This window comes from Musca domestica, unplaced genomic scaffold (assembly GCF_030504385.1).
Source record: "Musca domestica strain aabys unplaced genomic scaffold, Musca_domestica.polishedcontigs.V.1.1 2, whole genome shotgun sequence".
NCBI lineage: Eukaryota > Metazoa > Arthropoda > Insecta > Diptera > Muscidae > Musca > Musca domestica.
Genome location: NW_026712249.1, coordinates 4,764,977 through 4,837,065, shown reverse-complemented (window position 1 = coordinate 4,837,065; position 72,089 = coordinate 4,764,977).

Below are 72,089 nucleotides of genomic sequence, written 5' to 3'. Positions count from 1 at the left end.
TCACACGCTGCCCGAATGTAGCTCTGCAGTATTTTGAACCATTCCCGGCGAAGCGCTTGCTCAAAGTGATCGACCCTTTGATATCTTTTGGTGCCAACCTTACTTTCCAAAATACTCCAGACACAATAGTGCGATGGAAATGAAGCGAGGATCCTCATTTTGTAACCATTTTTGGGTGGCGAGTGCTAAGTACGATGGTGCTGAGTCCTGTTGGAATGTCCAAGGTCTGCGGCCAAAATGTTTGCTTGCCCAAGGCCTTAATACACCCTCCAAAATATTTTCGAGATAATATTCGGCATTTATTATGATGCCACGGTCAATTAATACGAGAGGAAAGCGACCATCGGCTGTTATGGCGGCCCACACCATCACCATGGCCGGCGCTTGAGTTCTGGTGGCCAACCGAAGGTGCACATTTTCAGCTGACCTCTTTGGCAAGTAAACACGAACTGCTGAATAACGAATATTTTTCCATCGGAGAAAACTAAATTCGGCAGTTCTCCACTTTCGGACAAGCGAAGCAACTCTTTAGCTCTTTTCGGTCTATTTTATTTCTGTTTCGGTGTAAGTCCTTGCACTTTTTTGAATTTCAATGGCTTTACTCCGAGCTCATTTTTCAATATTTGCCAAATGGAATATTGTGATATGTTCAGCTACGATCCATTTTTTCGCCACTGCGATGTGGGTTTCAATTAAGTCGCTTCTTTACTTTTCCAACCATTTCTGATGATGTTGCTGTTTTCTTCCGTCTACTTCCTTCACGTCGGGCATCGCTACCAGTATCACGGTAACGAGCGATGGTACGAGACACAAAAGATTTATTATTATTATAAATGCTGGAGTGATCAAACCATAGCCAATTGTAGCTTTCCAGCCAAATATAAAGAAATCACACTATCACGCTTGAATTCCATCACGAATAACTTTTTTTCTGGAAAATTCTCACCAAAATGCTTTTGTACGCTTGTAAACAATACAATGAGCTGTCACTGGAATAATTTTAAAAGCTGTCGGACGAGTGGCTTTGCAGTATTTTCACCTCACCCTGTATTTTAAAATTATTCATATTTTGTAACCGATTTACAAATATTAGTCTTGAGCAACAAACACCCAATTGTTTTTATGTCATCAGTGATATGAAGAACTCAATATACTTCCCAATATTGAGTAGACATCAAATGCCTCAAACAAGAAACGCATAGCACATTGAACCACCAATATAAGTTATTACCGGATTGCCTATTTGGCTGGCAACAGATGCAACAGTTCGCCGAAGTTTATTTCGACCATTTGCCGCCTTTTGTCACCGAACTTGAGTAGCAAGTGCATCGAGTGCGTACGGACCTTGATTTAAGTTGGCAACATACATATCTCATATCTCTGGCTTTCAGTTGCTCCTTATCCAACTATCCATACATTCATTCATTTAGTTGGTTGGTTTGTCTGTCAATCCGGCCAGGCGGTCAAAATAACAAAAACTGGATATTCATAAGTGTCTGCCAGCAGCAAGTCACCGCGCCATTCGTACATGTGAGTGTGTGCGTATGTGTACTTAGTAAGTTGGCAGAAAATCTTCTTATTTATAGATTCCATTAAATGTTCCCCTATTTTATAAAAAAATTTTGCCGTTTGCGTAACTAGTCGAACGTATGTCGTCCTGCTTGTCATTTTCTGAGTTGAACGTTTTATATTTTATTTTTATTGGATCATCAGCAGTTTATGGCAGTACGGCAAGAGGAAGGGTTGATGCCATCAGACATGTCCTGGCACATGCATTTATGCATTTGAATATTCATACACTCGAAATAAAATGTCTGTCAATCATTTAAAATATACGAAAACATATATCTGGAAATTGAAACAGAAAATATTATTTGCCTTCGCAAATGTCTCATGTTAAAGGCTAGTTTAACGAAATTCAATAAATGTCGATTTATAGGAGAACTTTAAATCCGGATTTCGTAGTCTTATCAAAAATGGCACATGGTTAAACAATGTAAGTCCTATAGATAGGTATTCTAACCACGGATTTTCTACATTTCTTTTCATTGTCTATTTCAAAACCCATATTCGAAATTCTTTCTTCGCAAACAATTAATTAATTTTACATTTGTAATTTTTCTCTTTTCGACTCACCCTAATATACATGCTGTGCCATGTAAGCTTTTAATACGTATGTACACATGTACACATTTATACATATTCATTTATTTTTATTATTTTTTATACGTTGTCCATTTCATTCGCATAGATCGCTATGCATTGATTAAAATATATTCATTTTTATATACACACACAGAACAAATATGTAAACATTAATGTAAAATGGATTTTTCACATATAAGTAACAATTGTCTCGAGGCTCCAGCAACGTATCGGCAAGGCTACTTCTCTTTGAAGGCCGTAAAGAATTTTTGTAAAATAGGTTTTTGTAAGTTTTCGGTAGCCTTAAGGCATCGAAACTTTGTTGCTGGCTTGTAAATCCGTATATTTAACCTATAGGATCAAAAGTTAGTATGAACCTTCAAAAAAAAAAAAAAAATTAAAAAACCATAAAGTGGGTGAGGCCCTAAAATATATGGGCCATACCAAAACAGGACCCTTTATAGACAATATAATACTACAAGGATTAATATCTAAATGCGAAATTTGAAACAATTTCGTGGGTAAATGTGACTAGGATTATCAAAATAAAGGTACCGTTATATATGCGCTATAGGAAAACGAGGCCATAGATATTTAATATTCTACTACCGAAGCTAGAAACCATTATGAAATACAAATACTAATTTTTAGGCAAATCCGTGAAAAAATGTGCCGAAAATCATTACAATACCGAACAACGGGACGTATCGTTATATGTCGGCTATACCAATACTTGGACCAACCATTCTAGGCACAATACAAATTGATGAGCCAAATTTTGAAGCTCTACATCAAATAATGTGGGCTGTATCGTGATTTCAACAGATTTCGAATATGTCGAATATATGAATACAGGGTAAGATCAAAACACACGGCAACAAAATCAAACGCCACCATTTGTACTTTTTTTTCTACTGAATGAAAACAAAAAATATCGCAAACAGCATCAAATTTTAGAATAAGTTTAGATATGTTCAAATTGGTCAACTTTGGCTCGAATCATGGCCTTCAAACGGCCAATGAAACCGCCATACGCTGTCCGAATGTTGCTCTGCGGTATTTTGGCCCATTCCCGGCGAAGCGCTTGCTTGAGGTGATCGACACTTTGGTATTATTTACTGCCAACCTTGCACCCTCCAGAATATTTTGGCGATTATATTCGGCATTTATTCTGATGCCACGATCGATTAATACGAGCGGAGAGCCATCGGCTATTATGGCGGGCCACACCATCACCATGGCCGGCGCTTGAGTTCTGGTGACCAACCGAAGGTGCACATTTTCGGCTGACCTCTTTGGCAAGTAAACACCATCATTTTGTTTGTTTACAAACTTCTGAACAATTAATGTTTTCTCAAAGGAGAAAACCAAATTCGGCAGTTCACATGCGAAGCAACTCTTTAGCTCTTTTGAGTCTATTTTCTTTTAGTTGCGGTGTAAGTTCTTTCACTTTTTGGAATTTCCATGGCCGAATGGAATATTGCGATATGTTCAGCTCATGATCCATTTTTCGGCCACTGCGACGCGGGTTTCGATCATGTCGATCATTTGTTGCACAAAAAAAAACCTGAAATCGGATAAGGATATATATGGGAGCTGTATCGAAATATAAACCGATCTTGACAACATTTTAAACACTTATTTGTCAACTGTATCCGATATGTAGTAACAAAGATTATTGTTGTGGAGTGCATACAACGCATGTGAGGGACTTAGAACCCCAAGTGGGATGAAACATATGTATGGAAGCTATAACTATATCTGAGCCGATTTTCTCCAAATTTAATATATTTGCTTCTTGAATTCAGTCGTATGTACCAGGGTACGAACAATTGTGTAATTGTACTAAACTTATACCATGGTTCTAAATTTGGAACAGTTTGTTTTTGGGTGAACTGATGAAAGTGAAATTTTGAAATTTTGTACTCGATTCATTGTTGGTAGGTTTGTGATAAAGAGGTGGTTTTGGATATGTGTACTACAAGTGAACGTAAAGAACTAAGTAGTACTACATTTGCTATTGGATGAACAGATAGTTCTTGAAATCTGAAATTTGGTATAATAATGGTATATATATACACTGTTTACGTGTAGCCTGGACATATGAAGGTAGTTTCGGAAATGAGTACTGCAGTTGTACGAAAACTCTTTGATGGTCCTATATTTAGTACTTTGTGCAGGGACAGAGATAAGATTCAGAAAATGATATTTAGATTACTGATGGTATCGGTGTTTGATATTTGGTGATTTGGAAATGCGCCCTAATTTGTACGAAAAGTAATAAGTGGTACTAAATTTTAGGTAAATGAATAGGACAGGAATCCTCAAATTTGATATTAAGGTATCACTTGGTATATGGAATTGGGATATGAGGGTGTTTTCGGTATTAAGTTTGGTCTTGGATGTTAGGATAGAGACGGATTTTTGAAATTTGATATCAAGGTCGCTCTTGGTGTTTGTGGTGAAAGGTACTATTTTGGATAGCTGCTGGTGTCTAGTGCGGAGAGAAGGAGGTGGTTTTTGGAAATGCATACTATAGTTGCTCGAAATATACTAAATTGAACTATATCTAGTATTGGGTGAAGGAGCTGAAACAACGAAATTTTATATTGCGATAAATGTTGGTCTAGGCTTGGAACTGCTTTGGAAATGAGTACCAAAACTAGACGAAAAGTACAGAATGTTACTTAATTAGCATTAAGCTGGAATACCTACATTTGATATTAATGTCTCTGTTGGCATCTGGTGCTGAGATATGGGAGTGGTTTTGCGAATGCGTACTATTATTGTTCGAAAATTACCAAATGGCACTAATTTTGGATCACTGAATATTCGTACTAATGTTACCAAACTTGGTACTGGGTTAAGGCATAGAGCCATAACTCTGAAATTTAATATTGAGGTCAATATTGGTTTCTAGGATTTATATATGATAACGTTGAAATAGTTTTTGACAGAAAAATTGGATGTGGGTCCACTTTGCAATAGTTTTACTAATATCCTCCTCTAAGTGAATTTTTTAGGACCTTTTGGTGTAAAAGCTAGAAATGTTTCTATAATTCTTTCGGAAAAAAGAAAAAACTTAAAAAATATATAAAACCTTGAAAGTCTAAAAATTTATTCCGATGTATGAAGTTTTTAACAAACATTTTGGTCAAACTTAACAAATTGTGCATTTTGAACACTAACTTGTAAAAAAGCAACTAAGTTCTGCAACTTGCAACATGTAAAGAAAATTACGTCGCAAAATACGTCTATATGAAAACCGTTATATGGGCTACACGAAGACGAGGACCAATAGGTTAAAGTATATATTACGAACTTCAAATATGAAATTTGAAACAATTCCGGTGAAAAATGTCGCTAAATTCTTCAAAATAACGAATATCGAGAGCTATCGTTATATGGTGGCTATATAAAGGCCAGGGCATGCATATGCAAATTTTTGTCATAGTCTGTAGTACACCTTACGAACTTTAAAAATAAAATTTTAATCAATTCTAGTCTATAATGTCTCTCATATTACCATTAAGACCTTCCAATACGAAATTTAAAACGATTTCGCTCTATAATGTCGATAAAATCATAAAAATACCGAATATTTAGAGGTAGCGTTATATGGGGACTGTACGAAAACGTGGACCGACATACGCATGTGTGCAAAAACTTAAGCCTTCTATTTCGATTAATTCGAAAGATAACGTTATTACAACTTACAGACATACTTACAGGCATACAGACTCACGGACATCGCTAAATCGACTAAGAATTTTACGCTGATCAAGAATACATACACTTTGTTGGTTTGACATACGTATTTCAAGGAGTTACAAACGGAATGACGAATAACAAGTAAAAAACTGTAAGTTCGGCCGGGCCGAACTTTTAATACCCTCCACCATTTGGTACAAATTTGGCAATTTCAAAAAAAAAAAAAAAAAAAAATATTTATAATAAAATTCGTTAAAAATTCTTTTAAAATATTAAAAATACCGAATACATATACGACGACATGGACCTGCATAGTCATAAGTTATCACAATATTTAAATGCGAAACTTGAAGAAAAATCTGTTTACAAAAATCTGTTTTACAATTTAGCTAAAATCATCAAAATACCGAATATAGGGGGTACCTTTATATGGGGGCTATACGAAGACGTGGACCTGCACAGACAATTTTCTTGCATGGTCTGAAGTATCACTTACGAACTGCACATGCGAAATTTGAAACAATCCCGGTAAATAATGTCGCTAAAATCATCAAAATACCGAATATCGGGGGGTACCGTTATATGGGGGCTATACGAAGACGTGGACCTGCACAGATAATTTTCTGTCTTAGGCGGTAGTATCCATTACGAACTTCAAATATCAAATTTCAAACAATTCCGTTAAATAATGTCGCTAAAATCATCAAAATACCGAATATCGGGAGGTACCGTTATATGGGGGCTATATGATAACTTGGACCTACATGGCCCATTTACGAACTTAACCTGCCTACTGGCGAAATATACACGTCTGTAAAAATTTAAAAATAATATATTTTTAAAATAATTTCGAAAGATAGCGTGATTACAACAGACAGACGGACAGACAGACAGACAGACAGACGGACATGGCTAAATCGTCTTATTTACGCTGATCAAGAATATATATATATACTTTGTTGGGTCTGACATGAGTATTTCGAGGAGTTACAAACGGAATGACAAAATTAATATACCCTCCATAGTATGGTGGAGGGTATAAAAAGGCACAACATGTACTGTTGTAACGGATCTAACATTTTAAGGTGGACTTACCGCTTACGAAGTAGTGGGCACTAGCTAATGATAGTCAAAATTTACCGCTCTTTAATATACCAATGGTCAAATCAAAAGATACATTCTATGGTTTTCAAAACTCTATTTGTCCCAAAACTTAACGCTTATTCGGACCCCTAATTTTACGTGTACTTAGATAAAGCGGTTGTATGAAAGTTTATAGCGATTCCAACCTCTCCCAATGCAAATTCCATAAAACAGCATTATCATCAATTAAAAAAGGCCATAAATACAGGGGACCTTAACTACTGGTTATAAACGACCCTCCATCGATATCATAGCAAAACATTTATGCATGTATAAATGAATGTATATCCTTCGTCTGGCTGACTATCTGGCCGACAGACAATCATATGTGTGAGTGTGTGTGCGACAGGGAGAGAGAGTGCAAGCACGCATAGCTGTCGTTGTTGTGATAGGGTTTAAAATTAATGAAAACTACACAAGATGTCGATCTTCTGAAGGCAATTCATGACAGGAGTCCAAAAGGCCAGAGAGAGACACACCGCATACAACTGTCCATCTTCTATGAAATGAGGGGAGAAAAGCTCGTCTTGGCAATTATTCCAATTACTTGTTCTGGTGGCCAGTTTTCTGCAACGACTCCCCACCTACCTCTTCACAGCTTCTGGTGTCCCGCTCATATATTTTGTTTAGAGAATATCTTCTAGATTACTAACAATTAGCTGGAACATCAGCTCTTCTCATTCACATGGACATGGGAAAAGTATCCCATGAATGTGGGCAATGCTAAAGACATCATTGTTCAGAGTTAATGCAGCCGACACATTCTTGTGTCGGACTGTCGTATTGGTCAGTTGGTGTGGTTTGTTTCTTTTATTGATGAATCAAATAATTTTATGATTCTGAAGAAGAAGAAAAACAAAATCTTTTTATTGTTTGTTCTTTATGTATTACAGATATGAATGGCAAAGGCTATTTAGTTATGGTTTTCAGATCTTATTCTGAAATGGAGATATTCATTGAAAACTAAAAAATTGATTTTATTGTTATAAATGCTTTAATTAAACTATGATTGGATATTGTAGATTACAACGAAAACAACAAAACATTATTGTTTATCATTACAAGTCTCTGGAAATGCAGATTTGGATTTGTAAAAACATTTAATTGCTTTGTTTGCAAATAAAGCCATTTGCCATTGATTGCAAATAATGGAAATGACAATATTTTCAATTGATTTTAATGAAAGGTTGGTAAGAAATGTATTTAAAAGAATAATTTTACAGTTTAGTTATTGATGAGTTAGATGCTGACGATGGAAGCTGTCCGGGTAGAAAAGAGTTTTGAAATAAGAAGTATAGAAAAATTGTCAATATTATTTTCAAAAACATAATATTTTTAATATTTTTTTATTTGCATCTCTCCATCCTAGACACCGTCTAGGAAACTAACTCCATTCGCCTAGGATACTCATGAACAGCGACCCTAATATTAAATTCAAATTTCAAGCACTACCTGTTCACTTAATACAAAACTGTACCAAATACAGTTTGAGATAAAAAACTGCAACAAAGTCAAACGCCAAAATTTTTACATCATTTCTTAGTGCCAACCTTGCTTTACAAAATACTCCAGACACAATAGTTCAACGAATTGGTATCCGGAGATTTTATTGGCCATTGTGTACTGGAAATGAAGCGAGGAACCTCATTTTGTAACCATTCTTGGGTGGCGCGTGCTGAGTCCTATTGGAATGTATAAGGTCTGCAGCCAAATTTTTTTCGTGGCCAAGCCTTTAATACACCCTTCAGAATATTTTCGCGATAATATTCGGCATTTATTCTGATGCCACGGTCGATTAATACGAGCGGAGAGCGACCATCGACTGTTATGGCGGCCCACACCATCACCATGACCGGCGCTTGAGTTCTGCTGGCCAACCGAAGGTGCACATATTTAGCTGACCTCTTAGGCAAGTTAACAAGATAATTTTGTTTGTTTACAAACTGGTGGACAACGAATGTTTTCTCATCGTAGAAAACTAAATTCGGCATTTCAACACTTTCGGCCAAGCGAAGCAACTCTTTAGCTCTTTTGAGTCTATTTTTTCTGTGGAGGCGTAAGTTATTGCACTTTTTAGAATTTCAATGTCTTTACCTCATTTTTCAATATTTGCCGAATGGAATACTTCGATATGTTCAGCTCACGAGCCATTTTTCGGATACTGCAAAGCGGGTTTCGATCAAGTCGCTTCTTTATTTTTCGTTGTTTATTCTTCTGTTGTTGATGTTGCTTCCTTGACGTCGGTCTACGCTACCAGTATCACATTAAGATCACGGTGGATTTATTCACATTTAAATTCTGGAGTGGTCTAACGATAGCCACTTGTTGTTTTCCAGCCAAGTATAAAGAAATCAGACTATCACGCTTGAATTCCATCACGAATAATATTTTTTCGGGAAAATTCCCACCAAATGCTTTTGTACGCTTGTAAACAATATAATGAGCTGTCACTGGAATAATTTTAACGGCTGTCGAACGAGTGGCTTAGAAATGACAGCAGTCTGAAGTTGGTAGCAGTTTTTTCATCTTACCCTATATTTTGAAATTTATCGAGATGGACATTAGTAAAGTCATTGCACTATTTCAAACCTAGGAACCAACATTGACCTCAATATAAAATTTCAGAGTTTCTTCACACAACACCAAATGTAATAATATTAGTAAGCATATCCAAAACAATCTACATCTCTCCATTATAGACACCGATTAGGGAACCACCTCCATTTATACAGGATACACGTGAACAGCGTAATCTTATTTCTAAATTTTAGAATTTTAGCTCTATCGGTACCATTTAGTACGTTTGGTTCACATAAGTACAAATTTTGAAAACTCCACCCATATGCCCATTTCTAATTTCAGGATCCCAGCTCCATTCGTTCCTTTAAATAAAAATTGTACCAAATCTAGTACCGATTAGCACTTTTTGTACATATGAATACACACTTTCAAAAGCAACTTCATAAATCGACTCTACTCCTTAACATGATACGTAATGGTACCAAATGTAGCATATATTAATATTTTTCGTACACTTATAGTGCGAATTTCCGAAAACCTTTTGTGCATCCATAGTACATTCTATTAGTAACCCCCATTCCTAATTTAAAAGTTCTACCTTCCTCAAATGCAATAGGTACCATATTTAGTACATTTTACTTCTTTTCATACCGTTCTAGTACAAATTTCCCAAAACCTAGTATTTCAAGATATCAGATTCAGCCGTCGGGCGATGATGAATCGTTAGGTCAATCAGTCAGGCAATTACTTCACCCTTTTATCAATTTAGATAATTGTTGTTATCATTATTTCCAATTTTTTGTACTTCTCAAAATTGCTTTAAATATCCCTTAAAAATTGCTATAAGTTCCTTTTGCTTTGTTTCTATATTCATTCGTGGGTGTTAACTGTATATGTTACCACTACCATTCCACCGAACACTTATACACACTTACTCCACCAAACATTTACCCCCAACTCTAAAATAATACATAAAATTTCTAAACCGCCCACAATAAAAATGCCGACAGGCTTTTACTCCAATTTCCATGCCAAAAAAAAAAGAAAAAAATCTTCTAAATTGGTTTTAGATTCTATTTTGTTTAACTGAATTCCGCCTGGGGTGGGCCTAAGTGGATGCTAGTTGGTAACAGAAATTGAGCTGGCTGTGACACTATTGACCCGTAAAATAGCGCAACAATTAAAAAACTCAATTTGCAATAAAAAATTGAACATGTCAATCACTGAACGATATTGGCGATGCAAACCGGGCAGATGATGCAGCGCAGACTTAAACCACCGTTTAGTTTATATTATTCGAATTTTGTGGGGGTGTTTTAAAAACGACTTTTTTCAAGAGGGGAAATTGTTTAGTTTTGGAAAATTGTTGTGTGAAACAGTAATATGTTTCATGCCATTTTTAAAAGGAATCCCTTGGAATATTTCTACATGTTTAATTAAAATATTGTAACTGAATCCAGACGTTAAACATCGAGTGGCGTCCTTAATGAAGGTTTATCCGAAAAAATCTTCAGAGAGGCAGTACCTTCCATCTCTGATATGTAAGGCTTTGTTATCACTCAAATTCATATTTAATTAAAACTTGGATTTAAAATAGTCTTTTGGGAAGGATGGTATATAAATATAATTGTATAAATATTCGTCGGATACCCAATGCAGTATATAAATCAGAGCACCGATTTATTCATTTTCAGTCGGGAGCGAAATTTACTCGCAATCAGGATTGCTCGAAGAGTGAGAGTTTTTACGGAGTCCACTCTTCGCTCTTTTGTTTTGGCTCTCCTGCTTGGAAAATTAGAGTGGGAGCAGAATCGCTTAAAACAGATCAAGAGTTTGCTCTAAATGAGTAAAAATAATAATATTTTGTTTTCTGATATGTGTGATGTGAAAGAGGGAATAGTTTGGGAGAATTACAAGAGGGTGGGAGAATGAAGAAGAGTTGGGCAGAGAGGGGACTTGGGGAAAGAGCGGATGTGATCGTGTACAGAAAATATACACACGCATAGAAATACAACAACGGTATGACAAACCCAGACAATACTCTGCAAGACTAGAATCTGCTCAATTTTGAACATTACTTTTCTCCCACTTAAAAACGAGGAAAACAGGCTCACTCCTATTCGAGCGACATCGGAAAATCGAATTTGATCCCAGGAGATCTCCAACTTAAAACGATATATAAATATACTCCTGATCAGCATAAATTTCGTTTTAATGATTGAATTGAAATTTGAAATTGAAATTATTTAACTTGGAACTTTGAAAATTGGTACAGTGGTTTGTAGTATGACTAAAATGGTTGGTATGTCGGTCCACGTTTTAATAAGGCTCCCGTTCGGAGGCTTGATATGCGGTATTATGATGATTATACCCTTAGCCATATGGCTATAAAGGGTATATATCATTTAATACGGCCAAAACGTGCCTCATCGAAATGAGGGCTATGGACCCCAGATCTCTTTCCGTTTCAGGACGTTTGAAGTCGATCTGGGGGTATCCGTCCGTCTGTCTCCCATTTGGTCCAAAATTGGTACATCGTAATATTATAACCCAACTTAGATCTAGTTCGGAGATGGGCAACATCGTCTCACTCCTTCTGATACCTCCCCCACAAAAGGTCAACCTTTTTAGAGAAAATAATTTATCTCATAGAATGAGAAAGGATAATTCGATATTGTTCAAATTGTGCAAATCCCAATATTTTTGTCAGTGCTACGTCGAAAATGGACAAAAGGGTCAAGATTTGGAATAATTATAACTCGGATGAAATGTGAAATAAGAGCCCTATTGTCTTCAAATTTCACAAATATCAATATCTTTATTGACACTACAAAAGTTGTAAAGATGGGATGTACCGAACCACTTCTTGTGGTATCTTCCCCACAACGGATCAAATTTTTGAATAACCAAAACGATCATAAAATCCACAATGAACATCCTATTCCTTTCAAACTCGTCACACCCCAATACTTGAATCAATAAAAAATCTGTTGTGAAGATGTTAGATATCGGTTCAATCCTTATTAAAAATGTTGACTATATGTGGGGAAGATATAGTCAAAATTTTTAATAATTATAGATCAAAACCGACTGATTTTTTTACCCTCCACCATACTATGGAGGGTATATTAACATTGTCATCCCATTTGCAACTCCTCGAAATGCTCATGTAAGACCCAACAAAGTATATATTCTTGATCAGCGTAAAATTCTATGTCGATTCAGATATGTCCGTCTGTCTGTTGTAATCACGCTATCTTTCGAACGAATCGAGGCTAAAATTTCGCAGACATGTTTATTTTGCCAGTAGGCAGGTTAAGTTCGTAAATAGCCCACCTACAATTCACCGGAATTGTTTCAAATTTGGTATTTGAAGTTCCAAAGGGATACTACAGCCTAAGACAGAAAATTGTCTGTGGAGATCTACGTCTTCGTATAGCCCCCATATAACGGTACCTCCCGATATTCGGTATTTTGATGATTTTAGCGACATTTAGTCACAAGAATTGTTTCAAATTTGGTACTTGAAATTCGTAATGGGTACTACAGCCTATGAATTTGTTGAATTTTTGTATGCAGGTCCAAGTCTTCGTATAGCCCCCATGTAACGGTACATCCCGATATTAAGTATTTTGACGATTTCAGCAACTTTATTCACCAGAATCGTTTCAAATTTCGTATTGGAAGATCCTAATGCGTACTACAACCTATGGCAAAAAATTTAGAATGTAGGCCAACGTCTTCGTATAACCCCCATATATTTCCCTATTTTACACTTAGCATGGCAACCCTAAAACCTAATGCGGTTTTCATTTAAGTGGTAGTTTTCGGAATTTTTTGAATTTTTTTAAGTTCCTTCGGATTGGTGGAGGGTATTAAAAGTTCGTACCGGCCGAACTTAGCTGCTTTTTTACTTGTTTTTAACTTTTATTTACATTTTCCATGAAAATTTTTTCAAACTTGGGATTTACAGTTTTATAGGCCCACGTTTGCCTATAACCCCCACATACGGGTACTTCCAGATATTCGGTATTTTCATGATTTAGGACGATTTGAAATCCAGTGTTTGTAATTCAAATGGCAGACGAATTTAAAAATATGTATGTATGAACTCAATTATCAATTTTCCTGACAATTTGAAAATTAAATTGTAATTTTTACAGCTCCCAGAACCCCCAATGGTATCCTCTGCAAAGAACAAAACTTATCCCTATCCTTCTACACAAATTGCATCGGGTCTTTTTATAGACAAATTATTTCATTGGTTTCCATTTCAGTTGGCAAATGTTTTTGCAAATTACTTTTTAAAATGAAAACAAAATGCATAAAAAGGAACTACAGAAATAATCGTTCAAAATAATGAAATAAAAAACTTTTAATTCGATGCAAAGTGAAAACAACAGACTCTAATCGGCGGACAGACAAACAGACATATTGGAAGCTGACAGCAAATTAACACTTAAGGTAAGGGTCACTAGCATAAATATGTTTCTGTATTTTTGTTGTAGTAGTAGTTGTTGTTGTTGTTACCTTGAATGACAACTTGAAGGTAAAATAGTAATTATTCGATTACATGTTTCAATGTAACTCCGTGTGGATGTTGGACGAACGTTGGATGGATGGATGGATGGTTGGATGGATCGATGTTAATGATTATGGAGTATGACAGTCATTTATAACAATTGCTTTGCTCTCGCCATCCACAACCGGCAGCCATGTATACATTTGTATACATACATATGTTTGAGTTTAATTATAAACATTAGACAGTAGTGAGATCTTCGTTGCCAAAACATATGTTCAAAAGTCTGCCGCCTCCCGAAAAAAGAGCTGCTGCTGTTGCTACTGAGCCATTATTTAATGGTAGCTACATTTGTATGTTGGTATGTCCATGCAAATCTCATATGACAATTGTGCCATCAATACCAACGCCGTCGTGTACTAATTCTATTTCATTGTCAGTAATCGTAGACGATTATGGCGTGTTTTCATAATTAACGTGTCGAACCGCCAGGTATCGTGGGTATTAAGCGGCAGCATCATCGTCATCCTCATACATGGCTAACAGTAATGCAGGTATTGGCTATAAGCCATCAAATATTAGCATTGGTGCCGTGTGCAAAGTTGCCGTTTTGTGTTGATAAAGGGTTGGAAGTGCTTAAAAGTTAGGATACGTTTTAAAATATACAACACAATTTTGAGGTCCCCAATAAAAAAGGATATTTTGAGGTCTGCCTTAGCACCTCAAAATATTCTTTTAAAACAGTTATTGACATTCGACCTGATATCTTCAATTAAAATTGTTTTGCGTGTATAAAATAAATAAAAAAGCTATGCAGTTATACTATATAGGCCTTTACCTTAAAAAGGTTTCCTTTTCACATATGAACTTAAAAATCGATATGCCATTGAACAGCTTTTTCTATCGAAGATCCCCTGTCCATCGTAGGCCTCAACAAGTCAGATTGTATCAACCAGTTTGCGACATATATAGCCATGATAATTTTGAAAAGAATTGTATTATACAATTTTGGTCATTGAAGCAAATCCTTGAAAAATTGTCGTAAAAGCCTGTTTTTTGCAGGATGAGGACTACTGAGATCATGAAAAATATTTGAGTATGAGACATTTTGGGAAATTAAAAAAAAGTGATAAGGCGATAAGTTCGTCTGGGCCGAACTTTCAATACCCTCTACAACTTGAATGGAATTTGAAAATGTTAAAAAAATCCGGATATCGGGAGTTACCGTCATATTTGGGCCTATACGATGCCGTGGACCTATACGAAACTTGAAAGTGTTCCGGTAAATATCATCCGAAAAATCATCAAAATACCAAATATAGGTAGATACCGTAATATGACGTGGACCCGTATGAGCAATTTTCTGTCATAGGATACAGTAGGAACTTCCAATCCCAAAACTGAAACATTGCGGTGAAACGTGTGACACAAATAATCAAAATACCGAATATCTGGAGGTATAGTTATTTGAGGACTATGACAAGACTTAGAAAAAGAAGACTTACGAAAAAGAATATTTAAAGCTTAAGGTTATGCAGAAATTGTTAATGAAAATAAATATTTCTAGATGCCTTCCATGGATACTCTATTTGCCTTTGGATTAAATTAAATGACCAACTATTAATATTTTGAGAAGCCTTTCATATGCAGGGTGAGATGAAAAAACAGCAACCAATTTTAGACTACTGTCATTTCTAAGCCACTCATTCGACAGCTGTGTGACAGCTCATTATATTGTTTACAAGCGTACAAAAGCATTTCGGTGAGAATTTTCCAGAAAAAAAGTTATTCGTGACGTAAATGAAGTGGACGGATGAAAACAGCAATATCAGCAAAAATGGCTCGACAAGTTAAGAAATGACTTGATCAAAAGCCGCGTCGCAGTGACCGAAAAATGGCTCATGAGCTGAACATATCCCAATATTCCATTTGGCAAATATTGACAAATGAGCTTGGGTTAAGGCCATTGAAATTCCAAAAAGTACAAGAACTTACACCGCAACAGAAAAAAATAGACTCAAAAGAGATAAAGAGTAGCTTCGCTTGGCCGAAAGTGGTGAACTGCCGAATTTGGTTTTCTCCGATGAGAAAACATTCCCAGCAGTTTCTAAACAAACAAAATGATCGTTTTTACTTGCCAAAGAGGACAACTGAAAATGTGCACATTCGGTTGGCCACCAGAACTCAAGCGCCGGCCATGGTGATGGTGTGGGCCGCCATAACAGCCGATGGTTGCTCTTCGCTCGTATTAATCGATCGTGGGATCAGAATAAATGCCGAATATTATTGCGAAAATATTCCCGAGGGTGTATTAAAACCTTGGGCACGCAAACATTTTGGCCACAGACCTTGTATATTCTAACAGGACTCAGCACGCGCCATCCAAGAATGGTTACAAAATAAGGTTCCACGCTTCATGTCCAGCGCACAATGGCCACCCAAAATTTCCAGATACGTAGCCGATAGACAATTGTGTCTGTAGTATTTTGGAAAGCAAGCACTTCGCCGGAATGGGCCAAAATACCGCAAAGCAACATTCGGGCAGCGTGTGACGGTTTCATTGGAAGTTTGAAGGCCATAATCCATGCCAAAGGTGGCGAATTCGAACAAATCTAAACTTATTCTAAAATTTGATGCTATTTCCGACATTTTTTGCTTTCATTCAATAAAATTTAAAAAAAAAGTAAAAATTATGACATTTTTGCAGTTGTTGCAGTTTTTTTATCTCACCTTGTATACCTAAATTTTGACCGATTCTCTTCAATTTCAAGGTTCGTCCTTGGGTCAAAAAATAATTTATGCAAAGTTTCATATCGATACAAAAGATGACCTAAATCAGAAGTTGTGTCTATCTATCTATACATCTATTTCTCATTATGTTAAAAGCTTTAAAATGTCCTCCCATTTACTAAAGACCTCATAACTGACTTCTATCTATAGAAGATACAAACAACGTTTTTTATGTTCTACCCATAGTAATCAGCCAAAAAGTGTTTTACCAATAGAAGACATTTAAAACTCTTTCATTTATAGATGGTCTCAAATAGATCATCAATCAATAAAAATCTATGAAAGTTCTTCAAACTGTAGAATAACGTCTATTTAAGGTTATCACAAAATGTCGCCAATTGCAGAAAAACAATTTTTTAAGTCTTCTGCAGAATCAAAACTAATTTGAATGGTTCTGCAGATAAGAGACCTATTGGTACATTGTTATAGTTTCAAGATCATCGTAGATTTTCACATATAGGAAACTTTTTAGACTTAGCTATGAGTGAAATACCGTCGTGAGGTCTTCTATACAAGTAGTCATTTTTAGAGTCTTCTATAACAAAGCTATGTTCGATATTTTCACGTTCTATAGAAATATGATATTTTTTAGTGTCGTAGTCTATAATTCCACAATATAACATTTGGTCAATTATTCTGTCAAAACGACAACACTGCCCCCAAAATGACATCATTATCGGCAACTGTAGTCATTGTCCTCATATTCACCACCTGATGGTTGGTGGTGGTCGCCGTCGTCACTAGACATTTGGCCAAATTCATATTTACATGCAAAGTTGGTCCAGTGGTGCTCAGATCCAAACCTTGAATGGGGGTTATGGTTGCACCGCGTTGCCATACAATGGCTTTTGGTACTTTTGACAATTAATACCGTTTTTGTTTACCTTTTTTTGCGAAAAACTGTTTTGGTTTTTGTTGCTGCTGTTTTTCTGTTGCGGCTGCCATCCATCTATCCATCCATCCATCCGGGGCTGTTGGATGCTGATGATGTTACATTGAGATTGATATGTTGTTACTTGTGTGCGATGGTTCTCGGCGTTTCTTGTATTTTTCAATGTTTGGCTGAAGCTGTTGTTGTTGGCTGGCATTGCTGCGCCGCTGCTGCTGCCGCTGGTGTATTTTACCATAAACATTTCCACCTCTAATTACAACACAATGAGGTGGCAGAAAATGCGAATATAAAGATCTTAACATCTACATCTCTTAGTCGGTTGATACGACACGATTTTTTGTTCATCGTTCGTTTGTTTGTTTATTTGTTGTGTCGGTTATTACAAAATTTTAATGTTTCCAAAACATGATTTGCAATAAAATCTTAGAGATATCACACAGCTATGAGGCTACCATATATGTAAATGATAAATACCCATGTAAGTCTGAAGAGATTTTGATGTAATCGTTGTACGAAGGTGTCTACACTGAAACAAACAACATATATGTTTATGTTGAATGCCACCGGCCATGGGGGGAAATATTAATTGAAATTCCATGTGTGTGGTCTGATAACATTCGGAAATAAATAAATGGTGGTTTCTTCGTTTTAAACAGAAAACTATTTTTGTAAGATATGTATTAAAAACCTAGTGCTAAACATTGATATACGGCTTATTCTGTTCTTTATAGCTTATATAACTGTGAGGGAATACTGATATTTTTATTTTCGCATTTGACCAAAATACAGTCATGGACCCCTTTCGAACTATGTGATTTAGTAATAGTTTAAAAATTGTGATCATTTATGAGGGAGGTAACAGATAGAGTGGACCTATATGGACCATCTCCACCTCACATCTAATATAAGTAAAAATATTGGTTGTGCGAAGAAGTATGATGCACTGTGTTAGTAATTCATGTTCTCTGGAACTCGTGAACCGATTTTGTCTCTGCCAAATTCGTATGAAAAGTGTCGTCAATATCAGAGTTTTTATGTATGTGTATTAGTTCATGTAGAACAGTATCCTAGTGAAAACTGCATTCTCTTCGAAACATGTATTTTGAAAATATTTCAGTGAAGAAGTAAATGACTAACTAAGTCCAGGCTGAAGCGAGAATCTTGAAATTTCTCATGTAGGCCAATGTTTGTGTGTAAGGGTGATATAAAGCTGATTTTTGGAAATTCGAACTATAAGTCTACTAAAAGTACTAAAAGGTGCAAAGAATTAATTCCAGTTGGAATATCTTCCTTGATGGGGTGTAGGAAAGATGTACATCCGATTAGGGGTTTTAGGGCACTCACAGTCGTAATATGCACTCTACAAAAATGATATTTGGTTCCAGATATCGGATACAGCTCAGAAGTACCTTTGTAAAATTTTTATCGGGGAGGAGATTTGGATATAACTCCCATATATATTTTTTATCAGATATTAGGTTAATTATGCACCAAATGGCTAATATCAGCCCGAATGGACTAAATTTTGCCACTTCAGACGGAATTCGGTCCGGAAGCACGGACATCAAATTTATTGAAAATCGGTTCAGATATAGTCATAGCTTCCGTGTATATGTTTTATCCGATTTGGTGTTGAAGTCCCTCACATGCGTAATATGTACTCCACAACAATGATATATGATACCAGACAACATGTACAGGTAGAAAATATCTCTGCCAAATTATATTGGGGTCAGTTCAGATTTTTATATACATTCGATATACATCTTTATACGATTTTACGGTTACTGTCCACAATAAATGTATTGTAGAAAAATGGATAGATTCTTTCATATTCAACCGAAATGGAATAAATATGAAAATTAAAAAAAAAAATCCGTCGAAAAATATCGCATGTATAAAAATCGTTAAATGGGGTGTATACACAACCATGGACCTGTATACGTGTCTTAAATGGGTGCTATACGATCACGTGGACCTGCGTACGCAATTTTTTGTCATAGGCTGTAGTATCGATTATGAACTTTAAATAAATATAGTGTCTCTAGAATCATTAAAATACCGAATATTGGGCGTTATTGTTATATGAATGCGTGGACCGACATGACCCATTTACAAAATTAATCTCCCTACTGCAAAATATATATGTGTTCAATTGTAGCCTTCTAACTAAATTCGTTCGAAAGATAGCGTGATTGCAACAGACAGGCAAACAGTCAGGTAGAGAGGCGGACATCGCTAAATCGACTTAGAATTTTACGCTGTAGGGCCTTAACATGAGTATTTGGAGGAGTTATAAACGGAATGACAAAGTTAATATACCCTCCATATAATGGTGGAGGGTATAAAAAGACCACTTTGGTGACTCGCTTGATTTCCGATTAAAATAATTTTCACGTTTTTGTCTACAGTATTGCCGAAGACACTTTATACCTGAAATCTAGGAATAGGAATCTTATTTTGAAAATTTTAAGAAATGTGGTTCTACAAAAACGAAGACTGACTCCAAAAATACAAAACTTTAGATTTCGTCATTGACAAATCTGGTCAATACTCCCAAAATACCTAAAATGTAGACCGATTGACTCTATTTTCAATCAGGTTTGCAGGTATAATATAATCATGGGCTATATTCAGATCGATCCTTTTAAAAGTTCAATAAATACATTTATAGCTTAGAAAGTTTTCACCAATTATTTCGATTAGTTACAACCGGATCGACAAATTTAATATTCACCATTCATTACATGTTGTAGACATAAACTTTTTTCAAACTTTACATCTCCTTCCAGGTCCGAATTTATGATAAACACAAAATTTCTAAAGCAATAAATTATTTTACTTTGACAGCGAATAATTGACATGAATTGCTGCTATAGCAACATCGCATAGAGAGAATCAAGTCCATACATTAAAAACCAATTTTTACAGCTGACAACTGCTGGAGAAGAGGGTAAGGTAGACTATGTACGGCTTAATCTATTCTCAAATCACTTATTACATTGCCAAGAAATTTATGTGGCATCCCCCCTGGTTTGTATTGTAATGTATGATGTTTGAAGATGTTTTGCGATGGCTGCCGCTCTCTCCCTTCTTTTGGAGATTAAGACGATGACTTGTAATTCCCTTTTTGAAATCACCGAAGTAGGTCTTCATTTGCCTTTTAATTTCTGATGTTATTGCCGTGGCTGCCTGCTTAGCAATGAAATACAACAAAAGAAAATCTCATTCAACAACAACTTCATCATCCGCCGAATCATTACGTTTATGGCGAACCAAGCAAGTAAAGTGGTGACTACCATTCCTTTATGGCCGGCTACCCTTTTTAAGGGATCACAACGCACTCTGACAAGGCAGGCATGCAATCATGAAATATGGACGAATTGGAGTTTCTAACCGACATTATCGTTGTTTATGCGACACCAGCAGTCAACACCTGCTAAAGGGGGCCGTTGTCCAACGAACGATGCTCGACGACTTTACTTGCAAAAAACGACATCGTCATCGCTGGATAACGACCAACTACAACTACAAACAACAACTTGAACGTCATCATCCTCAGCCATTGCCGCAGACACGTTGTCATGGCGAAATGTCGAAAACAAAATATGCAAAATTTAGTAAAAGCTGACGCAGATATGCCGCCCATATCTAAAAGAGTACATATGTAGTTACGCTAGTCTGGCGCGCCGATGATGCTGTTGATATCAACGTCTTTTGCAAATGCATTCCGGCGTCAAACACATGGGAAAATGGATAAATGAAGAAGGTCCTCCTCGTACCTACTTACATTGCAAGATAATGTGTACGAGTGTGTGTTTTGCGAACAATTTGGAGTGAAGAGAATACGCGAAGGAAATCGTGAAGTATCGCATGGGCAATACATGAATGTAAATGAAAATTGTAAAGATAATACAAACATACCGAGACGGGTAGACAAGTTGCATTTGAGCTGTAAGTGGGTAGTCGTCAAGTTTTAGATCAAGCTATCTAAAGGGAAGATGGGTGTTTGCAAATGTTTTTCATTGATTGATAAATATATAACTATCCTTGAACATAATTAGACCTTAACGAAACTTGAAACACTAATTGCGATCAATCAATTGGGGATTTTGAATAGACGTAGGTATAGATACCTCTTTATGATGGAGTATATTTAATATTTGTCTGAGATCACATTAAGTATATATAATAGGATAAGGATTTTCAACCTCATGTCTGTCCACCTGCCCGTCTCTCTGTTTGAAATAAAGATGGAGCCACATTATTTTACATTGAGCTTAAAATTTAAAAAAATCCTAGAAAATTGGTATTTAAGATAGGCTATATTGGCCTATTTAGGTATAGACCCCGGATAACCGTTACTTGCAATTTTTGGATTTACAACCAAATCTGTAGTGGGATTCTACAACCCAATTTTTTGAGTTGCCGACAAAAATCGTTAACTTTGAAACCCAAAATTTTGATATAAAAAATTAGTTAAAGTTGATTTCGTCGCTAACTTACCGACAAATTTCGTTAATTACCGGAATTATAAGCAATTTAATTTTACCGACTTTTGTCGGTAACTCAAAAAAAGTGAGAAAATTCCACTACGGATTTAAATTCACATTTCTATATCTCAACTTGTGGACTAAGATGGCAACTTGTGACTAAGATTCACATGGAACGAATTTTTCCTAATCTAACCATATTCTGCACCCTGTCAATATGTGCGTTGGTTGTTGAGATAATGCGGCAGTTCCAAAATCGGATTCGTGCTATTTGTGTGTATTTGGAGTACGTTTTGAAAAGAAATCGATTCTAATTCCGAATATATTTTTCAGCCGGATCAGGATCAGTTGAGAAAAATTGATGTATTTACACTGGACGAAATTTTGGTGTGTTATACCAAAGATATTCTTTTAAATTCTGAATTAGAAAGTCTTGAATCTATTGGTGTTCGACTTTTAGATAATTTAGACTTTCTTCTTATGTCTTAGCATGAGAGACTAATGGACGATGACTTTTGATTACATTGTGTGACAAAATATTTTTTTCAATAATTGCAGGAAAACCCAAATACATTATGAATGCAGAGCTAAAAATAGGAGGCCCAAACATCGGCTTTTGAACGTTTACAAAAGCCTTTGAGAAATATTTCATATTTCTTAGAATCCATGCATTTAAGATATGTAGTGTCTTCGGTAATATTATTGATCCGAATATGAGGATTTTTCGGACGAAGTTTTCAACCCTCAAGCAGGACATCAAGGAAATATATTTGGTCTTTTTATACCCTCCACCATTTTACAAAGGGAATATTAGCTTTGTCATTCCGTTTGTAACTCCTCGAAATATTCAAAATAGACCCTACAAAGTATATATTCTGGATGAGCGTAAATTCTAAGACGATCTAGCGATGCCCATCTGTCTGTCTGTTTTTTATTAATCACGCTATCTTTCGGAAGAATTGAGATAGATTGCTAAAATTTTGTATACATGCATACTCTACCAGTAAGCAGGTAAGGTTTTCGTATAGCCCCCATGTAACGGTACCTCCCGATATTCGGCATTTTCATGATTTTTGCGACATTATTTAACGGAATTATTTCAATTTAATATTTAAAGGTCGTAACGGGTACTACAGAATTTTTGTATGCAAGTCCACGTCTGCGGAATTATTTAAACTTTCGTGTTTCAAGTTCGTATTGGATACTACAGCCTTTGACAAAGATTTTTGTATGCAGGTCCATATCTTCATTTAGCCCCCATGTAACGGCAACAGCAACATTATTGACCAGAATCGTTTCAAAATTCGTATAGAAAGATCTTAATCGGTACTACAACCTAGGCAAAAAATCGTATGCAGGTCCACGTCTTCATATGGTCCCCATATTTAAGTGGCAGTTTTCGGAATTTCTCTGAAATGTGTCAACATCCTTTCAAACAGTAGAGGGTATTAAAAGTTCGGTCTGGCCGAACATAGCTACTTTCTACTTGTTTATGATTAAAATCTCCCTGTAAACCGTATCAAAACATATAAAAAATCATTTGCCATTTTTGTAAATTTTTATATCTCAAAATACATGAGCACTCGAAATTTTGACTAAACGTCAGAAATACAAAAATATCAACCAATAAAAAATATCTAAGTTCTGCCGGGCCGAACTTTTAATACCCTCTTTGAAGACGATTAACCAAAACTGTCATAAAATGCGAATTGAGCATCCAGCTTTCTTCAACTTTCACACATTTCAATATTTCTTCAAAACAATATCAGGTGTGAAGATGGAATATATAGGAACACTCCATCAAGTACCACACAATTGGTCAACATTTTGAATAATTATATCTCTCAGAAAATGCGAAATAAGCATCCGATTATCAGCATCCCATAATATTTAGTGTAAAAATGGTCTTTTACAGTGGCCTATCCCACAAAAGGTCAACATTTTGAATAATTGTATCTCTCAAAACTTGTCCAAAAAATTAGTAATTCTTTTTAAACTTGGTTTATCTAAATATTTCTTTTAATCAGAGATCTGATGTGACTATGGTATTTTATCTCACTTGTTCTGGTACCTACATCGAAAGAGGTCAACATTTTGAATAATTACAGCCCCTATAACTTGCAAAACAAATCAGCGATTTTCATCAAACTTCGTTTATCTATATATAATAGATTTTTCGATACTTCTGGTTAAATTTTGGACATCAATTATTCCTACAGAATAGCAATTGCAAAGTGTTCGATTTCCTTTAAATTTTACATATCCCAATATTTTTATCAGTATTATTCCGGTATTTATTATTGGCCCATAGCATCTGGCAGATCGCATACTTTTTAAAATATTCCACAAATGTATCACTTATATAATTTAATTTGAAGCAAGTAGTGTGATGTAGGCCAAATCTGGCACCTTGCAATATTTATATTAGCCTTAGGTCAGATACGAAATGGACCATATTGACCATCCCTATCGAAGCTTCCCAAATAAAATGTCAAAAGTTTGAATAATCATAACGCAAATCATAGGGTAAATGCGCCTAAGTGCGGCATGTCCCAGTAGTCGGCAGTTTTGAAATTTAATCTTAAATAACTAAGAATAGAATTGACTAAATAATTAAATAATTGCAAAAAAAAAACGTCAACAGTGTTCTCTGCTCTCTTTCTGTAGAAAAACAATGAGCTCCTACCATTTGTTACGAGAGAATAAAGGTTTTCGTCAGTGAGTGTATTCCAACGCGTGAGATAGTGCTTGTTTGTAAAGAAAAAAATTAGTGGTGGCGTCAACTTAATAATCGATTTAAGTAAATTAAATTTAATACTTTTGGAAACAGAAATATTTTATAATAGTATATAACAGTCTAAAAATAATTTTATAACTTAAAAACATACAAATCAAGCATTTTTCTGTTATATTATTTAATGCCGACGTTAGGAGCAGAAAAAAAGAGATTTGCCAGTAGTCGGCAGGGGCGCCGATTGCTAGAAAAATATAATTTTTTGACCAATTTCACCAAAACTTGAGAATAGTATTAAATAATAATCCAAAAACTACTCAAATAAAATATATTTTTGAGTCAGCAGTTGCTTTTATTTCTGCTTTTTGACCAACTTTTCTAAATTAAGTAGGTTTTTTAAATCAGCTATTTGACGTTTTAGATAGCGGTGGCAGTTTTGAAAAAAACAAATTGGATATCTAAAGAAAAAAGATCAATTCACAAATTCCAAATATAAGAAAGGTACTTCTTTCTTTTTTTATTTAATCTCATTTTTATTTTAATGGAAAATCCATACGTTACTGAAGGTAACCATACTATTCTTGATTTTCTACCAATATTTGGTTTTGAATGATAATTAAATAAAATACTATTTAAAAACGAAATTAATTTTAAATTCTGCACTAAACTGTGTATTAGTAATATAGCATTTTTTATCATTTTATATTTTTTTTACTGAAATACCATATGCCGACTACTGGCAAATTGACATGCCGAGCATTGGAAAATGGTGCCGACTACTGGCAAAAAAATACTATTTTAGTAAAATTGCAAATTTTGCCACTTTAATAAAAACAAATTCAATTTATGTTTATTATTTCGAAAACTAAACCAAATTAGGAATCTGAACAACTTTATGTTTCTGCAATTGAAAGATTTCACTCAGAATGTTGAAAAATTGAAAAATCAAAAATCATAAAAGTGCCGACTACTGGTGCACTTACCCTATGTAAATAAATTGATATGGGCTGAAGGTATACATCTGTCGGCAAAACGACTTATACTTTTTAATTTTTTTAACCGATTTATATAATATACATTTCTTTTGTTCGTTGACATGAAATGCAATTCGATCTTGAAAATTTCTTCCTTTGATACTTTCCACAAAAAATTAAATATTATGGGAGATTTTTGCCTAGAATGGGAACTTTATAGATTAGCAGTAAAAACGAATATTTCTTCCTCTTGATGCTTTCTGCCTAAAACGAAAAAGTTTGTTACTTTCAAATTTTGACTCGAAAAAGGGTCAAGATATGTTTGTATACTCCCGCTCTCTGAATTAATTTGCTAATTGAGGAATTCTTATGGAAATCATGAAGTTTGGACCTCCATAAAAATTTTCAACTGATATTAAGTTGTTCTTCAAATTTAAATGCTTCCTAAAATTTTGAAAACTCTTTCCATTTTTCAACATTCCAAAATCGCATTACATTGGATATGACAATGTTTCCTTACATCTAACTTTGCAACTGGCATTGTCCATTACTACTGTCTCAACAACACAATATGCTTCGATGCAAGAATGAAGTCCTTCATCCTTTTTTTCTTGCTATGTTTTGTGGTATTCGTTAGAGCTCTTGTTTAGATTGAATTTCTGCTCGAACTGAATACCCCGAACAGATTGTAACTCAAGGAGTAAAACCCTTCTGTTCGATGTTATTTATGCCATTGGAGAGTTATTCTTTTCCACACGCTGAGTAATTGGCATCACAAGCAGGTTGCCAGCCAGCCAACGAGTCATCCAGCATCACCAACACTGTCATTATCATCATTTTTTGCTGGCAGCAATGGGCCAATATCAGCACTGGCATGCAATCGAAACATTGTACAGGGTACTACTGTACAAGTGGCATTTTTTGATTGACATTAAGGCCTCTGCTTAGGGTTAGCTTGCTATTGGCATTTCTGCTTAGTCTTTTGCTTATTCTTCTTCTTCTCCTTCTTTGTGTTTATGGTCATCTTTATCTCAGTGTGGCTATGCTCGTCACATTGTTTGGTCGGTGAGCAAAGCATCATCATCACCAGGAGCAGCAGCATCCCATCCAACCTTCTGTCTGTTTTTGGCTTTTGCTCCACTTAAGTTAACAACATTTTTTCATTGTTTCTTTCGGCCTCTTGTGGCTCTCTAAACCGGGAGTTGCTGTTGTAGATGAGAGAAGAAAAAAAAAAAAAGACATCATTTTGGATATGCTGAATGCCTGTAAGATGATATTATGAGGAGCTGCTGTCATGTGTATGCGTATGTGTGTGTGTGTGCTATACCAGTCAGCTCACATGTAATGCAAACCATCTTTATGACCACAAACTATCCTTATGCTGGCCTTGTAATTGGAAATGTTTTCTTTTGATTCTATCTCTCCATATCCCCCTCCCTCTCTATCTCTCTGTTGCTGTGTAGACCTGTGTTTCAGCATTTCTGGTTTTTGTTGTTATTTTTTTTTTTTAGGTTTTTTCTGTTGATATGACATATATGACCACATTATCCTTACTTATTTTGTTGGTGTTTGTTTTTGTTCTTTTTTTTTGGTGTTGTATATTAAGAATATTTTCTTGGCAAAATATTAAGTCAACAAAAGGAAGAAAAAAAACTTTCAAGGATCTTCTTTTTTCGGCAGTTCATAGTCATTCTTTTGTAGTTGATGACAGTTTTTCTAGAGACTTTCAAGGCAAACATAAAATATTTTTGTATTCCAGAAAAAAAAGACGTGGCTTTACATACATTCGTACATATATATGATATTTTAATAAGTCATAAGTCCCTGGTAGGCCATGTATGGCAAGTTTCTACGAAAAGTACTCTGAAATAACCTGAATAATTTGTAATTTTAAAAGCAACAAAGTACTTACAGCGAATGTGTAATAAGCCAACATAATGCCATACATACACACACAAATGTTATATTTTTTATGGAAAATGTAAGTATCTAAATATTTACATTGTTGTACAATAAGCATCCTAAAAACATAAGCTGCATTTCCGTAGTAGAGCACATACATATATTAATAAAAATATATATAGCAGTCGAGTTCCGCCAAATGGAAATTTACGTTCCGAAATTCACTGAAATCGGATTAAGGATATATATGGAAGCTATATTTGGCTATAATTTGGCAATCATCATCATTCATGTCCAACTAGAACATCACCAAATTTGATGTATTTGCTTCTAGACTGAATTCTGTTGGATGTGCCAAAATTCATGCAATTTGGACTGATTTTAGCCATTTGGTGCATAATTAACCCGAAATCAGTTGAAGGTATATATGGGAGCCTTTTTCAAATCTGAACCCATCTTGATACAATTTGGCAGAGGTATTTTCGGACTGTATTTGATATCTGGTAACAAATATCATTCATGTGGGACGCACATTACGCATGTGAGGGACTAATCGGATAAAAAATATATGGGAGCTATACAAGATGAGATGAAAAAACTGCAACCAATTTAAGACTGCTGTCATTTCTAAGACACTCGTCCGACAGCTGTTAAAATTATTCCAGTGACAGCTCATTATATTGTTTACAAGCGTACAAAAGCATTTTGGTGAGAATTTTCCAGAAAAAAGAGTTATTCGTGATGGAATTCAAGCGTGATAGTGTTAGTTCTTAACATTTGGCTGGAAAACCACAAGTGGCTATCGTTAGAGAATTCCAGCATTTAAATGTGAATAAATCTTTTGTGTCTCGTACCATCACTCGTTACCGTGATCGGGCTACTGGTAGCGTAGCCCGACGTCAAGGTAGTCGACGGAAGAAAACAGCAACATTAGCAGAAATGTTTCGAAGAGTAAAGAAGCAACTTGATCTAAACCCGCGTCGCATGTCCGAAAAATGGCTCATGAGCAATATTCCATTTGGCAAATATTGAGAAATGAGCTCGGAGTAAAACCATTGAAATTCCAAAAAGTACAAGAACTTACACCGCATTAGAAAGAAAATAGACTCAAAAGGGCTTACAAGTAGCTTCTCTTGGCCGAGGGGGCTGAACTGTCGAATTTGGTATTCTCCGATGAGAAAACATTCGTTGTCCAGCAGTTTGTAAACAAACAAAATAATCGTGTTTACTTGCCAAAGAGGTCAGCTGAAAATGTGCACCTTCGGTTGGCCACCAGAACTCAAGCGCCGGCCATGGTGATGGTTTGGGCCGCCATAACAGCCGACTCTACGCTCCTATTAATCGAACGTTGCATCAGAATAAATGCCGAATATTATCGCAAACGAATTTGATTTAGATTTAGAACGAATTTGAAAATTTTCGAAAAAGATAACATTCGACAAAAATTCTGTTAACATTTTAAAAATACCGAATAGAGCCGTTATATTAGGGCCTGTATGACGTGCACCTACATAGGCATTGTTTGTCACAAGCCATTACCAGATTCAAAATTGAAACTTAAAATAAACGGTGAATAATGTAGCCAAAATCATCAAAATCGGTACATAGGGAGGTACCGTTATATAGGAGCTAAACGAAGACCTGGACCTGCATAGCCAATTTTCTGTCAAAGGCTACAGCTATAAAAACTCCAAATGTGTTTAAAATCATCAAATTCTCAAAACTGTATTGACAACTATCGAACTAAATGTTTTTAAGAATTAAAAACGACCTCACCTGAACTGAAAACTAAAAAAAGATAGGAAGCACCACTTAACGTTACATGATTCCTTTTTCCTGTTCTTCTCATCTCCAATAATGAATTTAATAATGTGCCTTATAATTACAATTTTTATTCAAATTTATTATCCGCTGCAGTTTTTTCCATTCAATAATCCATTTCATAGCCATGTATTTCCCCGTCATTTGTCGGCAGCAGCATTTTACACACATAAAGACATATGTATGTATTAATGTCTCGAACTATGTAATTGTGAGCATTTTGTAAAGGGTATTAAACAATTTCCAATAAATTTCATTTAATTATTAAAGTTCATTGGGAAGCAATATCGCGCCAGCAATAAAGAAATCCACACCAATTTGTAGTGTCTCTGGATGTGTGTGTGTGCGTGCGTGTGGACCCCCGTTCGCTATGCATTTCAACGCTTAACATTTTCTTTGTGCTGCGAAAAAAACAAATGCATTTAACTACAGACTATGCGGATTAAAATGCGCACATTGCAGTCGATCGGTCATGCGAAATCAGATTTTTCACTGTTATGAATAATTATTAAATAGGAATCAGTGAAATGAAAATGGCATCGATAAAAAAATGCCACTGCCAAAGGATAAATGCCGAGCTGGCACAGCTGTCTATGAGTGGCAGGAATGAGTTGGAGGGGGAGTGGGGCGGGGCGGAGAAATATTGAAATGTTTGTGTTTGTTTAATATCGTGTTAGTATATTGGATTATTTTGTTTTTCTTAAAAAGGGATTACAAGGGATAACTGTTGCCGAGTATGCAATGACTTTAATTTAGGAAAAAGTTTGTAATTTACTACTTTAAGAATATTAGTGTACCGCCATGTCAAAATTTGCAAAACATCTCATAGCTTTACAATTTCCAATTTTTAGTAATGTCTTTTTTTATATCTACATTCCATTCATGGTGTGTCCTTCTTTCCCATTATAGCTCACCCGTATGCCTTAAACTGCCACGACAGAATCTCATGTTTGAGGCCCATTGCAAGTTGTTTGAACTGCAATTATAACAACAGCGTTGCATTTAATTATTGGAATCGGATTTCAGGTAATTACTGTAAATGTATTTTTTTTTACCCACTATGACACATTAAACTTTTACAATTCAACATTGCTTTTGGGATGTAAAGATGTCGATATGTAACATACGAATGTTGCAGTGCTATACACACATGTATTATCACATTTACACAAAGGATCCTTGTTTGAATACTTTTACATTGCCTACATCACCTACAAAATGGGTGTGCGGCACAGTGTCTCTAAAAACAAATAACAATTTACACAAAATGATATATGTCACCATTAAAGATAGGAGTCACCGACCATGTATCAATCACTGTTTCGGTGGGAAAATTGGAGATACTGCATAATTTCTTTTAGTATTTCTGCAGAAAGAGTCAAACAATAATTTTTATATATTAAAAAGAAGTAAAGTGGAGTTCAAATGCCTGATCCAACTAATTCCCAGATTAAACAACAAAAGCCTAGAATATCACTATTCTGCATTCGCCTTGCCACGAAGACGCTAAGGATTTAATGAAATGTAAACTAGGATTCTTTAAAAAATTCTAATAGGTCCTTCCGCTTGGAAACATTTTGACAAATGCTTCAATGTTGTCTTTATACGCGTCAATTGAAATGGACACGTCTGTATGGACATGACCACACAGCCCCACAAAAAAATAGTCCAAATTCGTTAAATTGCACGATATTGGCGGCCAATTAACCGGTCCTCAATGTGAAATGTAATGTTCAACGAAATCGCATCTCAAAAAGTCCGTCGTTACGAGTGCTATGTTGGTGTGCTCTTGCATTTTGGGTATCATCTCCCCAATGATGCCACCGCACCAAACTGTGACTTTTTATACCCTACACCACATAGTGGTAAGGGTATTATGTTTTTGTGCATTTGTTTGTAACATGGAGAAGGAAGCGAGATAGACCCACAGTTATTTTTGAGGATCTCCATAGAATCACTTTCATGTCAGTCCGTCCGTCCGTCTGTCCATGTATTCTTGTGAACAAAATGCAGGTCGCATTTATTATCCGATTGAGATGAAATTTTGCACAAATTATTTGTTTGGCCCAAGGACGAACCCTATTGAGATTGGAGATAATCGCTAAAAATTTATATGTAGCTCCCATATGAATCTTCGTCCGATTTGCCTTTTATTGTGCACCAAACGTGTAATATCATTCCAAATAGTATGGAATTTTGCACATGCAACCAAATTTGGCCTGAAAATAAGTATGCCAAATTTAATCAAAATCGGTTCAGATATAGCTATAGCTCCCATATATATGTTTCATCCGATTTGTTATTTTTGTCCTTCGCAGCCGAAATATGCACTCTGTAACAATAATATTTGGGGAAATATATCAAATGCAGCTCAGAAATACCTTTGCTAAATTTTATCGAGATCGGTTCAAATTTGGATATAGCTCCCATATATAACTTCGCCCGATTTACCATTTATTGTGCACCAAACGTCTAATATTTGCCCAAATGGGATGAAATTTGGCACTTACGACCGAATTAAGTCCAGATGCTAGTATGTCAAATTTGGTGAAGATCGGTTAAGATATAGCAATAGCTCCAATATATATTGCTCATCCAATTTGTTATATTTTTTACCCACAACCTAATATGCACTCCTTAACAAATATATTCAGGGAAATATATCAAATACAGCTCAGAAATATCTTTGCCAAATTTTATCGAGATCGGTTCAGATATAGCTCTCATATATATCTTTATCCGATGTTAAATTATATCTGCACCAAATGGGCAATACAAGTCCGAAGTTAAAAGATACAAATGCTTCGGCATATTTAGTCCTTGGAACTTTAAATTATAATTATAATCATAGCGTGTATGATTGAATTCTCCCATAAATACTTTTAATTGTTATGTGGAGCTCTACTAAATTAGCAAAGTGGTGTAGGGTATTATAAAGTCGGCCCCTTCCGACTTTAGGACTTTCTTTACTGGTTTAAGATGCATTGATAGCTTGTGCAATGCTATCGAATATCGAACCCATCATAAACTACAAATACCAGTTTTTAGACAACTCTGGTGGGAATTGTGGCAAAAATCATCAAAATACCGATTATCGAAAGGTGGCGTTATATGGAGGCTATACGAAAACGTGGACCTATACATACAATGATCCGCCTTCGGACGTGGAACCCATTACGAACTAAAAATGCCAACTTTTGAAAAATTGCGCGAAAAAATCACCGAAATACCGAATAAATCGACATAGAATTTTATGCTGATTATTAATACAGGGTGAGATAAAAAAACTGCAACAAAGTCAAACGCCATAATTTTTAATTTTTTTTTTTTCGTTTCATTGAATGAAAGCAAAAAATGTCGGAAATAGCATCAAATTGTAGAATAACTTTATTTTTGTTCGAATTGGTTACCTTTGACACGAATTATGCCCTCAAACGGCCAATGAAGCCGTCACACGCTGCTCGAATGTTTCTCTGCGGTATTTTGGTCCATTCCCGGCGAAGTGCTTGGTATTTTAGTGCCGACCTGGCACGTGAGTTCTGGTGGCTAACCGAAGGTGCACATTTTCAGCTGACCTCTTTGGCAAGTAAAAACGATCATTTAATTTGTTTACAAACTGCTGGACAACAAATGCTTTCTCATCGGAGAAAACCAAATTCGGCAGTTCACCACTTTCGGCCAAGCCAAGAAACTCTTTAGCTCTTTTGAGTCTATTTTCTTTCTGCTGCGGTATATGTTCTTGTACTTTTTGGAATTTCCATGGCTTTACCCCGAGCTCATTTTTCAATATTTACCGAATGGAATATTGCGATATGTTCATCTCACGTGCCATTTTTTGGGGCACTGCGACGCGTATTTCGATCAAGTCGCTTCTTTACTTTTCGAACCATTTCTGCTTGTGTTGCTGTTTTTGTATGAAAACTCTGCGTATCAGTGATATGAAATATGTGACACATATGAAATCACTCATACGTTTGGGAACTGGTGTTCTGAAATATGAACAAAATTTGCAATGTGGGTTTAAAAAATACATACACATACAACTACAACAAGTAAAAACGCAGCAAAGTTCGGCAGGGCCGAAATTTTAATACCCCCCACAATTTGGAAAGAACTTAAAAATTTGAAAAAAAAAGTCGGAAAACTATCATTTAATTGAAAACCGTTATTCGGAGACCATACGAATACGTGGACTACGTAGACAAATTTTTGTTATAGGCTGCAGTGTTCATTACGAACTTCAAACACGAAATTTGACGTAATTTCAGTAAATAATGTCGCTAAAATCATGAAAATACCGAACATTGGGATGTACCGTTTAATTGGGGGCTATACGAAAACCGGTACCTGTATACGAAATTTTTTGCCGTAGGTTTAAGAACCCATTAAGATCTTCCAATACGAAATTTGAAACGATTCCGTTGAATAATGTTGTGGAAATCATCAAAATACTGACTATGGGCAGGTAACGTTGTATGGGGACGTGGACTTGCATAGACAAATTTTTGTCATAGGCTGCAGTATCCATTACGAACTTCAAACACGAAATTTGAAATAATTCCGTTTAATAATGTCGCTTAAGTCATGAAAATACCGAATATCGGGAGGTACCGTTATATGGGGGCTATACGGCAACGTGGACCGACATGTCCCATTTACGAACTTAACCAGCCTTCTGGTAAAGTATGCATAATTTTAGCCTTCTATCTCAATTCTTTCGTGATTACAACAGACAGATAGACGGACATCGCTAGATCGTCTTAGAACTATGAATATTTCGAGGAGTTACAATCGGAATGGCAAATGGTGAAGGGTATAAAAAATAAATTGTAGCGTTATCTTTAGCTAGTACAGGTGGTACACTATTTGGTACATTAGAAGCAATAAAATAGATTTAGTGCAAATTTCCAAAATCACATTGGACCAATTACTAAGTACGTATTGCTTTCCAACCTCTAAATACGTATTACCTAATATCTACTACACGTTTTAGTACTTTTTGTAACCCCATTTGTATAATTTTCCAAATTCTCCGTTTTTTCACACATCTTCACATATAAAATTTCAAGCAACTACTGGGTTAGCATTATGGTACCCTTCATTACACTCAATATCGTAACACTGTGCCCATTTCGCGTTGCAATGCAGATGTTAAGAGTAAAATTTCCAATTATGCACAAAGGCATTAAGGGTTGTATGTGTGCGCGAGTGTGTGTATGTGTACGTGTGCTTTTTACAATAAATTGGATCGACATGCGTTTGGCATGGGCTGGGCATGGCCGTAAAAATACATTCGTGTCGACAATGCGTTTCCCCACAGCTATGGCAATGATAGATTTTCTTGTTGGCTGCGTTTTAAAGTTTTCGAAAACATTTAAGCAACACCAACAACATCGCCGCGGTGACCGTTTAAACAGGGCATCATCGTTGTTTTTTCTCCTTTTTTTAATTTTATTTTTGGCGAAATTCAGAGCAAAGCCGTACGAATTTCACTCATTCCCTACTTTTGAATTGCTGTGAATGTGTCAGTAATGACTGCAAGCTTCGCAATGTAAGGGAGTTTGTGCGTTTGCTGCTGGTGATTCAGTTCAGGAATCTGTTTTGGTTCGGCACCAGCTGGGCGTATAAACAAAATAATTATTTCGAATTTTTAATGATTACAGCCGCACGAATTTATTACCCTTAAAAATAAAATCCGCCAACACCGCCACTGCCACTAGGACGAAGCTAGTGCGGAGTTGCGATGTGGAATGGGCAAGAAGCCGAGCGTATGAATGATATTAATTATTAACAACGTATACACATACACACACACACATATATATACGCACCACGGCTAGGCTTCTTTCTGCCTCTCAAACTCCAACAACAACAACATCGCAGTCATTCATTCGTTCGCCCGTTGCATGGCAAATTTGCAACTATTAATATCTGCAACTTTGTTGTTTATGGCAACTGCAATCATCTCATTTGCCTTAACCAATTTGACCCATGAAACGAAAGAAAAGCCACGCATTTACATGGTTAATTCACGGCTGTCTCCTGCTGCTTGCCGCCGATAATAGCTGCTGCCACGTAACTGGATCGACGTCAGCAGCTGCAGCAGCAGCATCATTACCACCACTATTTTGTGGCTATTGTTCGATTTATTTCATTTCATTATGCTTGGATTTGACAGACCATTGGCGTTCAACACTTCTGTGTTGCCTTTTCTTCTTTTTTTCCTGGCGTTTTCTTTGCATTTCTTTCTTGCCAAACCGATTTTACTTCCGTTCGTCGGAAGAGCGCACACCACTTGTCCTGTCCCACAAAAAAAAAAAGACTTTGGTGATTTACGACTGTGAATAAGGAATGCGATTACGACCGACATGACAACCGAAACGCACTTGTCGTTCGATTTAATTAACACTATATTTATCGGCTGGATGGATGCAAATGTGGTTGTCGAAATCTACTTTAAGAGGATAAATATGTTTTTGCTTTTCAGCGTTTACAACAAACAAAGAATGCATAATAGGTTTTCATCACCCTTTTTTCTCTTCTTTTTCTTTGAAAGGAAATGCATCATTTGGCGAAAGGTTCGTAAGGGCTTGTTCATATCGTAATTAATAGTTGAGATAAATGAAAGGCGCTTTTCAACATGTTTTAATTGGAATAAGTGTCAAATGTCTTTAAGTAGGATGTACATATCCTGAGTTAATAACTTAATTTCATTCAAAGACTTTCTCCTAGTGCCTTCCTAGTCTTCTGCTTTTCTGAGGATATCCATCCATTGCCGTCAGTGTTATATGGCATTGGATTTCGCTAGGGATATGACCAAACCAAGTCCAATTTAGGGTATTGTTTTTGCCGATTTCTTGATTCCCTGATTTACGGTATAAGTTCGGTATCAATTTAATGTACATATATTAAATTTTTGACCCATATTTTCGGCCAATTGTTCCATATGTGGGAATCTAACAATATCTTTACCATCCACATACACAGTATGGACGGTATATTAGGTTTGTTATTCCGTTTGTCACTCATCGAAATAATCATTTTACAATCAACAAAGTACGGGTGAGATGAAAACGCTGCAATCAACTTCAGACTCCTGTAGTTTTTAAGCCACTCATCCGACAGTTGTTAAAATTATTCCAGCGACAGCTCATTATATTGTTTACAAGCGTACAAGAGCATTTTAGCGAGAATTTTCCAGATAAAAAGTTATTCGTGATGGAATTCAGGCGTGATAGTGTGATTTCTTTATATTTGGCTGGAAAACCACAAGTGGCTATCGTTAGAGCACTCCAGCTTTTTAATGTGAATAAATCTTTTGTGTCTCGTACCATCGCTCGTTACCGTGATACCGGTAGCGTAGCCCGACGTCAAGGAAGTGGGCGGAAGAACAGCAACATCAGCAGAATTGGTTTGAAAAGTAAAAAAGGGACTTGATTGAAACCCGCGTCGCAGTGGCCGAAAAATGGCTCGTGAACTGAACATATCGCAATTTTCTATTCGGCAAATATTGAAAAATGAGCCATTAAAATTCCAAAAAGTGCAAGAACTTACACCGCAACATAAAGGAAATAGACTCAAAAGAGCTAAGGAGTTACTTCGCTGGGCCGAAAGTGGTGAACTACCGAATTTGGTTTTCTTCGATGAGAAAACATTCGTTGTCCAGTAGCTTGGAAACAAACAAAATGATCCGCTCGTGTTTACTTGCCAAACAGGGCAGCTGAAAATGTTCACGATGGTGTGGGCCGCCATAACAGCCGATGGTCGCTCTCCGCTCATATTAATCGACCGTGGCATCAGAATAAATGGCGAATATTATCGCGAAAATATTCTGGAGGGTGTATTAAAGCCTTGGGCACGCAAACAGGGGGCCGTAGACCTTGGACACTCCAACAGGACTTAGCACAATCGCACTCAGCACGCGCCACCCAAGAATGGTTACAAAATGAGGTTCCTCGCTTCATTTCCAGCGCTCAGTTGCCACCAAAGTATTCGGATACCAATCAGTTGGACTTTTGTGTCTGGAGTATTTTGGAAAGCAAGGTTGCCACTTAAAAATACCAAGGTGTCGATCACCTCAAACAAGCGCTTCGCCGGGAATGGGCCAAACTACGGCAGAACAACATTCGGACAGCCTGTGACGTTAGACATTGGTCGTTTAAAGGCCATAACTCGTGCCAAAGGTGACCAATTCGAACAAATCTAAACTTATTCTAAAATTTGATGCTATTTCCGTTTGTAACTTATCGAAATAATAATTTTAGACCCAACAAAGTTTATATATTCTTGATCAGCGTTAAATTCTAAGACGATTTAGCCCTGTATATCCGCCCATCTGTCCGTCTGTTGTAATCACGCTACAGCCAAACGAATAAAGATAGAAAGCTAACATTTTGCACAAGTCTGTCTTTTGTCTGCAGACAGGTTAAGTTCGAAGATGGGCTATATCGGTTCATGATATCATATAGCCCCCATATAACCGTTCCCCACGATATTCGGTATTTTGATGATTTTTACCACATTTTGCAATGGAATTGTCTGAAATTCTACACAAGGAGTTCTTTGTGAGTACTTTACCCCCTGAAATATATCCCCCATATTTTGGCTATATTTTTCAACGGAATTGTCTGAAAATTCACACAAGGAGTTCCTTGTGAGTACTTTATCCTCTGGAAGAGAAGTATCTATATAGGTCCACGATATCGTATAGCCCTCATGTAACGGTAACCCCATATATTCGGTACTTTGATGATTTCAGGCACATTTTTCAACGGAATTGTCTGAAATTCTACAGAAGGAGTTCCTTGTGAGTAAAGAGAATGGTATATATAGGTCCATGATGTCGTGTAGCCCCAACATGACGGTGCCTCCCGATGTTCGATATTTTGATGATTTTAGCCACATTTTTCAACGGAATTATCTGAAATTCTGCACAAGGGGTTCTTTGGGAGTACTTTACACCTGAAAGAGAATGGTCAATATAGGTCCCAATATTCGATATTTTGGTGATTTTAGCTACATTCTTTAACGGAATTGTCTGAAATTCTACAGACGGAGTTCCTTGTGAGGACTTTACCTTCTGAAAGAGAATGGTCTATATAGGTCCACGATGCCCCCATATGACGGTGCCTCCCGATGTTCAATATTTTGATAATTTATGCACATTTTTCAACGGAATTTTCCGAAATTCTGCACAAGGAGTTCTTTTTGAGTACTTTACCCCCAAATATAGATCAATATTGTATATCCTCCATAAATCGTCACCTTCCGATATTCGTCATTTTTAATATTTTAACAGAATTTTTAATCGATTATATTTTTTTGAAAATTTCCTGATTCGTTCCAAATGGTGGAGGGTATTCAAAGTTTGGCCCGGCCGAACTTACTGCTTTTTTACTTGTTAATTCTGAATTTTCATGGGTATTTCATTTTTGATATTACCTAGCTGACAGATGGCCAGACAGACCGAGATCCGAAGAGAATAACATGAAAATATAGTCTAAAGCGGATTTTGTACAAAATGACTTTCATAATTGATTATCAGAGTTTAACGAATTTTGAAGACTTTTTAACGAACCAAATATATCGATATTTTCATAACTTCAAACATCGAATAACTTAAAATTTCCATCGAAGAAGACCATAACCGTCGTTGCATTATTTCCATTAATTGAATTATTGTCAGCAGAACATTCCAAATCAATTATAGATATTTTTTGAAATCGTGAAAGTAAAATATCATATTTGAATAGATCCAGCCAATAGTTTTTCTTTTTATAGTAAATTGTATATGTCTCATTCGGTTAATCATGTGAGTGCTTTACATTTTTACAATTTTCAAGAACATAAACTTATATCGATATCAATCTCTGATCACAATCTTCCTTTGCAAACAGATCTTCTCGGTTATCTGTTGTATTTTCGATAAATATAGCTCCTTAAGGCGTTTTTTTTTTTTTTTTTTGGTTTTGTTGACTTTTTGTGGTTTTTATTGGATTCATAATCAGCAAAAATGCTTATAGGTCTTCTTTTGGTCATCGATAAAAATGGATGGCAAAATGCAGTGCCATTCATGCGTGTGTCATTAAAAATAATTTAGCCTACCTTAACCCCAAACCATCGCCTCCATCTTTCGCCATATCCATCCAGTCTTGTGAAACCGAAGCGGAGATACCCTGGAAGAAGTGTGATGACAAAACCGACATAAAATTTTCAACTAAATGTGAAAAGACAAACGGAAGATATATTCTTGGAATTGATTTCTTGTGGTTTTTGTGGTTCAAACAGAATTTTTAAAAGATAATTCCTAAAGAAAAGCAAGCAAAACGAATTCCAACTCAGCCACCGCCACCAGCTAGCATAATATATGTAGCAACAAAAAATAAAACAAAAGTACCCAACAATCCTGAGGAATTTTGTAAAGCAAGTTTCAAAAGTGTTTAACATCATCTGGCTTTGTCATTTTGCAATTTCGAATTTCAGATCCATCTTATTTGTCGCATTGATGAGTTGTCTGGTTGGAAGCTGCACTGCATTGCCCATTACAGCCATCTATTTTCATTTAAGTTTTCAGTCCGGATAATTACACAGCCACAAAACCTGATGACGGCTACGCTGATGATGACAATGTCAATAAATATACACCTGGTTGGTTGTTGTTGTGTTGGGCTGATGTTCGGTATTTGGTTGGTTGGTTGGTTGGTTGTTTGTCTCTCTTTGTTATTCGCTTAGTTTGTTGCAGTATGAAAATGCACTTATGCCGGGCTAAACATGTTGCAGAAAAATTCGTTTTTGTTTATTTCTAGTCCAAACATGTTTTCATTTGGTTTTTCTAACCATGGGAACATTTTTAGTTTATTAGCCAAAGTGACTATTTACCATTTGACTTACAAAGTTATCACCTACCAGTGGTGGGGTGGGTATTCTCAAGCTGTGATGGGGTTTGTGACGGGGTCACAACATAATTTTTCCGTATTACATATAATATTTGAAATTTTTGAATGTTTACTTGTGTGATAGCAAAAGGGATCAAAACGAGGAAGAGTTGTTGACAGCTGTGTGTTGAGAGCAAAGCTCAGATTTGCTTATTTTCACTTGGCACCGAAACTTGCTTGGGAGCAGGATTACTCAAAATGTAGGACTTTTTTATGGAATCTTTTGTTTTGTGTGGGAGCACTCCTGACACACTCCTGTTTGAAAAATTAGAGTGGGAGCAGAAACACTCAAAATATATCAATATTTTTTCAGATCCCAGGAGCATACTCGCTCATGAAAAATCAAGCAAGTTTTTCGGAGGTCTGCTAAAAAGTTTATTCAGCAAAAATGTGATTCTAAATGTAATTGAAATGTTATAGTTGTCTAAAGATTGTCCTCTCACTTTATCTCCATTTTTATAGGACAGAGCAACCCCTGCCTTACTCTTCCGAAAGATCTTACTGAGAATATCTTATTGGAAATGTAAAAAACCTAGAATTTCTATAAAAAGTTGTTCTGAATTTCAGCTCAGCTCTGAAAAAGAAAAAAAAGTAAACAAGTATCAGTCGGTTCTGCCAATATTCGATTATCAAATATATTCTTACTTCTGTTATTGTAAATTTCGTACTGGACTTCTGGCCTTCACTTTATATGTAATATATGAGAAAATTTTTAGAAAATCTTAAAATGCGCATGAGTTACCAGATATAGTCGACTGAAATATTCCATTATCATACTTCATCTAATAGAGATAAAATCATTGGTACGGGCGAAATTATAAGGAAAATCGAATATTTATATCCAATTTTCATAAATTCCATATTCATCTCAGGCTTCTGGTTGAGAGACATATTTAAATATTGCAAGTTTTAAAGAATCGCTGACTTATTTCGCAAGTTATGACAGATATAGGTATTAGGTTAAAATCATGAACCCTATGTGAAAGAGGTACCAGAAGAAATTGTCCGATCTCTACCATCATTACAACAGACTTTGTGTTGTTGGAAATATTGAGACATAGCAAGTCTGAATGAAATCGGATGTAAATTTAGTCTTCACAGCAGATAGAACCAGAAGAGAACCGGATGCTTATTTCGGATTTTATAATCGTTTTGGTTATTCAGAATTGAATTGTGGTGGAGGTACCAGAAGGAATGGTCCGATCTATACCATCTTTTTAACAGATCTTGTGTTGATAGAAATATTGACATGTTCTGAATGGAATCGATGTTACTTTCGCGTTTTATGAGTTTCGTGGATATTCAAAATTCTTACCCTTTGTGAGGGAGGTACCATCTTAACACCAGAACTTGTGTTAATAAAAATTTTGTGATGAGTGTAATTCGAAGGCAACCGGACTCTTACATCATATTTTATAAGAGTTATAATTGTTCAAAATGTTGACCCTTTGTGAGGGAGGTACTTGATGGAGTGAACCGATATTGTTTTTTTTCTCACTTAGCACTTATGCAAATATTATGATTTGCAAAGTTGGAGCAAAATCGGATTATTCTTTCTCTTTCTGTGCAGTAAAATATGTTTTTGAAAATGTTGACCTTTTATAGAGAAGGTTCCAGAAGGAGTGGACCGATATTGCTCATCTCCGAACTGGATCTAAGTTTGATAATAGTATTACGATGTACCAAGTTTGGACCAAATTGGATACTCTCTTCGAGAGTTATCGTGGGCGCCAGGCAGACAGACGGACGGACATCGCTAGATCGACTCCAAATGTCCTGAAACGGATTTGGTCCAAAGACACCTAGGGTCTAATTACCTCTGCTTCTCTTCTGTAAGCAGATAAAGTCCTTCTTCTCATGCGTGATAAGATAGTCTTCCTTTCATATGTGGGGTCGTTTCACCTCTTACCTGTGTAGAAGCCCGTCTGCTCATATATGAGTTAAACTACAATTACCTCTTCTTGTCGGCTGATCTTCTCATTTCATATGTGAAAAAATAGAAGAAGACCTCATCAGTGTGAAGGAGAAGACCTTCCTGTCATCTGTGACAAGAATACCCTCATCTCAACTGTAAAAAATAAAGGAAATTACCTTTTCTTGTCATCTTGTCATCCTTGAGAAGAAGGAGAAGACTTTCCTCTAATCTGTGAAAAAGAAAACCTCATATGTGAGAAGAGTACCAATTTCATTTGTCAACTTTGACAAGTAGGAGAAGAGGTTTTTCTCATCCATGAGAAGAAAAAATTTTTTAAAAAGATGAAGTAGGTCTTACTCTGATTTGAGAGAAGAAACCCTTCTTCCATAAATTAGAAAAATCTTCTTGTCATTTATGAGACGAAAGCTTGTAGGCTGCGAAAAGGAGAAGACCTTTTATCCCGTTTCTTCTCATATGTAGGAAAAAGAAACACACATTCCTTTTACCTACGAAAATAAGAGAAGGACCTCATATAGACGTCAAGTGTTTGAGAAGATTTTGTTTTTTCGCTCTTCTGCGAGGCAGACTTTGTTCGCTTTTCTAAAATACCTCCTTCTCTTTTGAGAATAGTTTCTGTGAAGATTTTCTGAAACGACCTTCTGATAAGATATAATATGAGATGATGATAAATTCTGCTCTGCTCTGAAAAAAAATGATGCTCTAAAAATGCATTCCCTAAAAGAAGTTCCTCGGGGTTTCCATATACAACCTTTATCATACAACCTTTATATTATATGCTCTTGTTTATTCTGATCAGTCGGACAGTCTGCAAATGTAGTTCCCACTTAGCTCTCAAGTAGGGTCAAAACATATTCGTTTTGACAGAACCCCTCATAGCAATAACCAATTTATTAGTATTTCAAGGCGTGATTAGAGGTAGAGCAGCTGGAAAGCTGAAAAAAATTGTCCAACAATAGAATCAGAATAGAATTACCAATATTCAGTGCTGTGCGGAGCTGTTCTATGGCAAAATGAACAGGACTTGTCAATGCATTTATTTAGAGTCATTCATTATTCCGGTCATACTCGCTCACTCACTTGCTGAGGCAACACGCATACTCCACTGCAACTGCAACCGCTATAGCAACACATCGCAATTGCATAAATAACGATGAAAAATGAAAAGAAAATCGGTGCGCCGCGGTGTTGGCCCCAGACATTTGGTGCTCCAACTTTGAGGCCAGAACAATGGTCTCACATAACATCAAAACAAGGCTAAAAAATTCGCTGAGATTGAATACGGCCAGTGGTCAAGACAGCGCTATCTTGCCTAGCTCTGATGTTGTTTTTTCCTCGCTTGCTTCATAGTGGTTAGTTATAAAATACTGAAGTCAATTTCTTGCAATACCTGAGAAACACCTTGCGCTCATTCATTTCGCCTTGCCACGACAGGGATGGGTGGAGGAGAGAGGCGGCTCTACAACAGATTTGATGTGTAATTCTTTGGCCGGAGCTTAAATCTCTAAGAAGAACCATGGACAGAATGGTGCATAAAAACACGTTTTCAATAACAACAAAGATACATCATCGAGCCTGAATGGCAACAATGCCCGGTAATAATTTTATTACATGTTTTTGTTGTTTGTTCGTTCGTAGTAGAAGAACGCGCAAGACACGCTGGACAACTAAAACATAATCCAGCTTCTAACGAACGAAAAAAAAAAAAACACTGCCATTCACAGCAACAGATGCTAAAGATTCTAAATGAGCTCTTAGCACAAAAGTTCTAGTGAAAAGAAAAAATCTCATTTCCCCTTCCCTTCTTCCCTCCTCACATCAGACCATCAACATAACTGACCATTGACCACCTCATAGTTTTGCGAATATCTACAACAACAAGATAACACCACTTGTTTGGAGAAATCTGCAACAGAACAAAAACTCAAGAGATTCTTAGCATTGAAAACTTGAAATACAACATCATTGACAAACAACAACACAACTGTGTGTGGAGCCCTGCAAAGAACAGCTGCTCTTTTTTGAGAACTATTAAGTGTTTAGTATTTGTGATTGGATACTAATGCGCCGGCGCCGTATTATTACCCAACTTGGTCGTAAACAATGTCGTTTTTACGCTTTTCTGAACTGAACTAAAGAGTGTTCGGTTAGAAAAGTTGTCTTCATGGGTAGGTAGGTAATAATGTACAAAGTCCATATTTGGTACGAAGGAGTTTAGCACGTACGTAGGAGTCGATGAACGTTGCCATAATGTGCTATGGTTTTGTAGGTCAAAATTGGTTAATGAAGATAATGATTTGTCTCCGACTAAAATTTTATCGGAATGGCCAGTCTGCTTAAATGTAAATATTTCTTGAAAGGCCTTGAAAATGCATTGAGAAGCCAAAAAGTTCATAGGTAAAGTAAAACATTTGCATTGAGGTATAATGAATTTTCAGTTATGTTTCATTATGTTTCAAACTAGCAAATACCCACAACCTCGAATATCGGGAGATACCATTATGTGTTGGCTATACGGAGATTTCGACCTACACAGACAATTTTCTGTCATAGGCTGCAGTAACCACTACGAAGTTCAAATACCAAACTTGAAACATTTCCGGTGAATAATGTCCCTACAATCATTAATATACCGAATAAAGGGAGGTACCGTTATATTGAGGCTATACGGAGACGTAGAACTGCAGAGACAATTATCTGTCATAGGCTGTAGTATTCATTACGAACTTCAAGTACTTAAATCATAATTCCAAATATACTGAGGTATACCAAAAATGTATGGGGACTATACCAAAAAAGTGGACCCACATGGCCCGTTTTCAATACCAAAAGTCCTGCAGACATAATATACATTTGAGTAAATTTTTATCAATCTACTTCATTTCATTTGGAAGCTAGAATGATTTCCACAGACGGAGGGATAGACCTCGCTAAATCAACATAGAATTTTATGCTGCTCAAGAATATACAGGATAAGATAAAAAAAAAACTGGAACAAAATCAAACGCCATAATTTTTACAATTTTTTTTTAATTTTTGTGAGTGAAAGCAACAACTGTCAGAAATATCATCAAATTTTAGAATAAGTTTAGATTTATTCGAATTGGTCACCTTTGGCACGAATTACGGCCAACGTCACACGCTGCCCGAATGTTGCTCTGCGGTATTTTGGCCCAATCCCGGTAAAGCGCTTGCTTTAGGTATTTTTTAGTACCAACCTTGCTTTCCAAAATACTTCAGACACAATAGTCCAACGAATTGGTATCCGGAGATTTTGGTGGCTGAAAATGAAGCGAGGAACCTCATTTTGTAACCATTCTTGGGTGGCACGTGCTGAGTGCGATGGTGCTGAGTGTCCAAGGTCTGCGGCCAAAATGTTTGCATGCCTAAAGCTTTAATATACCCTCTAGAATATTTTCGCGAAAATATTCAACATTTATTCTGAAGCCACGGACGATTAATACGAGCGGAGAGCGACTATCGGCTGTTATGGCGGCCCACACCATCACCATGGTCGGCGCTTGAGTTTTGCTGGCCAACCGAAGGTGCACATTTTCAGCTGGCCTCTTTGGCACATGAACTCGATAATTTCGTTTGTTTACAATCTGCTGGACAACGAATGTTTTGTGATCGGAGAAAACCAAATTCGGCCGTTCACCACTTTCGGCCAAGCGAAGCAAGTCTTTAGCTCTTTTGAGTCTATTTACTTTCTGTTGCGGTGAAAGTTCTTGCTCTTCTTGGAAATCCAATGGCTTTACCCCGAGCTTATTTTTCAATGTGTGCCGAATGGAATATATTAATCACGCTATCTTTCGTATGAATTGAGGTAGAAATGCTAAATTTTTGCATACATGCATAGTTTACCAGTAGACAGGTTAAGTTCGTAAATGGGTCATGTCGGCCCACGTTTTCGTACAGGCCCCATATAAAGGTACCTCCCGATATTCGGTATTTGAATGATTTCAGCAATATTATTCACTGCAATCTTTTCAAATTTTGTATTGGTAGATCTTAATAGAGACTACAGCCTGGTGCAAAAAATTTCGTAAGCTGGTCTTCGTATAGTCCCCAAATAAAGACACCCCCTATATTCGGTATTTTCATGATTTTAGCCACATTATTTATCGGAATTATTTCGAATTTCGTATTTGGAGTTCGGGTACTTCAACCTATGACACAAATGTTTGTATGCAGGTCCACGTCTTCGTACAGTCCCCATGTAACGGTTTTCATTTAAGCCATAGTTTTCTGAATTTTTGTAAAATTCTTGAAGTTCTTTCCAATTGGGAAAGGATATTAAAGTGGATTTTTACTTGTTGTTGTATCAAATCGTCGCAGTTGATGAGTATTACAATATCACAGCAACTGCTCTAACACAATATGGACATCAATTTGTTCAAAACAGCTCCAGGACAATAAATTATATTTAATATGCCCTTTCAGGATGGTGGAAGCGGTTGTGAATCCAATTTGATAAGCGAAGGGTTGCACATAAGCTTGACACTACGCAGTCCACGGGTTATGGAATTTTGTAAGAAAAATATTAATGTGAACACATTGACCCGTAGAGGTTCGGAAGAAATGGAAAAATCTAGTAGGCGGTGCAGATAATCCACAACCTGTTTGACCCCATTAAAATGCTTGTCAGTTTTACTTCGATATCAAAAAAAAATTTTATCATTTGCAAATATTTGAGAGGTTATTATTCTATGTCTTATATGCTATACCGTTATGTCGACGTATTATAATACACGTTTAAACTCGTATCGAATTTTGTTCTATATATTTTTAATATATTTCTAAAAATGCTAATAACTCTCACCCATATGATTTTTGCAAATATTTTTTTTATAAATATGCATGTTTTCTTTATAAAACACTAGTCACATAGTATTTGCTTAAATAGGTCATTCACACAGCCTCACATTATTTTGGCGATAGCAACACCAGCTTTTACACAACAACAAACACACAAAAAAAATTCGCAAGAAATTTATGCGAATTTATAATTTTCACCAATTCTGTGCCAATTTTGCATAGGCAAATTCGACCGGTATAAAAGGTCAGAATCTTTGCGAAATTATTTTAGTCATATTAACGTTCTTGAAATCTTGCCATCTGAGTTAACGCAACCGACTCAGAGCGGCTCCAAAAAAGCGAAAGATATGCGTTGGCAGTTAGTTTTATTAGTTCTCTGCACGGTAGCGTTGCAATCGGCATGTAAGTTTTTAAAACAAAATTGAAGAAATTATTATATTCTAAGGGAAAACAATTGCATTTCCATTCCGAAATTGTTTAGATGGCCAAAATGGCCGTAAACCAGCCGCCGGTGGCCGCTACCAGCTATACGTAAGAGGGCGCCAGGCTGCCGAAATGCCGGACGTACGAGGTTCCATGTTTTGGATGCATAAAAATAAGTACCAAACACCTGCACCTACGGGTACTGCAACAGTTCCTCCGCCACCAAAAACACCACCTCCACCTCCAAAAACTCCTCCTCCACCACCACCAAAGACACCACCACCCCCACCGCCTCCACCACCACCGCCACCACCTCCTCCACCACCACCACCTCCACCGCCGCCACCACCACCCACAGCAAGAGTGGGGGTCAATTCCAAGGACTTTGACAAGCATTACATCAACCGTTTTGATGATGACGACGAAGACAATGATTTCGTTGATGATGATGATGCAATTGACGATGATGATGATGACAACTTTGGTAATTATGCTGTTGGAGGTCATGCCGCAATGGTGGCCCACACCCAGACCCAGACAGGAAGAAAACCAGCAGCATTTGCACGTCGCCAAAGGTTCCGCAATCAGCGAGTGAATCGCCGCAACCGTTTCGCTGCTCCCCAACAAGGTGTAAAGAAAATGCGTAGAGACAATCGCAGCAAACTTCTGGAAGACAGCCAACAGACAGTTAGATTCCAGCAAAGACGAGCACTCGGTTTCAATGGCCAGCAAAGGCAAATGCAAATGCGTCGCAGAAGACGTCTCAAGAAGGTGGGACCAACTCCGGAAAAGAAACAATAAAATGATGACCTGATTTCTGACTATTAATGTTGTGTTTGTTTTTCTTTGTGATTTGGGATATTTTGATAGAAAAAATGGGGATGCACATAAAATCCTTATAACACCTAAGCATTGATCAGGCACTTGATCAGAAAATGAACCCGTAAAAATGTTTGTCGATCTTAGGCCAAGATTTATTATTTGCTTCTAGGTATGTGTGTATATTCTTCACCTCAGATTTAGGTGCCACTTTTACATCATACTACCCTCCATATCAGTTCGAGCTTTAAAATATAGTGCTCAATTTCCAACTCATGGAATGGATCCGGGTTATAATGGGTTTGCAGTAGTGCTGCTGTCCAACTTCAAAGAGCTGTAAAGTAAAAAAGCAAAAAGTTCGGCCGGGCCGAGCTTTGAATACCCTCCACCACTTGGAACGAATTCGGAAATTTTCAAAACAATAAAATCCGTTAACAATTCTGTTCAAATCTAAAAATACCGAATGTGGCCGTTATATTAAAGTCTATACGACGACGTGGAACTGCATAGGGAATTGTTCTCATAAGCCATTGCAATATTGTAATACGAAACCTGAAAAAAACTAATGAAACAATTCCGGTGAATAATGTCGCTAAAATCATCAAAGTCCCGAATATCTGGAGGTACCGTTATATGGGGGCTATATGAATACGTAAACCTGCACAGAAAATTTTCTGTCATTGCCTGTATTGTTTCATTGTGTTTCAGTTTTGGTATTTGAAGTTCGTAACGGATATACGAATTTCAAATACCAAATCAGAAAAAATTTCGGTGAATAATGTCGCACAAATCATCAAAATACCGAATATCGGGAGGTACCATTATATGGTGGCTATACGAAGACTTGGATCTGCACAGACAAATTTCTGGCATAGGCTGCAATATCCACTAGGAACTTCAAATACCAAAATTGGAAACAATTCCGGTGAATAAAGTTGCAAAAATGATCAAAATACCGAATATTGGGAGGTACCGTTATGGGTGCTATACTAAGACGACGATCTGCACAGACAATTTTCAGGAACTGGCTGTAATATCTATTACGAATTTCAAATACCAAATTTGAAACAATTCCGGAGAGTAATGTCGTTAAAATCATCAATTTACCTAATATCGGGAGGTGTCGTTATATGTAGGTTATACGAAGACGTGGACCTGCAGAGACAATTTCCTTTCAAAGTTTGTAGTTTCCATTTCGCTTAAATCACCTAAATTCCGAAAATAAGAATCTATACCAAAAGTATAATAAGAATCTATACATTTGAGTAAAATTTTATCAATCTAATTCCTTCCGTCCGGAAGCTGGAGTGATTTCCACAGACGGATAGACGGACAAATAGATTTTTATGCTGACCAAAAATATATTTAATTTGTGGAGTCTAAAATATTAAATATTTCGAGGTTTTTAAAGGGAATGGCAAACTTAATATACCATCCATACTATGGTTGAGGGTATAAAAACCTCTGGCCTTTTTAGCCCGATAAAAAAAGATATATTAGCAAAAACCAAAAAAAAACTTGTCGATAATATTCTGGATGAAAAAAAATGTTTAAAATATACTATAATGGGAACCGTTAGAAAACAATAATTTTTATTTGTTTTCCGTTTAGGTTATAATTTAAATAATTAGGAGTTTGATACAACAACAATTATTAATCATTGCGTGCAAAAATTAATTAAAAAATTGTTACAATTTATAAGACTAGAAGCTATATTAACTACTTTCATTAAAAAAAAAAAATAAACAAAAATTGATTGTCATATTTTATGTTCAACTAGTTTTAAGTCTGTGTTTTCATCCCAACATAAAGTTCATTCACCGAAAATCTTTCTAAACAAAATCTGCAAATGATATGCAAATTATGTAGCTTTAAACCTGTTTCAAATATAAATTTGCAAAAAAATTGTAAACTATTTTTAAAATTAATATTGAACTCGGCAACAAAAATAGCCAACTGGTTAAGGAATTCCGTTATTTGTCGCGCAACGTTAGATTAATTTATTGACAGACAAAGTATCTTAATAGTTTAGCTTTATATATGATGATTCAAACGCTTATTTTGTGGGGCACCTCTGATCGAGGTTAAATAATGGGCGGGGTACCTTTACGAACATTAAATGTTAATTCAATCCATTTGTCGAAAAAAAATATTTAAAAAGAAAAAAATATTTAAAAGCAGTAAAGAAAGTCTAAAAGTCGGGCGGGCCGACTTTATGATACCATACACCACTTTGCTAATTTAGGAGAGCTGCGCATAACAATTAAAAGTTTTTATGGGAGAATTCAATCATGCACACTATGATTGTAATTATAATTTAAAGTTCAAAGGACTAAAACTGCCGAAGCGTTTGTATCTTTTAAATTCGGACTTGTATTGCCCATTTGGTGCACAATTAATTTGAAATCGGTTAAAATTATATATGGGAGCTAAATCCAAATCGGAATCGATCTCGCTAAAATTTGGCAAAGATATTTCTGAGCTGTATTTGATATATTTCCCTGAATATCGTTGTTACGGAGTGCATATTACGGCTGTGGGTAACAAATATAACAAATCGGATGAACAGTATATATGGGAGCTATAGCTATATCTGAACCGATCTTCACCAAATTTGCCATACTAGCTTCTAGAGCGTCAAATTTCATCCCAAATATTAGACGTTTGGTGCACAATAAAAGTAAATCGGACGAAGTTATATATGGGACCTATATCCAAATCTCAACCGATCTCGATAAAACTTAGCAAATGTATTTCTGAGTTGTAATTGATATATTTCCCCAAACATTGTTGTTACAGAGTGCATATTACGGCTGCGGAGGACAAAAATAACAAATCAGATGAACAATATATATGGGAGCTATAGCTATATCTGAACCGATTTCGATCAAATTTGGCATACTTATTTTCAGGCGAAGATATATATGGGAGCTATATCTAAATTTTGACCGATTATCTCCAATTTCAATAGGGTTCGTCTTTGGGCCAAACAAATGATTTGGGCATTTTGGGCAATAAATGCGAAATGTACTTTGTTTACAAAAATACATGAACAGACTGACAGACGGACGGCCATGCATAAATCGACTCAGAATGTGATTCTATGCAGATCATCAAAAGAAACTATGTGTCTATCTCGTTTCCTTTTGCCTGTTACAAACAAATGCACAAAGACCCCTGACCACCTTGTGGTGTAGGGTATAATGAAGGCATATCTTTAAAAACGCATAAACTCGGTAGAAGCCCTCAAAATACATAAAATTGGGTCTAACCCGATTTCAATCTTTTTTACCCTCCATTATAGTATGGAGGGTATATTAAGATAATCATTCCGTTTGTAACACCTCGAAATATTCGACGAAGGTCCCAAAAAGTATATTTTTGTATTCGTGATCAGAATAAAATTATGAGGCGTCTTAGCGATATCCGTCCGTCTGTTGAAATCATTTTAAAGTCCACATTTGTTTACCTAGAGCTTTGATTTTATGCAGGCTCATGGGTACTGAAAATAGTATATTGGTCGACATTTAGGTATAGGCCCTATATGTAAGGTACCTCTCGATTTTCAGCATTCTGACTCAATTTCTAACTAAATTAGCTGGAATTTGACCATTGGGGTTCTCTACATGGGGTCCTATACACCCTTTCGTTCAATAGCACTGTGCGACAAAAATTAACTTTCCAAAAATTGCAGGAAAAAATCCGGTTGATTATGAAATTAGCGCTAAAAATGGAGGAAATGTGTATCGACTTTTTAAAAGTTTACATTGCAATGTAACAAAAATAGGAGCAAGAGAATTCCCTCCTCCTCTACACTTTTGGAATTTTCGGATTAAGGTTCCATGGAATCCGTTTATATTTAGCGTAATGGAAAAATTTTTGGTTTTGCCAAGGGGATTTGATAGTACTTGGTTTGTAGATCAAAACCCCGAAAGGGTTTCGGGTTCTTAGGACAAACTTTTGTAAGGCTTTTACGTAACTTTAACCATATACAAAGACACCAATATTTTATATGGTTACATTTATTATAGAGCATTTTATAGAAAATAGGAAATTGTACGAAACTAGTGTATGAGAGCTATAAATATTTCTGAATCTGTTTGGTCCAAACTATTCATGCTTTATTCAAGTCGTAATTTTAGGGTGTGCTACAAAATTCAACTAATTAAAAAAAAAATAGAATTTATATCTAAAATCTGAACATATAACAATATACTGAGCAGAATTTCATACATAGAATACACAGACGGAAGAACAATCAAAAATCGATTTAAAATTAAATATAAAGGCAAAAAAGGATTGAAAAAGGACATTTCATGCACGATATCAGTTTAAGTCCACTAAATTTTAATTTGGCTGTGTAAATTTTACGTAAAAGGTTTACCAATTGCTTAGAGACAAAAAATCCAACTACTTAACAAAATACCTTATATCGTTAATAGTTTTAGACTTCTCTAGAAATTTGACTATTTCTATACTTATTGTTTGCGTTAAAAATTATTACATATCAACGGGTATTTTGGATTTAAATTTTAAATTATTTTTTGATTCTATGGCAATTGCCAAATATCAAATTTTTAAAATACTCGGTTTTAGGCATAGGTATAACCATTATTTCATACAAACTGTCGATTGTGCCGACACATTGTCTAAGTTGCGTATAGTATTTAAAATTCGTCCCACCAGCTCACCTGAATGCAATTCTAATTGCATTTTGAATGGCGTATCTGAATGACACCTTTCAACACATTTGTATTATTCATCATTTGGAAGACTGCAAAAAAAAAAAAAAAAAAAAACGCACGACTACATTCGCCCAACGCTTGCATTTCGTTACAGGCTCACACAAGAAAAAACCCTCATACGTTAACACAACAACAAAAACCATAAACGAATGGGTAATAGGCCATTTAACTGCCATGAAAACTGGTTACCTTCGCATCTCAATACCTGTTAGACAACCAATGGATTTATGCTTTATTACCACATTTACATTGTCTTGCAAAATGTTGACACTGCCGTTTGGCTCGGCATGGGATGGTGGTTACAGATTCTGACTTTGAATGTCGGTGCTGGGTTTTGAGAGTCACACAAACACCGTCATGGAAATCGTAATATTCTGTTTGGTTGTCATCAATAATGTTTTAGTTTTTTGCTGTTGAAATTTAAAGCTTGCCAGCTATATGCCAGGCCTAAAACGAGCTCACTTTAAAAAATATTAAAAATCCAAATTTAAAATGTTCTCACATTATTATTTTCATTTTTATTATTGTTGTTCTAAAAGCGAAACAAAAACAACTACCCAAAGCTACTTGTATTTCAAGTGACATGGTAAAACCACAAAATCAATCAAATCGACAATCGAATCAAATTGTTTCAACCGCAATAACCGTGAAACGAAACACTAATGACCGACTAACTCGGCAACAACGACAACAACAACCCAAAACAGCAAAACATTGCCAAAAGCCATTTCATGTTTTTATTTTTTTTTTTTTTTTTTTTTTCTGCTACTTCAGTTTTGTGCCGTGTTTTCATCATCAAATGTTCATTTGTCGGATCTTCGGACAGACATCAGTCAATACGACAATTAATAATATTCTCAAGAAATCATCATTTGTCAAGTCTTCATAGAAAAATCGAAATTTAAAATCAAATTATGTTTTTGAAAAAAGAAAATGCTACAGTTGGCACGGTTGACAATGTAATACACTACAACACTAGATCTTTCCATAAGTTATAATTTATTATTTTATTCGAAATTTTTAAAAATATATAATCGGAAAAGGAAATTAGTTTCCATATGACCTTTTTTTCTTAAGAATGGCACAACTAATATAGCGACATGGTTTGGCTAAAAATTCGTAATATGTTTGCGGGATTTTCTTCTACCATTGAAACTCATTGAATGTTGAAACGTGTCAAGGGGGCTTCAATAATTGCGGTCTCTAGATGTAAGGGGGATATTCCAAAACCAGGGCCGACATTATTTTTTTTCAAACGTGTGTCGTTGCTTTTTTGAATCACAACAACGCCAGACCGGTGTCATCAAAAATCTCAAATCGACTGGAACTGTTATACGGCTTATGTAAAAACATGAACCTAATTTGAAACTTCTTTATCTAACCACAACCCAAAGTGTAGAGCAGTATCTTTGAATTCCTTTTCGATTACCGGTCCCGGAACAGTGAATCAGAATTCGCTTTATCTGGGCAATATCTCATAATATATACTAAAACTAATGTAAACAAAAATTTGCTTATCATACGTGAAGGTGTAAAACGCCTAGACCACAAGGTGGTCAGAATATTATGTCTTTGTGCATTTGTTTGTAACATGCAAAAGGAAACGAGATAGACCCTTGATGATCTGCATAGAATCACATTCTGAGTCGATTTATGCATGTTCGTCCGTCTGTCTACAGGTCGCATTAATTGCCCGATCCAGATAACATTTTGCATAAATCACTTGTTTGGCCCAAGGACGAACCCTATTGAAATTGGTGATAATCGTTCAAATGTAGATATAAAGGGTGTTTTCTAAGCTAGATAGAACTTTAAATTGTAAAGAGTAACACAAAAAATTAAATTTTGATGAAACTTTTTTTATTTGTTTCAGTATACTTTGCAAATCATCATGAATAGACTCACGCTTGAACAACGCTACGAAATTATCCAAATTTACTTTGAAAATCAGGCTCTGGAGCAGTTGTCATCGCAAAATTGTGTTCAGCGATGAGGCGCATTTTTGGCTTAACGGGTTTGTTAATAAGCAAAATTGCCGCATATGGAGTGAGACCAATCCACAAGAGTCCCTACAGACTCCATTACATCCAGAAAAATGCACCGTGTGGTGCGGCTTTCACGCTGGTGGCATCATCGGACGTTATTTCTTCAAAAATGAGGCCGGAGCTCGCGTTTCGTTCAATGGAGATCGTTACCGCACCATGATCAATGATTTTTTATTTAAAAATATGGATGACATTGATCCGGAGGAGATGTGGTTTCAACAGGATGGCGCTACGTGACATACGGCGAACGCAACCATCGACTTATTAAAATCAAAATTTGGCGATAAGTTGATTTCGAGAAGTGGACCTATCAATTGGGTTCCAAGGTCGTGCGATTGGATACCTCTCGATTATTTCCTGTGGAGCTACAGTTTATGCTGATAAACCAGCAACAATTGACGCCTTGGAGGCCAGCATTGTTCGTGTTATTCGTGACATACGGCCAGCAGTGCTCGAAAAAGTGGCCAAAAATTGGACGTCCAGAATGAACTTCGTCAAGAACAGCCGCGGTGCCCATATGCCCGAAATTATTTTCAAATGTTAATGTCGCGTGTTGATCTTTCCAATAAAAACAATTTTGATTAAAATTTAATTTTTTGTGTTATTTTTTACAATTTCAAGTTCTATCGGGCTTAAAAATCGCCCTATACCTATTTATTTATATCTTCGTCCGATTTGCTTTTTATTGTGCACCAAACGTTTAAAATCAGCTCAAATAGTATAGAATTTTACACATACTGCCAAATTAGGCCAGAAAATAAGAATGCAAAATTTTATCGAAATCGGATCAGATATAGCCATAGCTCCCATACATATTTTTTTATCCGATTTGGTATTTTTGTACTTCGCAGCCGTAATATGCACTCTATAACAACGATATTTGGGAAAATATGTCAAATAGAGCTCAGAAATACTTCAAAAATACTAAATTTGATCGAGATCGGTTCAGATTTGTGTATAGCTCCCACATATATCTTCGTCCGATTTGTGTTTTATTGTGCACCCAAATGGGGTGGAATTTGGCACTTACCACCAAATTGAGCATAGAAACAAGTATGACAAATTGATGAAAATCGGTTCAGATATAGCTATAGATCCCACATATATTGTTCATCCGATTTGTTATATTTGTTCCCCACAGCCGTAATATGCACTCCGTAACAACAATATTCAAGGAAATATATCAAATACAGCTCAGAAATGACTTTGCCAAATTTGATCGAGATCGGCTCAGATTTAGATATAGGTCCGATATATGTATTTATCCGATTTCAAGTTAATTGTGCACCAAATGGGTAATACAAGCCCGAATCGCAAAGATACAAACGACCCGGCAAATTTAGTCCTTTGGACTTTAAATTACAACTGTAGTCATAGTTGCTATTCTCACAAATTCCCTAAAAAAACTTTTATTTGTTATATGAAGATCTGCTAAATGTGGGTGTAGAGTATCATAAAGTCGGTCCCGCCCGACTTTTGACTTCTCCTTATGAGTTTTTATTTTGGAAAACATTTACTTTTGTACCGACACAAGGTATTTTTTAGATACGTTTCATACACAAATCAAACGTATCTAATTAAAAGGAAAGGAGTGTATAATAAATTTGTAATTCCGTTTGTAACACCACTGTATATCGGTATAGATATTTATGATCAGCATAAAATTCCAAGTCGATTTAACGATGTCCCTTTGTATATCTATTTCGTACAGATCGTAAATTTCTGTATAGGTCTATGTTTTACCATAGCCCCATATAACGGCATTTTGATGATTAAAGACATTTATTCTATTGAATTTTTCTAAATATCTTTTTTGGATTTCTAAAACTGTCTTGAAAAAAGTTTATACCTTGAAAATATCATTGCAACATAGAGATATTTCCCTTTCAACAGTAGTCAAATTGATTTAGAAATGTACTCTCAATTGCAAAACATGTCAAATTAATTATATTTTGAGGGATTACCAAGGAAACGTACAATATTCTTACCTCTACCAACTAAATTATGATGGAACCTACACATAGTTTAAAAAAATCTGCCATTAAACGACAGATGCAACTTAACCTCTTTAATTTTGGAAACCATTCTCGCTTGGCTGATGTCTGCCTGCCTGCGTCTGTGTGTGTGCGTGCAATTGTGTGTCACACTTGTCACTGTCCTTAGAAGTTGATTCAACTTTTCAAACAAACCAGAAACTTTCTGTTTGCCACTCATTCGTAATAGGTTTTTTTTTTTTGAATTTAAATGCAGTTCGGCAAAATTTTGAGTTAAATGCTCTGTGAAATCTGAAATATCAAAGTTTAAATGTTGCCTACTTTTGCATCAGATTCAATTCTTGTTGGCTTTGTTCGATATTATTGCTGCAGCAGTCGTTGTTGTTGCTTTAGTGTGTGTGCTGTGTTGCTTTTGTGTTATTAAGCGATTTGGTTTGGAGGCTGTGTTTGGTTGGTGGGCAGTAACCACCAACCCATGGTATGGTGGGTATATTTGGTTTGTCGAGCAGTTGGTAAAGGGACTCAAATTTCATCTTACCCCGAAAAAATATAGTTAACCAGTAAGGAAAAGTCAAAAGTCGGGCGGGGCTACATCACTATGCGGATTTAGTAGAGCTCCCGTAATAAAAGAATTTATCAGAAATTCACTCCATTTGGGCTGGTATTAACCATTAATTGCACAATAAATATGAAATCGGATTTAGGATATGTATGGGAGCTATATCCAAATCTGAGTCAATCTCGATAAAATTTTTTCGAATGCATATTACGAATGTGAGGGACTTTGATACCAAATCGTATGAAACATATATATGGGAGCTATAGCTATATCTGAACCGATTTTCTTCAAATTTTATGTACTTGCTTCTAGACTGAATTCAGTTGGATGTGCTAAAATCCAGGACATTTTGACTGATATTGACCACTTGGTGCCCTATTAACCTAAAATCGGTAGAAGATATATATCGAAGCTATATCTAAATCTGAACCGATTTTCATAAAATTTGGCAGAGGTATTTCTGAGTTCTATAACATATCTGGCGCCAAATATCATTGTTGTCGAATGCATATTACGAATGTGAGGGACTTAATGACCAAATCGGATGAAACATATATATGGGAGCTATAGCTATATCTAAACCGATTTTCTCCAAATTTGCTTCTAGACTGAATTCGGTGGCACGTACCAAAATTCAGGACTCTTTGACAGATATTGGCCATTTAGTGCACAATTAACCCGAAATCGATTATAGATATGTTGGAGCTATATCTAAATCTGATCCGATTATGACCAATTTCAATAGGGTTCGTCCTTGGGCCAATTAATTATTGTTTGCAAAATTACATCTCAATCGGATAGTAGGGGTATCGAGCATTCCAAATGTCCACCTGCATTGCCATATATAGAGGAACTTGTTATTTCTATGTCTATTATAATTTTTCCCTGAAGTCTGTGGCAAATGGCTGTTGTTTTAAAGTTGCAAAAGCCATTCAAAATCAACAGAGAGACAGACAGACAGAGAGTCACACACACACACCAAAAAAATAAAGGTTGGGCCGGTGTTCGACTGCGCTGCCGCTCAGCACTGTTCTATTGTATTCGAAATTTTATAGAGCACCATTGAGCAGGCAGGCGGACAGACAGACAGGCAAACTGACAATTGTCAGTTGTTTATGCGGTGGCAGTAATTCTATTTTTTCCTCTTCTGCCACTTTTTCTGGCTCTGATATTGGATGCAATTTGTGTTGGATCTTTTTGATGGTGTTGCGACGGCGGCAATGGTGGTTCAACCCAAATTTAGTTAATAAACGGGTTTCCCAAAATTCACATAAATGCAGTTGAGTTAGTCAGTCACCGTTGTTGTCGTCGTCTTCAAAGAAACAAAACAAAAAAAAATAACAAAAACTTTGTTCACTTTCAATTTTTTGGAAAATGTTGTTGCTTTTGAACTCCAGACCGGTCGTCGTGGTCGTTCATCGTCGTCATCTCGTTTTTGCCAGCCATCCAGCCCTGCCCGCCGCTCAGCATGTGCAAACTCTAATGTTTAATGGTAATGCAGATTACGTGTTCTTTTTCGATTTTTATTTTTTCCTTTTTGTTTTGCAAATGGTTTTCTTTACTTTGGTGGTGTTCCATTAGTTCCTCATTGCCACTGCGAAAAGGTCATATGTGAATATTGTTGTTAGGTCTTTTTTTTTCATCTTTTTGATTAATTCACAAAAGCCGTTCTTATTTTGTTGCATTTGCGTAATCTAGATTATGGACCAACCTTTAAAGATAATAACAGAAACAAATAAGTTGGATGGAAGAGAATGAACACCTAAAACTAGATGTCATTGGAAATCAGCGAAAGTTTAATTTTCCCATATTTTCTCGTGTAAATAGAGATTTCCGGACTTTTGTGACTTACTTTTGTCTTTGACGTCATCATCTTAAAACGATGCTTTCTAGGGGATTTTTGGAAAAGGGAAAAGTTTTTGGTACTGCAAACGCACATTTTTTTCAGTTTAACAAAATGTTTTAATCAAAACCTTATACCTTGTACTAATTACTCAAATTTTAATTTTTATGCCCTACACCACATAGTTGTAACAGCATTATGGCTTTGTACATTTGTTGGTAACATGGAGAAAAAATCGAAATGGACCCATAATTACTTTTAAGGATTTTCATAGATTTACTTTATGAGGCGATTTATACATGTCAGTCAGACCGTCCGTCCGTCCATGTACAGGGTTGCCCATATTCGACGGACCTTTGGGCCCCTTGGGCCCATTCCAATCGACGAGGCTTGTCCGCAGGCAACATTCTTTGCGTCAATTGAATTTTGTACGGGAACAAATGCAAATCAATGCGAATAATCCGTTGTAAAGTGGACCGAGCCATGCCCAACTGCTGAGAACGGCGTTTTTGGGATGTTCTTGGGGACCTCTCAACACTGGCTCGTACGGCAGCGATATTCTCGGCCGATCGCCTTGGTCGACTTTTATATGGCCTCTTCGGATTAGAAAGAGCTTTACCAGTCGAAAATTTTTCGTATAAACGCTTAATGGTGTTCTTAGAAGGCGCACTTCTCACATTTTTTAATGTTTTAAAAGCAAGTTGAGTTTTCACAATTGACTTCTTCTGTTGGATGTAAATTTCAGCTATTTCAGAGCGCTCTCGTGGCTTGTATTGGTTCATGGTAAAAATCTGCTTGGACTGACGCTTCAAACGCGGTATGTCATTAAGCGATGTGACATCTCTGTCAAAAGTTATGGCGTTGCCAGATGGGTCCGTCGAATATGGGCAACCTTGTATTCCTGTGATCAAATGCAAGTAGCATTTATTATTCGATTGAGATGAAATTTTGCAAACAATATTTGTTTGATCCAAGGACAAACCTTATCGAAATTGGTGATAATCGGATCAGATTTGGATATAGCTCCCATATATATCTTTAACCGATTTCGGCTTAATTGTGCACCAAATGACCTATATCAGTCGAAATGACCTGTATTTTGGCACATCCGACTGAATTCATCCTAAAAACAAGTACTTCAAATTTGGTGAGAATCGGTTCAGATATAAGTATAGCTACCATATATATGTTTCATCCGGTTTGGTGTTTAAGTCCCTCACATGGTACCAGTTATCAGATACAGCCCAGAAATACCAAAGCCAAGAATGCCAAATTTTATCAAGATCATTTCAGATTTGGATATAGGTCCCATATATATCTTCAACCGATTTCGGTATAATTTTGCACTAAATTGCCAATTTCAGTCCATAAGTCCTGAATTTTAGTACATCCGACCGAATTCAGTCTAGAAGCTCCCATATATATGTTTCATCTGATTTGGTGTTGAAGTCCCTCACATTCGTAATCTTAATTATAAAAAATTCGGAATTCCAGCCCTACGAATTCACACAAATTCACCTAAGTACAAATTGTACTATATTATGTACCATATACTTCAGATAAGTTTCCAAAGCCTCCTACATAGCCCAAACCTACACTTCCACAGCAATCTTAATTCCAAAGTTCAGCATTCCATCCTTATCGGTTCGACTAAATACAAATCGTACATTTTAGTACATTTAAGTACAAATTTCCAAAACTACCTACTTATCCCATCCCTGCTCTCCGACATTAATCTTAATTCCAAATATGCGAATACCAGCTGTATTGGTTCACACAAATCCAATGTTAATCACACAGTCCAATGTTAATCGTATTTCCAAATTTCAGAATCCAGCTCAATTGGTCCCCTCAACTGGAAATTATACCAAATTTAGTACCATTTAGAGCTTTTCGTATACATAATTGCAAATTTCTAAAACTCCCCCATATCCACATTCTGCACTCTGCCGGTAATGCTTATTTCAAGTTTTGGGATCCCAGCTCCATCTGTTCTTCCAAATGAAAACTATACTAGATTTAGTACCGTTTAGTACTTTTTTTATACATGAGTATACACTTTCGAAACTACCTCCTTATATCGACTATATTCCTCAGCCTTGATTTGCAATCCAAATTTCAAGTTTTTAGCAATTACTTCTTACAAATTTTTAGCTCTGGTATAGTGTGAATTTCCCAAAACCGCTTGGTTACCCTCAATCCAAATTTAAGAGTTCTAGCACTACTGCTTCCTCAAATACAAAGGGTACCAGTACCTTATAATACTTTTCGTACCGTTCTAGTACGAATTTCCAAAATCCGAGACTTATCTGACCTCTTCGGACCAAGAGTGACCTCACCCAAAATGTCAAGATTCCAGCTTCAGCCGTTTCGTTTAAGCGATGATGAATCGTTAAGTCGGTTAATCAGTCAGTCACTCAATTAGTAAAATAGATTTAGACTTGCCCTTTGCCCTCTATTTATGTAGATATTCAAAACACCGTTACATGTGTCTTCTATTTTTATACCCTTCACCATATAATGGAAGGCATATTAAATTTGTCAATCCGTTTGCAACACCTCGAAATATTCGTCGTAAACTCCTTTGAAATTTGGCACAAAGGTAGTATATGAAAGCTGATTGGTATTGGAAATAGGCTTTATTGCCTATTAAGTTTGGGAATAGACCCCATATAATGATAGCTCCTGATTTTCGTTATTTTGAGGTTTCAGCCACAATATATATAATATGGATTCCGCTATATGGCTTATCTTTTTTTAAACGAAGTAATATTCTAAGTTAACATATCCTACTCTTTTCATTATTTAATTTTACCTTGAGTGATGGAGGGTGGCCAGACCGGATTTAAAGCCCCTTTCTACTTGTTAGATCTTCCTTCATCATCTACTAGATTTTCAATATATCTATTGAAAAATATTAGAATTCGGTCGCCCAGTGTTATCATCAAAAATATATATAACAGCCAGCTTTTTTATTATCCCAAGTAGAACTGCAGCATTTAACTGCAATGCCAGATGAAAATCTCTTTAAATTGCCCTTTTTTAACAATACTTGGACACGAGTTCAACCCCAACACACATACCTGCTGCGTATCAATTAGTAGCTTAATTTACTCAAATACATTTAATGCTATTTGAAAACGATATCCCTCGGAGCAATATTCGGTAGTTTGCTCAAATGCAAAGCGACTGCCGACTTGACTCCCTGTAAAAACGCTCAGCTCAAATGCGATTATTTTACACAAATTCTATTATTCGTTGCTGCCGTTGTGGTGCATCCGTTGTTGTTGTTGCTCTTGTTGGCATCCCTCTTTTCGGGCCACTCAAAAACAGCAACACATTCCGGTTGTTATCCCAAATTGGTGTTGCTGGAGCTGGTGCTGCCATTTTGCCATTGTGGGGTTGTTAATTTAATAAATTCGGAATAACAACTGCATAATATCTGCATAGTTTGATATCATTTTGTTTGGGAGCTTAAAGTGATTTAATTAACTTTTAACTGGTCATTGTTGTTGTCGCTGCCCCGCACAATCCACAGGAGATGATGTTGATTATCAAAAAGAATGCCGCAAAGGCAACAAGGACGTCAACAGAAGCACTTCTCAACCATTTTAGCCACTTAAAAGTGAATTTTGTGTCGAGCATACGAAAATCAGGCGCCAAATCATATCGTCGGACTGTAACAGAATAAGTCAAGACCCCAAGGGCAAGTTCATTTGAGTTTTGCTTTCATTGTTCTTTTTTCTGACACGAATATGAATCAGATTTAATATCTCTTTAACTGATAATTGCTACTGTTTTCTTGCTGGTCAGCCAACCTCTTCGGTGTATGCAACATTGCCCTGAGATAATATTTTTTGTGAAAGAATTTAAGGAGAGATTAAAGACAATATGGATAAGAAATGGAAAAAGGCACTTTGCACTGTATTGCTCCATAGAAAAATGTTAAAGAAAATTTAAATCCTTGTATAACCTATATTTAGTCAGTCTTATTTAGAAATTATAAAAAAAAGTTGCTCCCCGAAAATTACAACGAAAAAGAGCTTACATTTCTCAATACCAAGTAATGTAATGTCGAAACAGTGTGTTCGCATCCGTCTTCATTCAAAATCAGAAATTAATGTTTTACTACTTTTAGTGGCCAAAGAATAGCTACTTATTTCGTATCTAAATTTTGTAAATAGTTTCGAATGTTAGATGAGATTTAATCTGTAGTATTTTAAATAATTATAACTGTCATGAGTTGTCAAATAATCCAACTTTGTTTCTTCAACTTCGCCCAAGACAACACTTTTATTCACGTCAGATGTAGTGAACATTGAATTTACCGGCAAACTTACTTCCCGCGCTAATATAACTCACATAAAATGTAAAATAAATCAGAGATATTAACAATTAAAAAAGAACTAAATTCACCAGGTTAGAAAAAAGCATAACTTCCACCATTAAAAAAAAAAATCATAGCAAGGATAAAAAAAGCTAAGTTTGAAGGATCTTGAAAAATGTCAAGAAAATCCGTCGAAAAATACCAGTTAAATGAAAGCCGTTATAGATGGGGCTATACGAAGACGTGGACCTGCATAATTTTTTGTCAAAGGCTATAGCACCGATTCCGAATTTCAAAAACGAAGTTTGAAATAATTCCGGTGAAATATGTCGGTAATATCATCAAATTTAAAAGAATTTCGATGAATGCGAAATTTGGCATGCATGCATAGTTTACCAGTAAGCAGGTTAAGTTCGTAAATGGGCCATGTCGGTCCACGTTTTCGTATACCCCCATATAAAGGTACCTCCCGATATTCGGAATTTTCATGATTTTAGCGGCATTATTTACCGGAATTATTTCAAATTCGTTATTTAAAGTTCCAAAAGGATACTATAGCCTAAGACAGAAAATTGTCTGTGCAGGTCCACGTCTTCGTATAGCTCACATATAACGGTACCTCCCGACATTCGGTATTTTGATGTTTTTAGCGACATTATTCACCGGAATTGTTTAAAATTTGACATTTAAAGGACCTCCCGATATTCTGTATTTTGACGATTTCAGCAACATTATTCACAGGAATCGTTTCAAATCTCGTACTGGAAGATCCTTATGAGTACTACATCCTAAGACAGAAAATTGTCTGTGCAGGTCCACGTCTTCGTATAGCCCCCATATAACGGTTTTCATTTACGTGGTAGTATTCGGATTTTTTTTTTAACTTTTTCAATTTCCTTTGAATTGGTGGAGGGTATTAAAAGTTTGGTCTGTCCGAACTTAGCTTCGTTGTTCTTAGCTTGCTTTTTTTAATTTTATTGAATGAAAGCAAAAAATTTCGGAAATAGCACCAAATTTTCGAATATGTTTGGATTTGTTCGAATTGGGCACCTTTGGCACGAATTATGGCTCTCAAACGGCCAATGAAACCGTCACACGCTTCCCAAATGTTGCTCTGCGGTATTTTGGTCCATTCCCGACGAAGCGGTTGCTTGAGGTGATCGACACTTTGGTATTTGTTAGTGCCAACCTTGCTTTCCAAAATACTCCAGATACAATAGTCCAACGGTTTGGTATCCGGAAATTTTGGTGGTCATTGTCCGCTGGAAATGAAGCGAGGAACCTCATTTTGTAACCATTCATGGGTGGCGCGTGCTGAGTGTGATGGTGCTGCGTCCTGTTGGAATGTCCAAGGTCTGCGACCAAAATGTTTGCGTGCCCAACACTTTAATACACCCTCCAGAATATTTTCGCGATAATATTCCTCATGCCACGGTCGATTATAACAAGCGGAAAGCGACCATGGGCTGTTATGAAGGCCCATATCATTACCATGGCCGGCACTTGATTTCTGGTGGCCAACCGAAGGTGCACATTTTCAGCTGACACGATCATTTTGTTTGTTTACAAACTGCTGGACAACGAATGTTTTCTCATCGGAGAAAAAACCAAATTCGGCAGTTCCCCACTTTTGGCCAAGCGAGGCTCTTTAGCTCTTTTGAGTCTATTTTCTTTCTATTGCGGTGTAAGTTCAAGTCGCTTCTTTACTTTTCGAACCATTTTTGCTAATGTTGCTGATTTCTTCCGTCCACTTCCTTGACGTCGGTCTACGCTACGAGTATCACGGTAACGAGCGATGGTACGAAACACAAAAGACTTATTCACATTTAAATGCTGGAGTTTTCTAACGATGGCCACTTGTGGCTTTCCAGTCAAATATAAAGAAATCACACTATCACGCTTGAATTCCATCACGAATAACTTTTTTTCTTGAAAATGCTCACCAAAATGCTTTTGTACGCTTGTAAACAATATAATGAGCTGTCACTGGAATAATTTTAAAAGCTGTCGGACGAGTGGCTTAAAAATGACAACAGTCTGAAGTTGGTTGCAGGTTTTCATCTCACCCTGTATATAAGTTCACTATTTCTTGAAGCTCCCATATAAGCTATCAAATTTAAAAAAAATCGTAAATAGAAACAAACAATTTTCTAAGGGCAAAGCGACTTATACTTGTTTTTGTCTTCTTGTATTCTTTCCTCCATAAAAAAATTAACAATAACTTATAACTGTAAATTAATTTTCATAAACAAATTCCATTTCATCCCACTCTTCGACACAAAAATAAGTTTTCCTTCTCAAAACACATGACCGTCACCACACATTCCATTACAATTTCAAAAACCATATTTGTTTTGAAATTCAATTAACAACTTTTCCACGCAATTTTGCAACTTTTCAAATATTCAATCAAAGGTGTTTGGGAGTTTCCCATCGCTCATTTCACAACAAAATGCTTTGGAGATAATTAGATTTGCTGTTGTTGTCGATGCCGCTGCTAAATAAAGGCATTGCAATGGTGTTAAAAATAATTTAATTCTATAACTTAAAACGGGCAATAAAAACACGAACGACATTCCATTTATACACCTAATCTCGGCTGTGCTCTACGTAGGAATGGAAATTCAGCATTGCTCCAATTTAAAAATTAAAAAAAAAAAAAAAAAAAACAACAAAAAATTCATGAAAACTACACACACAGCTAAGTGTGGCAGATAATGGCCAGTGATATCCGCCAAAAACAAATTGATTTTTAAATTCTGCTCGAATATCACAAATTTATGTCCACCACATCCGTCCGTTCGTCTGTCTGTCCGTCCATCCATCCACAATTGACACCATAAAGTTTTTGCAACGCTTAACTAAATCCAAATTCTAAATCTAATCATGAGCTGCTAAAATCCAATCTCACTTTGTTTTAATTAAAATGTGCATAAATTAAAGATTTACACGTTATGAGAATAATTAAAATAAAAAACTGGTCATTGGAGTCTGCATAGAATTCTCTAGCAGTAATGTGTTGGCCAACACTTTACCCCTCACCTACCAAGCTGCATTGGGCGCCAGTGTTGCGATGCTGATCTGTTAATAAATTAATGACATTAAATAAATTATGAAATCAATATTATTATATTTAAAAGGCATAAAATATGAGACACAATAAAATGTATTTATTACATCGACCGACCATTCGTATGGGAGATAATAAAAGAGAACAACAAAATAATGCTGGAATACTTAAATATCCTCGAATGGGCTAGCCGCTACAAAGAGACACACTCACACGGCACACACGTGAAATTTATTCGAATCCAAAAAAATATTGCGTTTTTATCGTTCGACCTGTTGTGATCCATATTTTCGTGTGTCGCTTTTGTTTATATTTTGAAATGATTAAACGGAAATTTATTAATAAAGACGCATTAATTTCCAAAACACATGAACATTTCTCAATGATCTACTAAATTATACCACCGTTTAAGGTGGATGCACAGTGTTACGAGGTGGTGGGAGATTTCCACTGAAAGAGAATGTCTTAATTTTTGATCCCACAAAGTGACAATGATAGTCTCGATTTATGAATTTTAAAAATGGAACAGTGATATCTCAATAATTATGTTGTTCAAAAATAATTAGGATTAATCGCATTTTTTGTTTTTATACGTTTGTAACTTCTAGAAATATAGATTCTAGAAATTACTCAGCGGAATTTTTTCAAGTTACGTATTTGAATTTCGTAAAGGCCTATGACGAAAATGACATTCACAAGTCCTCGACTTCGTATATGCCCAATATAACGGTGACTTCTTATATTCGATATTGTTATGATTTTAGCGTATTTTTCAACTGTTTTTTTAACATTTCTTCCAAATGGTGGGTATTCAAAGTTCGGCCCAGCAGAAATTACAGCTTCCCCCAATTATGAAGGGTATTCAGAGTTCGGCTTAAATTTCATAGGAGGTGAATTTCGAATTTGATCTCGAGGTTGAATTTAGTACCCTTTAGTAATTTTCCTATTCCAAACGCTTCACAATCACAGTGGTCCTTATACCAGAATTTATATTTTCAGCTCCATTCCTACACTCCCTTCGAAGTTCTGAACTTTCGTACACTATATCGTTTCCAAAAACTGGTCATTGTTTAACATATAGTTTCCGTCAAAATTTAGTGTAATTTAGTACCTTTCGTACACTTATTGTACACATTTCCAGAAAGACCTATTTCTACACAAAATTTTAAAATTCCATCTTTATCCTATAACCCAATATCATATTTCACCAAACTTAGTACAACTAAGTACGGGTTTTACACTCAGTACACACTTCCTAAACCACCTTCTTATATGAACCCTACTTCATAAACTTCATTCTCATACCACATTTCCAGATTTTAACTCTTTCCGTTTTCGAAATTCTTCGAAACAACAAAAACCACTTTGGTTCGTCTAACCTACACAGCCTCAAAGGGCATCATTCCAAATTTCAGATTTCAAATTATGTTCATTTCCCAAACACCAAATGTAATACCATTTATAATTTTTCGTATATTTTTAGTTCGTATTTCCAAATCCGTATATCAATCCCACATAGTCTTAAACCACTTCCTTTTGCGAACCCTATTTCATAAACTTTATTCTCATACCAAATTTCCAAATTTTACCTCTACACAAATTCCAAATAGTACCATTTAGTTAATTTTAGTACATCTGATACACTAATTCTTCGAAACTCCGAAAACCTTTTTGTTCGTCTAATCTACACAACATCAAAGGCGCTCATTTCAAATTTCGGATTTCCAATTTTGTACCTTCCCTAAATACCAAACTTAATACCATTTAGAAATTTTCGTATCACCAAATTCACCTCCGTAGTATGTTAACGCCACCGCAGAAAAAGTAAGTACGCATTTCTAAAAGCGCAGACACTAATAGTGATACCAATGCCAAGTTTCAGATATCAAACTCTATGAAATTCAGTTGCCTTTTTCGGTCTGATTAAGGTCTGGCATGGAACCGTTCCCTAAGAATTGGGATCTGATATTTGCAAACACTGGGCTTTGGCAGAGAAAATGTTCCAGTGTTTCGTCACCTTCCCTAAAAGCCCTGCATATGCTGCTTTCTGCACATCCTATCTTGTACAGATGAGCTTGTAGACCCAGGTGCCCCGTAAGGATACCTGTTACCTCACTGATTCGGTTCTTCGTTTTTATCTGATCGGGATCGCCCCATAAGATTTTTGTGGTTTTCCCTACACCCTCATTGTTCCATAGGGATATGTGGGCGTTTTTTGCCCATGTCATTAGACATTTAGCGGCACTGGATTGTCTACGTTTATTGTTTCTAATTCCCTATCTATTTTTGCGAGAGAGTTTGCTATCTCGTTACTTCTAACTCCCGCATGACCTGGTACCCATATAATGAGTACTACGCCTTGTTGAGAGTAGTTGTTGATTGAATTTATACATCCAAAACAGTTTTTGAAGTTACCGTTTTGTATGTTATAGCCCTTATAGCTGTCTTACTGTCCGTTAGGACGTTTACGGTAGTCGGTCTCGTGTTGGCATTAAGCCAGTTCAGACACTGCAATCGCCCGGACCTCCGCTTGCAGGATCGTATTAAGATCAGGCAAGCGGAAGGAGATTTCGTTGTTTGTATCCTCGATAAAAAGTCCCAGTCTCGCTCTCTCTCCTAGTACTGAGTCGTCTGTATAACAAAAGTGTCAAATCGGCATTTTTGCTAGGAATCCTTCGATCCACGCGTCACTGGTTGGGATTAATGTTTCACATGAGACAGCTACAAAAGTTTCAGATATCCGGTCCGATACAAAATTTTCAATAGATTCTCCCGTTGTTACCTGTAAAATTGTGTGATGGTATGTAGCGTGGCCTAAATACAGTATTTAAGACCTCTTATACATGAACACCTAATACATTTTATACATAAACACCTTAGTATTAACATCACTTTTATATGAAGTGTGCAGAAACCAAATCGGTTTACGCATTCCAGAGAACATCAATTACTAACACAATGGTATTTATTTTATTATAATTGATACATATAAATCTTCTTCAATCTTACTTCAGTAGCCAATGTGCAATAAGTTTGAATAAGTTGGGGAGAATCATCAGCAATTTCATTCGATTTACATTGGAAAACCCTCTATTTCCAAACACTGTGTCACATTCGATACAAACAGCTTCACAAAAAACTTGCAAATAATAGCTACAAAATGCGGTCATAAAATAGATACTTTTCTGTCTTATCTTGTTATGTTTATTGGCTATAAATACATGAGAAAACTTGTTTTTGTTGTAAAGTTGTTCGATTGTTGGAACTAATCTACATACGAACATGTGTGTGTGTGTGTGTGTGTGGTGAGATGCAGGCATTTTTCTACGTTCATCTGTCCGTCTATTTATCTGTCTCAATGAGTACATCTTAAATACACACGGCTATACATTACTTATGAACTTCTGAATAACAGCAAGACCACCAACAGCAGCCATACACCCCGACCGGCGGCCAAACCAAGCAACCGACCAACCAACCCGCAATCACTGGAGCGAAAATCACATAACTAGCTTGCAAGTTGCTATGCTTTTGCTGTTCATTCAATGCAATAAAAACGCATTTTGCAGGCATTTTGGTGTCGATAGAGCGTTGATGTTAGCCAGCACCTCCTCTCTGCTTACACCCTTCTTAAAATATGTCCAGTCCAGTTCATTTATACTGTGTCCATATGCAGATGATCGCCCACGCGTATGCCTTTTGTTCTTCAATCGTTTTGTTTTTTTCGCGGGCCTCTATGGTGCCAGTTAGTTAGCCGGTCCACAAACATTTGGAGGCAGCAAATCGAAATTTATACATTACCACCACCACACCATCAGCAACGATTCTAAGGGTGTTTGTGGTTTGGATCGTTTTAGTTTGGTTTGGCTCGGCTTGGTTTGATTTGGTTCAGTTTCGTTTCGTTTCGGCCAAAATCACCAGCCAAGTTTAATTGTATCTGTTATAGCTTAAGGCCAGGTTAACTGGTTGTGGTTCAGTGTTTCTTGTTCTAATATCTGATGGGGTTTCAGCGTTTTGTTGCGGCCATAGTCACATCGAATGAACGAAGGCTGTAACACGGTGACAATATTCTATGGCAAGAGAGGGTTGCCAGGTTTAAAAAAAAAATTATTGTTTTTAGTAAAAAAAAATATTATAAAATTTTGTTTAAATATATTTCAGGTCTAAAAGAAATACAGATATTAACCATTTTCCGAAATATTATTTCAGTCCTCTAAACTAAAGTTGTGTCCAAATACTTCTCAAACCAGCTAACATTTTTTTCCGAAGGCTCTGATGTCCGATTTTTTGTGGAAATTACGCTTCTAGACTCTAGGACCAAATCCGTTTCAGAACATTTGGAGTCGATCTAGCGATGTTCTTCCGTCTGTCTGTCTAACTGTTCCGCACGATAACTGTCGAAAGGATAAACTGATTTGGTCCAAACAGAGTGCATCGTAATATTATTATCAAACTTAGATCCAGTTTGGAGATGGCCAATATCGGTTCACTCCTTCTGGTACCTCCCCCACAAAAGATCAAAATTTTTGACAGAAAATAATTTACCTCACAGAAAAAGAAAGGTTCATCCGATTTTGTTCAAACTTTGCAAATCGTAATCTTTGTATCTGTGCTATGTTATGTGCGAACTTATACAATATATATCGACTCCTTCTAGTACCTTCCTCACAAAGGGTCAAAATTTTGAATAATCTCAACGCTTACAAAAAGTGATATAAGAGTCCTATTCTCTTAAAATTTCGAATGTCCCAATATGTTTCTCAATTCTAGGTCTGGTATGTAGATAGGATAGGTCGTACCACTCCTTCTGGTACTTCTCCCACAACGGGTCTAAATGTTGAATACATGGCTTTTATGAAACCCATGCAATTCTCTTCAAATTTCATAAATTTGATGTTTTTCTAACACAAGATCTGGTGTGAAAATGCGATG